Source organism: Oncorhynchus masou, chromosome 6, assembly GCF_036934945.1.
Source record: "Oncorhynchus masou masou isolate Uvic2021 chromosome 6, UVic_Omas_1.1, whole genome shotgun sequence".
In the NCBI taxonomy this organism is placed as follows: domain Eukaryota; kingdom Metazoa; phylum Chordata; class Actinopteri; order Salmoniformes; family Salmonidae; genus Oncorhynchus; species Oncorhynchus masou.
In genome coordinates, this window is record NC_088217.1 from 32,959,375 (window position 1) to 33,020,322 (window position 60,948).

At 44.9% G+C, this 60,948-nt stretch overlaps 3 protein-coding genes across 5 annotated transcripts; 1 reads left to right on the forward strand and 2 right to left on the reverse strand.

Annotated features, from left to right (window-relative positions):
- Positions 1 to 24,903: 24,903 nt before the first annotated feature.
- On the reverse strand, positions 24,904 to 47,893 carry LOC135541917 (selenocysteine-specific elongation factor-like). Of its 2 annotated transcripts, none has more exons than XM_064968412.1 (7): positions 47,134 to 47,891; positions 44,550 to 44,757; positions 42,780 to 42,876; positions 42,270 to 42,434; positions 39,710 to 40,381; positions 36,975 to 37,131; positions 24,904 to 25,473 (listed from the first exon to the last, which is right to left on the reverse strand). In XM_064968412.1, the coding sequence occupies exons 1-7, from the start codon at positions 47,435 to 47,437 to the stop codon at positions 25,292 to 25,294; spliced, it is 1,785 nt and encodes a 594-aa protein (XP_064824484.1). In that variant the 5' UTR covers positions 47,438 to 47,891; the 3' UTR covers positions 24,904 to 25,291. The 2 variants fall into 2 exon arrangements, with proteins under 2 accessions (XP_064824484.1, XP_064824485.1); XM_064968413.1 differs by lacking the exon at positions 24,904 to 25,473 and adding an exon at positions 25,490 to 26,078 and having other exon boundaries at positions 47,134 to 47,893.
- Positions 47,894 to 48,051: 158 nt separating this feature from the next.
- LOC135541918 (ruvB-like 1) lies at positions 48,052 to 58,162 on the forward strand. 2 transcript variants are annotated; one of them, XM_064968415.1, is made up of 11 exons: positions 48,052 to 48,376; positions 48,583 to 48,669; positions 48,830 to 48,962; positions 50,899 to 51,050; positions 51,134 to 51,223; positions 52,118 to 52,267; positions 52,426 to 52,489; positions 52,696 to 52,894; positions 53,059 to 53,161; positions 53,293 to 53,384; positions 57,780 to 58,162. In XM_064968415.1, the coding sequence occupies exons 1-11, from the start codon at positions 48,236 to 48,238 to the stop codon at positions 57,937 to 57,939; spliced, it is 1,371 nt and encodes a 456-aa protein (XP_064824487.1). In that variant the 5' UTR covers positions 48,052 to 48,235; the 3' UTR covers positions 57,940 to 58,162. The 2 variants fall into 2 exon arrangements, with proteins under 2 accessions (XP_064824487.1, XP_064824488.1); XM_064968416.1 differs by lacking the exon at positions 48,052 to 48,376 and having other exon boundaries at positions 48,581 to 48,669; positions 48,763 to 48,962.
- A 587-nt stretch (positions 58,163 to 58,749) lies between these two features.
- mustn1a (musculoskeletal, embryonic nuclear protein 1a) lies at positions 58,750 to 60,649 on the reverse strand. Its single transcript, XM_064967203.1, has 3 exons — positions 60,336 to 60,649; positions 60,041 to 60,170; positions 58,750 to 58,970 (listed from the first exon to the last, which is right to left on the reverse strand). The coding sequence occupies exons 1-3, from the start codon at positions 60,342 to 60,344 to the stop codon at positions 58,873 to 58,875; spliced, it is 237 nt and encodes a 78-aa protein (XP_064823275.1). The 5' UTR covers positions 60,345 to 60,649; the 3' UTR covers positions 58,750 to 58,872.
- Positions 60,650 to 60,948: the final 299 nt, after the last annotated feature.

Below are 60,948 nucleotides of genomic sequence, written 5' to 3' on the forward strand. Positions count from 1 at the left end.
CCTATATATGTACATATCTACCTCAATGACCTGGTACCCCTGCACATTGACTCTGTACTGGTACCCCTGCACATTGACTCAGTACTGATACCCCTGCACATTGACTCTGTACTGGTACCCCTGCACATTGACTCAGTACTGGTACCCCTGCACATTGACTCTGTACTGGTACCCCTGCAGATTGACTCTGTACTGGTACCCCTGCACATTGACTCTGTACTGGTACCCCTGCACATTGACTCTGTACTGGTACCCCTGCACATTGACTCTGTACTGGTACCCCTGCACATTGACTCTGTACTGGTACCCCTGCACATTGACTCTGTACTGGTACCCCTGCACATTGACTCTGTACTGGTACCCCTGCACATTGACTCTGTACTGGTACCCCTGCACATTGACTCTGTACTGGTACCCCTGCACATTGACTCTGTACTGGTACCCCTGCACATTGACTCTGTACTGGTACCCCTGCACATTGACTCTGTACTGGTACCCCTGCACATTGACTCTGTACTGGTACCCCTGTACATTGACTCTGTACTGGTACCCCTGCACATTGACTCTGTACTGGTACCCCTGCACATTGACTCTGTACTGGTACCCCTGCACATTGACTCTGTACTGGTACCCCTGCACATTGACTCTGTACTGGTACCCCTGCACATTGACTCTGTACTGGTATCCAGTGTATACAGCCAAGTTATTGTTACTCATTGTGTATTTATTCCTCCTGTTATTATCTTTCTATTATGTTTCTCTCTGCATTGATGGGAAGAGTCGTAAGTAACAATTCACTGTTAGTCTACACCTGTGGTTAGTGGAGGTAGTATAGACAGAGAGGGTTAGTGGAGGTAGTATAGACAGAGAGGGTTAGTGGAGGTAGTATAGACAGAGAGGGTTAGTGGAGGTAGTATAGACAGAGAGGGTTAGTGGAGGTAGTATAGACAGAGAGGGTTAGTGGAGGTAGTATAGACAGAGAGGGTTAGTGGATGTAGTATAGACAGAGAGGGTTAGTGGAGGTAGTATAGACAGAGAGGGTTAGTGGAGGTAGTATAGACAGAGAGGGTTAGTGGAGGTAGTATAGACAGAGAGGGTTAGTGGAGGTAGTATAGACAGAGAGGGTTAGTGGAGGTAGTATAGACAGAGAGGGTTAGTGGATGTAGTATAGACAGAGAGGGTTAGTGGAGGTAGTATAGACAGAGAGGGTTAGTGGAGGTAGTACAGACAGAGAGGGTTAGTGTAGTATAGACAGAGAGGGTTAGTGGAGGTAGTATAGACAGAGAGGGTTAGTGGAGGTAGTATAGACAGAGAGGGTTAGTGGAGGTAGTATAGACAGAGAGGGTTAGTGGAGGTAGTATAGACAGAGAGGGTTAGTGGATGTAGTATAGACAGAGAGGGTTAGTGGAGGTAGTATAGACAGAGAGGGTTAGTGGAGGTAGTATAGACAGAGAGGGTTAGTGTAGTATAGACAGAGAGGGTTAGTGGAGGTAGTATAGACAGAGAGGGTTAGTGGAGGTAGTATAGACAGAGAGGGTTAGTGTAGTAATTAGATTTTCATTTGACACCCACACACAAATAAACTTTCAGAAATAAACATCACATTCACACAGGAATGGTCATGGGCTGTGAATACGACTCCATTGACAGCGATCTGCAGACTGACTGTGCTGCCTGCGGACCATAGTAGTGGGCACAGTGCAGGGCATAACAGCCACTGAATCTCCACTCTGCATGTGTCACTTCAAAGGCAAGGGAACTCAGTCTACTGCAGCCAGTGGGCAAGCAATGTAGGGGTTTGTGGGGGACAACAACAACGCTATTTTGGCTTCCGGAGTGCCAGGGAAGCAGGACAGAAGGGGAGGTAGAAAGAGGGGGGTGGAGAGGGATAAGTATTGGGAGGAGATTGATATAGTTGATTTGGGGCAGTGCCGTCTGCGAGTCAACCCTCCCAATCTATGAAACCAGAGGGAGACGAGAGGATCTAATTACAGGGCAAATACAACTGTCTGTCGGGGTGAAACAGCGGAGAGACAAATCAAATTAGAGAGGATTAGTAAGAGAGAAACTTAAGTTACTTCTATGAGAGAGTTGAGCTTGGCTGACACAGGGAGGCGGAGGAGGAGGAGGAGGAGGGGGAGGAGGAGGAGGAGGAGGAGGAGGAGGGGGAGGAGGAGGGGGAGAAGGAGGAGGAGGCGGAGGAGGAGGAGGAGGAGGAGGAGGAGGGGAGGAGGAGGAGGAGGAGGAGGAGGAAGAGGAGGAGGAGGACTTAATTCTAATTTTCAAGGACCTCAATGTTTACAATTTAATCATTTATATAATCGTACATATAGAGCCCCCCACACCTACAAAGCATGCAAAAAGTGTAAAAAGTAGGCCATTACCACTTGAAGAATAATGCATTTGTTTTTGGCCTTGTCAATGGATGGATATTTAAATTATTATTACATTGTAAAATATGTGAGAACGACTAAATAGATTGGATGCATACATGGCAAATTTTCTGTAGCCTATGTGGCTGATGCAGGAACACAATAAATCCATGTGAATAGACAACTCAATCTCAACATTTGAATCTCACCACTGCTGTTTTTTAAAATGAGCAAGTGAACAAAAACTCGGTTCCTTTTTTAATGGAAGGATTTGTATGGAAAAGCCAAGTTGAAGCCAACATTAGATGTTTTCATCCTCTTAATAACCACACATGGTTTTACCACAACAGAGTGATGCAACACCCTTCAGTTGAAGCAGCGGGCCACATCTTTCAAAAAGACTGATCAAAAATTAAATCACATCATTTTAAGGGAGCAGAAGAACCTACAATAATTCCAAGGACTTTTCAAGCACCAAATTGAGTTAACGTCTGATTTTCAAGATAGGCCAGTAGCCTATTTCCATTTCTGCGCTCCAAATTCACGTTGGCTACTTCAAGCCACTTGCATTGTTTTGTCATGCTATTTCATTACCGATCATATTGTGAATAAGCCCACTAGGCTGCCATTTGTTGTCATTATATAAATAATAATTCATAGGAATACAGTTGTGTGTTGCGCAATAGTCTGTCCTACACAATTGCGCACAGTATACTTGGTGTCCAATCCCAGGTACAAAGACATGAAAACATGAACGCTTTACCTTGATGCTTTCTCTGTTAAATATAACGAGACCCTGCTGTAAATCAAGTAGACAACAACAGATGATCAACATGATCAACAATTCGCAGGTACAACTGTCTTCACCAGAACAACGAATGAGACACCAAGATATTCTGGACATTCCTCACAAACACCTTTTCTCCAGCACTTGGGCTGCTGTTGCGTCACATGTACATAGCTGTTCGTCACGAGACTGTAATGTCTAATACATGATATGACAACTTACACTGCCATAAATGCAAGGATAGAAAAGTAATGCTTTACGTCACACGATTTTGAACAAATCCGTCAAGACACCAACCATGATAAAGGATGAAACATTTAATGTTACTGAATATAGCTACGCTCACCCCTTATATCTGAATGCAATGACAGATTATAATCATTGACTCATCCACGGCCATCATAAAGGTTAAATAAATAAACAAAATAATTATTTTGTTTGTTTTTAAACAAGTTGTCTCTCATTTCTATTATCCTTTGCTTTAACCATATTTTTTTATTCTCTCCCCCCCCTCTCTGTTTCTCTCAGTCCCCATCCCAGCACTAGTCAGAGCACTATCTGATTGGCAGCGAGCCGCTGTTTTCATAAACACAGGTTTAGAGGGCCAGCATACATAAACAGCTCTCCAGTCCGCCATGTCAAGTCCGCTCTAAACTTCCGTCACTCACTCTGCCTGCCGCTCTAAAAGCCTCATCAGGCCCTTTCCCCCCACCCCCCATTCCTTCCAAGCTCCCCTGAACCTCTGCCTCTGTATGGGCCTGCCTGACAGAACTAGATGGGTCGCAGATGGTCGGGCCTGACGAGACACCCCCCCACCCCCCACCCCCCCCAGGGCCACCAGAACCCTGGCTGGTCTGAGCCTGTCAGGCCAGGATTAACTCTGTATACAGTCTGCTGCTATTACAGTCCATACAACACAGCCTCTATGCCACAATAAATATCCTCTACAGTCCTGATCTGATAACCTTACTGTACAGTATCAACAAAGACTCTTCCACTATTATACAGTACTGTATCTGGAACACTGCTTATACAACACGTACATACACATAACACGCTATCATAGAAATAGCATCTCAGTTGATGGTTTAGAGATGCATGCAGCAAAATATAAAACACTGTTGACTGTTCAGATACTATATATGGTGCTACTCTTTTCAGTACAGCATTTTCACTGCAGGAAAATATCAACAATATCTCTCTTTCCACAGACAGACAGTCAGACAGGTCAACTTTGACATGTGACAAAGGAAATATTTAAAAAAAAAAAAAAAATGAAAGGACGAGGTAAACCTAAAACCCCCTCCAGGGCAGCGGCAGGTCAAGAGTACAGATTAACAGGGCCTCTCCACAGACCATCCATGATCTACGTCTCTAAATAACAACCACATCGACTATAATAATAATAGCATGGAACAGATATCTAAAAATACGCTCATTCTTAGAAAAAGGGTCAAATGAAAACAGAGCGCGGTTTGTGGAGTAGGGGAGAGTGACCCCTAGACGACACTGACAAGCTCTGTGTCATCACGTGCGGGTCACGGTGTGCAGCCTACTCCTCTAGGTCATCCAGTGACGAAAGGGAGTTTTCACACAACCTTTCACATCCCATTCTAAGCAGAAGTCTTGCTCCAACTTCACAGCCTTTTGAATACCCCCACCCCCACCCCTCAACCAAACTCTCCCTCCCCATCACCCATCCAGCTGAACACAGAATACCTCAGGGGCATACATAACACAGCCAGCAAAAGCCCCTCTGTCCCACACCTAACCCCTGACCCCAACTCTGCAGTTTGAACATGGTCAAATAACCTCCACACAGAGTTAATGATGACGATGATGATGATGTTGGGTTAGACGTTCATTCACTGAGAGAGAGAGAGAGAGAGAGAGAGAGAGAGAGAGAGAGAGAGAGAGAGAGAGAGAGAGAGAGAGAGAGAGAGAGACAGACAGACAGACAGACAGACAGACAGACAGACAGACAGACAGACAGACAGACAGACAGACAGACAGACAGACAGACAGAGAGAGAGAGAGAGAGAGAGAGAGAGAGAGAGAGAGAGAGAGAGAGAGACAGACAGACAGACAGACAGACAGACAGACAGACAGACAGACAGACAGACAGACAGACAGAGAGACAGACAGACAGACAGAGAGACAGACAGAGAGAGAGACAGAGAGATAGAGAGAGAGACAGAGAACACAAACTTCTGCCTAATGTTATATTCTGAACATTCAATCTGTGACAATGGCGGTCCAGAGCCATGATGTCACCGTGCTGTCACTGGCCCCCGATCAAAGGTGACATTGACTGAGCAGCATGGTGGGGTTGCCAAATTGGGCCACACAATTCCCCCTAACCCCTCCCTGTGGCCTGGTCACCACCCACACAACCCAGTATTCAGGGTTTAACTGTGACACAACACTGGTGTGCTGTCAATATGGCATGGGCATAATTAGGAACAGGAATGTGAAGAGTTAAATGGTTTTGTGCTTAAAGACATTGCAATAGCAGCATGAGCTGCAGAGTGAAACAGGGCATTCAATTATTGTTGTCTCCCTGACAAACCGTGGTAGGGAGGGAAATAAATACTTTAACCATAACGGTGAAACATCAAATGTTTATGGAATCTCATCAACTTGTGTCTGAAAGTTCCGCTTTACCTTATGTTAGGACAATATTCACATGATTATTATTAGAATGATGAGGGGACATGCCCCCCCCCCTTCATGAAGCAGGCATGGGGTGTTAAAAGTGAGGGAAGTAGAAGACAAGCAGAAGAAAGAGACTGATAGAAAGCCACCCTCGATCTCCCCAAACCGCCCTGACATCCCCAGTCTGCATGACTCCACCCCGCTGTCAAAGAGGCTCCAATCTCTGGCTCACAGCTGCATACAGAAGTGGTGGTGGTGGCAGTGTACATGCAGCCCATCATAAAGCACAGAGGGCCAGGCCGCCTGGTCGGGGTGGTCTAGGATGGACAGGATGACACAGTGACGGCGATACAGTGGGGCTGCCTGGCATTTCTCAAGGTGCCACTGCCGCCGCTGACCCCTGACCTCAGTGGCTAGGTTCTGATGAGCTCTGTTCAGTCGCCATGATTGGCAGTTATTCTTTAGCCATCAGTTTCTCCCCCCTTCCCACACACACTCTCTCTCCTCTTCTTAAGGTGACGTTGAGAGCTGGGGGCTGACAGGGCCGGTAAACACAAAGACAGCAGTCACACAACTGGACCTTTGGGTAAGAGAGGTTAGTGTGTGTGTGTGTGTGTGTGTGTGTGTGTGTGTGTGTGTGTGTGTGTGTGTGTGTGTGTGTGTGTGTGCGTGTGCGTGTGCGTGTGCGTGTGCGTGTGTGTGTGTGTGTGCGTGCGTGTGGTCTTCTGCTGGCGAGCGTCAAGGATATGGAAACAGTATATCAATACATTGCTTTACTGGGGTGCCAGCACTAATTTGCATGAATGTTTTTCTCTGTGTGAGTAATGAGACAGGAATAGATATGCAAACAAGCTGGCGGTGATGGGAGAACAATGGTGGCCTTGAAGGGTCATTTGCTTTTCTTTCATAAGGGTGTTCTGCTTTTTGCCTTGCACCAATTTTACTGAAGGATCAGCTAATGGGTTTCTTTTGTATGTAAATAAAACAGAAATGTGGCATTGCTAACTGAACTTCTCAGAGACTCATGTTTTCACGCATCTGCTATCTTCACAGCTGATTGGAGCAGTGTACGACCCAGTATTACTGAACTCAATAGCACATGATACGATATCTTTTCCTGTTGCTATTTCCATCTAATGCTGATACTAAACCACATCAACACAAATCAGGAACATAAGGAAGGTGATAAAGATGGCTACCGTGGATCAGTGTAGGTTTAGGTCTAGAGAGGGACCTGTCAAGCTGTATGAAACCTAATGGACTGTGAAGATGCCTCTCCCTTTAAATGGCTCATATGAAGTTATCTTAGTTATAATACAATACTGAAAGCTCTTGCCGAGTCCCTCCGCCTGTCATTCTTCCCATTTAACTTGGACCAGAACATAAACTCCAAACCCCTCTCTTCTTCACCCACATTTAAGGCACAACTCTGAGACCCAGGATTTGGAGAAGGGAGGGCACAGATGACAGAATGCTGGATCCCATGACGCCCTGCTTTATTAAAACCATACTCTGTTCTGATGTTCCTAAGGAAGCTCATCCACTTAACATAGTTTCTATATTCATGTACACATTTAGTCAAAAGGACTTATACTTCTACCTCGTTCTGCTGAGACATAGTAACATTGTGGGGCATTAGGCCTGTTATTTTTTTTAAACACTCCCATGACCATTATTTAAATGTATTCCATGTATACTGTTGTACTGTAGCCTACGCACTTAGATCCATCTATGCAGTATAAGTTGACGAACATACAACAGCGAAGATGGAGATTCTGATTTTCCTAAGCTTTAAAGACATTTTTAGGAACTTTGTTGACTAGTAAGTATTTTTTTTTTACTTCCCGCTTTGGGCTGGACATATCAATGTGTAGTTCATACATGCATAATCTATGAGCAGAATTACTGTCTTACCTCAATTAGCCACCAAATCCATAGTTTTCCAGAAGCTGTGCGGTGCCATTTTCTCTACATTTCTCCCGCGTGGGTCAGCCCCCTAGCAAATCGAGTTCAAGCCAATGAGCTTCAGCCCCTCGGCATTTCATTGACAGATAGGATAGATGCACACACAGCAGAGAGAAAGCAATGACATGGTGCACATATCTGAACATATATGACGTCGCATGCTGTTTCAGGGACCACTTTTGGCTCGTGGGCGCTATTTTCACAACTACTGGCTAAAAGTATAGAAAAGTACTGGAGAATCTCTAAGCCAAAAAGAATGAGGAAACTGTCTGCACATGTACATTTACGTTCACATCCACCGACGTTGAGGATGGGCCAAGCAGTAGAAGGATAGAACGAGAGAACACAGCAGCTAAAAGGGAAAGAGAAAGGGTGATGGAGGGATGAGAGATAGGAGAGACAGGAAATTGAGAGGTAGAGAGCGAAAAGAGGCAGTGTAGTATAAATTAAAGAATGCCCATTTTAATCATAGTTAATTACATTTGTGCAAGAGGGAAAGGCAAGAGGGAGAGGGGCTAGAGGGTGATTCTATCTGAACCCATTAATTATTTGATCACTCGTGCTCATCAACACAATGCAGGGTTTTTCTTTTCAATAGAAACAGTGACTATATTTCCGTCTTCATATCATCAATAACATCAAAATTGGCATTGCTCTTTTATGACAAAGGTTTGATTATATTGTAAAGCAGGAAGGATGACTTCATGTGAATACAGAGCTGTGACAACAGTACTAAGAGACAGGGTTGTGTACTATAGGTCTGCCAACGCACTTGATAACGAATGGGAACATTCACCCCGTCTATCTTCTGAGCAAACTGTGATCCAAAGACGCAGTCAGTGACTGGGAAGAATCCGCACATGATCCAAATCAATCATGGAGTAAAAAGACTGACACCACAACTACAAAAGTAAACTAAATAGAGAGAGGGTGAGAGAGAGAGGACGAGAGAGGACGAGAGAGAGAGAGAGAGAGAGAGAGAGAGGATGAGAGAGAGGGTGAGAAAGAGAGGACGAGAGAGGACGAGAGAGAGCGAGAGAGAGAGGGGACGAGAGAGAGGGCACGAGAGAAGAGAGGATGAGAGAGAGAGAGAGAGAGAGAGAGAGAGAGAGGAGGTGAGAGAGAGAGGACAAGAGAGAGAGAGAGAGAGAGAGAGAGAGAGAGAGAGAGAGAGGATGAGAGTGAGAGAGAGAGAGAGAGCGAGAGAGAGAGAGAGTGAGAGAGAGAGAGAGAGTGAGGAAGAGTTAGGAGAAACAGAGAGAGGACGTCAGTAGCCTAACCACATGCCCACTGGTTAAACAGCTGTTAATTAACCACACTCTCGTTCATCAGCCAAACACATGCTAATTACTCTTTTTAATCTTCTGCCTCGCACCACTTTCTCCTTCTCCCTCTTTTCTCTTACTTTCCTGTGTTCCCCTCTCTTCATCTCCTTTTCTTGTATTACTCTATAACCTCTCTCTCTGTCTGTGTCCTTCTCCGTTCCTCTCTTCTGTTTGTAAATGTGGGTGCTCAGCTGTTGACCCCTGGCCCTTTTGTGACCCTGAGGTCGTGGACAGAAACGATACTAGGGTCACTGTAGACCTAAATTGAAACACGTCATTGATTGTCTGTTATCTCCGTGTGGAGGAGAGAAGACCTGGTGAAACCTCCCCAGTCACTGGATTCATTGAGGTTAAATACAGTGTGAGCATAGATTTACACATACAAGTAATCTAATAATATCACTTTGTGTAGTGGGTGTCTGTGTGCTGGCCTGAGAGTAAAGGTTTGATCGCTCTGTTTGTCTGGTGTCTGTCTCTTCTCCTCCTACTGGTCTGTATGTCTGTCTGTTGGTCTGTCTGTAGTATTAGAAGAGGGGTGTCTGAGCTGGGACAAGAATGCACCCTTATTCCCAGTCACATTGCCTTCTTGTCTGCCTCCTCCTGCCACAATCAGCCATGGCTCTAAAACCGGATTAGACCCCCCTTAACCCTCCTCACCTAAGCCTAGATTGGGCTCCAGCGATGCTCCCAGCACAAACACACACACACACACACACATACACAAACCAACAGGATTAGCATGCATGTTACAACACACACACTGGCTTGTCTGTCAATGAACCCCGAGGAGATCTTTATCACGGAGGGAGAGAAGAATGAAGAGAAGGATTGAAGAGAGAGGATCACTTCTCCATATTCTTTTCCACCATGCCCCAACAAACACTGCTCAAATTGAAAAGTCATAGTCAATCGATTAATAATACAATAACTCTTGGCTAAACTGTATATCTTTCATTTACAATCTGTAGAATCTATGAGATTAGAAAGGTTCAGAACTTTTGTGAAACATCACAGCGCAGTTGAAAAATATATGGCGAAATTAAAACTGGATGGTATTCAGAGAAAGATGGGAGGGGTTCAGGTTAGCTGAAGGATGGGACTAGAAATAAACAAAAGATAACTAACCTTAAATATACTGTGTCTGTAAAATGTATATAGTATGTATAAACTGGAAGTAGAAGCCTAAGTGTTGTTGTCCATTATTTTACACCAATGGGGAATTGGTGGATGGATTAGGGGAAAATAAACAAGGAATACATATACACACAGTACCAGTCAAAAGTGTGCAAAGCTGTCATTAAGGCAACGGGTGGCTACTTTGAAGAATCTGAAATATATCTTGATTTGTTTAACACTTAATTGGTTACTACATGATTCCATATGTGTTATTTCATAGTTGTGATGTCTTCACTATTCATCTACAATGTAGAAAATAGTAATAATAAAGAAAAACCCTGGAATGAGTAGGTGTGTCCAAACCTTTGACTGGTACGGTATATATACATTGCTCAAAAAAATAAAGGGAACACTAAAAGAACACATCCTAGATCAAATCAAATCAAATTTATTTATATAGCCCTTCGTACATCAGCTGATATCTCAAAGTGCTGTACAGAAACCCAGCCTAAAACCCCAAACAGCAAGCAATGCAGGTGTAGAAGCATGGTAGTTAGTAAAAACTCCCTAGAAAGGCCAAAACCTAGGAAGAAACCGAGAGAGGAACCAGGCTATGTGGGGTGGCCAGTCCTCTTCTGGCTGTGCCGGGTGGAGATTATAACAGAACATGGCCAAGATGTTCAAATGTTCATAAATGACCAGCATGGTCGAATAATAAAAAGACAGAACAGTTGAAACTGGAGCAGCAGCACGGCCAGGTGGACTGAGGACAGCAAGGAGTCATCATGTCAGGTAGTCCTGGGGCATGGTCCTTGGGCTCAGGTCCTCCGAGAGAGAGAAGGAGAGAATTAGAGAACGCACACTTAGATTCACACAGGAAACCGAATTGGACAGGAGAAGTACTCCAGATATAACAAACTGACCCAAGCCCCCCGACACATAAACTACTGCAGCATAAATACTGGAGGCTGAGACAGGAGGGGTCAGGAGACACTGTGGCCCCATCCGAGGACACCCCCGGACAGGGCCAAACAGGAAGGATATAACCCCACCCACTTTGCCAAAGCACAGCCCCCACACCACTAGAGGGATATCTTCAACCACCAACTTACCATCCTGAGACAAGGCTGAGTATAGCCCACAAAGATCTCCGCCATGGCATAACCCAAGCGGGGGCGCCAACCCAGACAGGATGACCACATCTAGATCTGAATGAATGAAATATTCTTATTAAATACTTTTTTCTTTACATAGTTGAATGTGCTGACAACAAAATCACACAAAAATTATCAATGGAAATCAAATGTATGGAGGTCTGGATTTGGAGTAACACTCAAAATTAAAGTGGAAAACCACACTACAGGCTGATCAAACTTTGATGTAATGTCCTTATTAAAACAAGTCCAAATGAGGCTCAGTAGTGTGTGTAGCCTCCACGTGCCTGTATGACCTCCCTACAACGCCTGGGCATGCTCCTGATGGGGTGGCGGATGGTCTCCTGAGGGATCTCCTCCCAGACCTGGACTAAAGCATCCGCCAACTCCTGGACAGTCTGTGGTGCAACGTGGCATTGGTGGATGGAGCGAGACATGATGTCCCAGATGTGCTCAATTGGATTCAGGTCTGGGGAACGGGCAGGCCAGTCCATAGCATCAATGCCTTCCTCTTGCAGGAACTGCTGACACACTTCAGCCACATGAGGTCAAGCATTGTCTTGCATTAGGAGGAACCCAGGGCCAACCACACCAGCATATGGTCTCACAAGGGGTCTGAGGATCTCATCTCGGTACCTAATGGCAGTCAGGCTACCTCTGGCGAGCGCATGGAGGGCTGTGCGGCCCCCCCAAAAATGCCACCCCACACCATGATGACCCACCGCCAAACCGGTCATGCTGGAGGATGTTGCAGGCAGCAAAACGTTCTCCACGGCGTCTCCAGACTGTCACGTCTGTCACATGTGCTCAGTGTGAACCTGCTTTCATTAGTGAAGAGCACAGGGCGCCAGTGGCGAATTTGCCAATCTTGGTGTTCTCTGGCAAATGCCAAACGTCCTGCACGGTGTTGGGCTGTAAGCACAACCCCCACCTGTGGACGTCGGGCCCTCATACCACCCACATGGAGTCTGTTTCTGACCATTTGAGCAGACACATGCACATTTGTGGCCTGCTGGAGGTCATTTTACAGGGCTCTGGCAGTGCTCCTCCTGCTCCTCCTTGCTCCTCCTGCTCCTCCTTGCCCTCCTACGGCCTCCTCCACGTCTCCTGATGTACTGGCCTTTCTCCTGGTAGCGCCTCCATGCTCTGGACACTACGCTGACAGACACAGCAAACCTTATTGCCACATCTCGCATTCATGTGCCATCCTGGATGAGCTGCACTACCTGAGCCACTTGTGTGGGTTGTAGACTCCGTCTCATGCTACCACTAGAGTGAAAGCACCGCCAGCATTCAAAAGTGACCAAAACATCAGCCAGGAAGCATAGGAACTGAGAAGTGGTCTGTGGTCCCCACCTGCAGAACCACTCCTTTATTTGGGGTGTCTTGCTAAATGCCTATAATTTCCACCTGTTGTCTATTCCATTTGAACAACAGCATGTGAAATGTATTGTCAATCAGTGTTGCTTCCTAAGTGGACAGTTTGATTTCACAGAAGTGTGATTGACTTGGAGTTACATTGTGTTGTTTAAGTGTTCCCTTTATTTTTTTGAGCAGTGTATATAAAAATATATGGGGGTGTAACGATCGTCTGTTGAAGAAGGAGTGGACCAAAGGGCAGCGTGGTAAGTGTTCATTCTGTACCAATCGTCTGTTGAAGAAGGTGAGGACCAAAGGACAGCGTGGTAAGTGTTCATTCTGTACCGATCGTCTGTTGAAGAAGGTGTGGACCAAAGGGCAGCGTGGTAAGTGTTCATTCTGTACCGATCGTCTGTTGAAGAAGGTGTGGACCAAAGGGCAGCGTGGTAAGTGTTCATTCTGTACCGATCGTCTGTTGAAGAAGCTGTGGACCAAAGGGCAGCGTGGTAAGTGTTCATTCTGTAACGATCGTCTGTTGAAGAAGGTGTGGACCAAAGGGCAGCGTGGTAAGTGTTCATTCTGTAACGATCGTCTGTTGAAAAGGTGTGGACCAACGGGCAGCGTGGTAAGTGTTCATTCTGTAACGATCGTCTGTTGAAGAAGGTGTGGACCAACGGGCAGCGTGGTAAGTGTTCATACTTTTATTTCAACTGAACACTAAATAACAAAAATCACAAAGAGAATGAAAGAAAACCGGAACAGTCCTGTCAGGTGCAGAAATACAAAACAGAAAATAACTCCCCACAAAACCCATGTGGGAAAGAGATACCTAAGTGTGGTTCCCAATCAGAGACAATGATAGACAGCTGTCCCTGATTGAGAACCATACCCGGCCAAAACAAAGAAACACAAAACATAGAAAAAGGACATAGAATGCCCATCCAAATCACACCCTGACCAAACCAAAATAGAGACATAAAAAGCTCTCTTTCGTCAGGGCGTGACAGGGGGATTAGAAATTATGCAGACAGTTACATTTATAGAGGCCTCAATCTATCTGCAATATTAAAGCTGATCTACCTCTTAAACAAAAAAACACATTCTCTACATTCTGTACAGTTTGGTCTTGCTTTGCAAAAAAACATAAAACATACACATAAAACATAGTTTAGGTGGTGGGAATATTTAATATCTATATAGTATGGGTTATAGATTATACAGGGAAAACCCCTGTTCATTATAGATGATAAGTCTGCAGGACTACATAAAAGAGCTAACAGGATGGATGATGGAGACCAATGACAGAATGGTTTATTACTCTTGTAACACAGATATTCTCCATCTAGTTGGTGTGCTCATATCCAAGGCTTGTTTCTGAAGTAACACCCAGTCACATTTGTCACATCACTTCACAAATAAAGACCAACACAACAAGGCAATATATATTGGAGGGAATTGTTTCAGCAAAAATATTCCCCAAATCCTCCTTGAGCCGCACTGTCTTCGTCTGAGGAAATGACAATGACACATGATCTGCACGTTATTGGGTATGTACACATACATTAGCTGGCACATGCACAGGTGGGTACAAACACACACACACACACACACACACACACACACACACACACACACACACACACACACACACACACACACACACACACACACACACACACACACACACACACACACACACACACACACACACACACACACACACACACACACACACACACAAAATATACACAGCTGTACAAATAATGTGTATGTGAACATACACATCCCTGTTTTGTTGTTTCTGGCCTTTCTGTTAACGCCACAACACAGAGAACAGTATGATACAATCTGTGTGAGAGGAGTGAGGTTTCACGCAAAGATAAGTGAGGTGCTACTGAGGAAAACCAGACAGAATGAGAGCGTGGGAAAATAGGAAGGCACAACGTGGCAAGGGGATGAGAGAGTGACAGACCGGCAGAAACAAGCTGAAATAAAAAGCAGGATGGAGAGATGGAGAGACATAATGGAGCAGGGGAGAAATTTGAGAAAGAGAGGAATACGGAGAGGAACAGGGAGAGGGATTTTTCCCCTCCGTCTGGTTTTCTATAAGAGGAACTGGAGGAGATAAGACTAAAAGGACTGTCAGTCAGAGGAACAATCCTAGTAGTGTCCCCTTCTCCTCCCTCTCCCTCACTTTCACTCTCCTATTTCCACTGATTCCTGCTCAGATATAGGAACGGTCCACAGAGGTGCTTTGCTGACATCACACACTAGATGCTCAATTCCCTACTGGTTTACCAGTCCCGGCTTACCAGTCCTGGCTTACCAAATCCCCACTGGCTGACCAGTCCTGGCTTACCAAATCCCCACTGGCTGACCAGTCCTGGCTTACCAAATCCCCACTGGGTGACCAGTCCTGGCTTACCAAATCCTCACTGACTGACCAGCCCTGGTTATCCCCACTGGCTGACCAGTCCTGGTTTACCAAATCCCCACTGGCTGACCAGTCCTGGCTTACCAAAATCCCCACTGGCTGACCAGTCCTGGTTTACCAAATCCCCACTGGTTTACCAAATCATGTACAGTACATTCATAAAGTATTGAGACCCCTTCACATTCTCCACATTTGTTACGTTACAGCCTTATTCTAAAAATGGATTAAATTGTTTTTTTCCCCTCATCAATATATACACACAATACTCCATAATGACAAAACAAAAACAGTTATTTTTATAAATGTTTTGCAAATGTATTAAAAATAAAAGGAAGGGCCTTGGTGGTTCCAAACTTCTAACATTTAAGAATGATGGAGGCCTCTGTGTTCTTGGGGACCTTCAATGTTGCAGAAATGTTTTGGTACCCTTCCCCAGATCTGTGCCACGACACAATCCCGTCTCTGAGCTCTACAGACAATTCCTTTGACCTCATGGCTTGGTTTTTGCTTTGACATGCACTGTCAACTGTGGGACCTTATATAGACAGGTGTGTGCCTTTCCAAATAATTTCCAATCCATTGAATTTACCACAGGTGGACTCCAATCAAGTTTTAGAAACATCTCAAGGATGATCAATGGAAACAGGATGCACCTGAGCTCAGACACACGCCAGAACACACGCTGTTTCCAGCAGCAGACTATGATCGATAATGTCAAAAGCCGCACTGAAGTCTAACAAGACAGCCCCCACAACCTTTTTATGATCAATTTCTCTCAGCCAATCATCAGTCATTTGTGTAAGTGCTGTGCTGGTTGAATGTCCTTCCCTATAAGCTTGCTGAAAGTCTGTCGTCAATTTGTTCATTGTAAAATAGCATTGTATCTGGTCAAATATTGTTTTGCTCCAAAAGTTTACTAAGTGTTGGTAACAGGCTGATTGGTCAGCTACTTGAGCCAGTAAAGGGGGCTTTACTATTGTTTGGTAATGGAATTACTTGACTTTCCATCCAGGCCTGAGGGCACACACTTTCTAGTCGGCTTAAATTGAAGATATGGCAAATAGGAGTGGCAACGTCGTCCACTATTATACTCAGTCATTTTCCATCCAAGTTGTCAGACCTTGGTGGCTTATCATGGTGATAGACAACAATAATTCTTTCACCTCTTCCACACTTACTTCACAGAATTCAAAATTACAATTGTCTTTCATCATTTGATCAGTTAAACTTGAATTTGTAGTGTCAGCGTTGTTGCTGGCATGTCCTGCTTAAATTTGCTAATCTTGCAAATGAAAAAAATAATGAAAATTATCGTCAATTACAGTGGGTTTAGTGATGAAATGTTAATTTAGGTGATCCAGAGCTTTTTACTATCATTCTTTAAATAATTTATATCTTTGTTTCATAGTATAGTTTCTTATTATTATTGTTCACTTTAGTCATATGATTTCTCAATTTACAGTACGTTTGCCAATCGGTTGTGCAGCCAGACTTATTTGCCATTCTAACATGTATTGACTCAGGGGATTGAATACTTATTAAAATATATTAGTGTTTTATTTTCCATTAATACAAATGTTTTTTCCCCAACTTCGACAGAGTATTTTGAGTAGATCATTGACCCAAAAAATTACAATGGAATCTATTTTAATCCCACTTTGTAGCACAACAAAATGTGGAAAAAGTAAAGTGGTGTGAATACTTTCTGTAGGCACTGTAGACATTACACACACAGCTGAAATCCAACAGAATCAACCCATGCCTACTCTGTCAATCACAACGATGTCATTGGGCAGGAGTCATTTGACGCCAATCACAATGAGCCCACCAAAATGACATCACTCTACCTTCCAAAAGCCCAGAAAAACAGATTTCATATCCCATAGTTATGCTCATGAGTCATATGTTACCATTGGGAAGTGTCTGTGAGGGGTGTATGTATTCACCAGACACACACACATCAATAAGAGACAGAAGTGGATGTTGAGCATGTGTTTGCTTTACTTATTCTTTCTGAATAAAAGAAACATCCTCTCACTGTCAACTGTGTTTATTTTCAGAAAACTTAACGTGTAAATATTTGTATGAACATAAGAAGATTCAACAACTGAGACAAAAATTTAACAAGTTCCATAGACATGTGACTAACAAAAATTGATTAATGTGTCCCTGAACAAAAGGGGGTCAAAATCAAAAGTAACAGTCAGTATCTGGTGTGGCCACCAGCTGCATTAAGTACCGCAGTGCATCTCCTCCTCATGGACTGCACCAGATTTGCCCATCCTTCTTGTGAGATGTTACCCCACTCTTCCACCAAGGCACCTGCAAGTTCCCGGACATTTCTGGGGGGAATGGCCCTAGCCCTCACCCTCTGATCCAACAGGTCCCAGAAGTGATCAATGTGATTGAGATCCGGGCTCTTTGCTGGCCATGGCAGGACACTGACATTTCTGTTTTGCAGGAAATCACGCACCGAACGAGCCGTATGGCTGGTGGCATTGTCATGCTGGAGGGTCATGTCAGGATGAGTCTGCAGGAAGGGTACCACATGAGGGAGGAGCAGCTAACCGATCGCTGCAGCTGTACATAGTCTTATCGGTAAATAGCCCACCCAATTTTACCTACCTCATCCCCATACTGTTTTTATTTATTTACTTTCCTGCTCTTTTGCACACCAATATCTCTACCTGTACATGACCATCTGATCATTTATCACTCCAGTGTTAATCTGCAAAATTGTAATTATTTGCCTACCTCCTCATGCCTTTTGCACACAATGTATATAGACTATTTATTTTCTACCGTGTTATTGACTTGTTTATTGTTTACTCCATGTGTAACTCTGTGTTGTCTGTTCACACTGCTATGCTTTATCTTGGCCAGGTCGCAGTTGCAAATGAGAACTTGTTCTCAACTAGCCTACCTGGTTAAATAAAGGTGAAATAAAAAAAATAAAAAACAAAAAGGAGGAAGTCTTCCCTGTAACGCACAGCATTGAGATTGCCTGCTATGACAACAACCTCAGTCCGATGATGCTGTTACACACCGCCCAAGCCCATGATGGACCCTCCACCTCCAAATCGATCCCGATCTAGAGTACAGACGTCGGTGTAACGCTCATTCCTTCGACGATAAACGCAAATCCGACCATCACCCCTGGTGAGACAAAACTGCAACTCGTCAGTGAAGAGCACTTTTTGCCAGTCCTGTCTGGTCCAGCAACGGTGGGTTTGTGCCCATAGGCAAGTTGTTACACGTGATGTCTGGTGAGGACCTGCCTTACAACAGGCCTACAAGCCCTCAGTTCAGCCTCTCTCAGCCTATTGCGGACAGTCTGAGCACTGATGGTGGTATTGTGTGTTCCTGGTGTAACTCGGGCAGTTGTTGTTGCCATCCTGTACCTGTCACACAGGTGTGATGTTCGGATGTACCGATCCTGTGCAGGTGTTGTGACACGTGGTCTGTCACTGCGAGGATGATCTGCTGTCCGTCCTGTCTCCCTGTTGCGCTGTTTTAGGCATCTCACAGTACAGACATTGCAATTTATTGCCCTGGCCACATCTGCAGTCCTCATGCCTCCTTGCAGCATGCCTAAGGCACATTCACGCAGATGAGCAGGGACCATGGGCATCTTTCTTTTGGTGCTTTTCAGAGTCAGTAGAAAGGCCTCTTTAGTGTCCTAAGTTTTCATAACTGTGACCTTAATTGCCTACCGTCTGTAAGCTGTTAGTGTCTTAATGACCTTTCCACAGGTGCATGTTCATTAATTGTTTATGGTTCATTGAACAAGCATGGGAAACAGTATTTAAACCCTTTACAATGAAGATCTGTGAAGTTGTTTGGATTTTTACAAATGATCTTTGAAAGACAGGGTCCTGAAAAAGGGACATCTCTTTTTTTGCTGAGTTTATATCATCATTCAAATCGAAACTCAAGAGTAACTTCTCCCATTACAACTGGCAATCAGGCACAAATGCAGGTCTGCTGCAACCCATCCAAAAATGTAAATGTAATTAAAAGGGAAAAATGAAATTTGAAATCACATGAAAGGGTCTATATCCAGAGAGGGGTGACCTTTCACCCAAACATGAGGGTGAGATCAGAGAGCAGAGCGGAGAGTTGGTGATGGGTTACGTTTGTAAAACGGATGATTTCTGTGGCAACACTAGCTAATGTGGTCATGCCTATTAATTGTCATTCCAATCTCCTTTGCATTAGCGTAGCCTCTTCTGTAGCCTGTCAACTATGTGTCTATCTATCCCTGTTCTCTCCTCTCTGCACAGACCATACAAACGCTCCACACCGCGTGGCCGCGGCCACCCTAATCTGGTGGTCCCAGCGCGCACGACCCACGTGGAGTTCCAGGTCTCCGGTAGCCTCTGGAACTGCCGATCTGCGGCCAACAAGGCAGAGTTCATCTCAGCCTATGCCTCCCTCCAGTCCCTCGACTTCTTGGCACTGACGGAAACATGGATCACCACAGATAACACTGCTACTCCTACTGCTCTCTCTTCGTCCGCCCACGTGTTCTCGCACACCCCGAGAGCTTCTGGTCAGCGGGGTGGTGGCACCGGGATCCTCATCTCTCCCAAGTGGTCATTCTCTCTCTCTCCCCTTACCCATCTGTCTATCGCCTCCTTTGAATTCCATGCTGTCACAGTTACCAGCCCTTTCAAGCTTAACATCCTTATCATTTATCGCCCTCCAGGTTCCCTCGGAGAGTTCATCAATGAGCTTGATGCCTTGATAAGCTCCTTTCCTGAGGACGGCTCACCTCTCACAGTCCTGGGCGACTTTAACCTCCCCACGTCTACCTTTGACTCATTCCTCTCTGCCTCCTTCTTTCCACTCCTCTCCTCTTTTGACCTCACCCTCTCACCTTCCCCCACTACTCACAAGGCAGGCAATACGCTCGACCTCATCTTTACTAGATGCTGTTCTTCCACTAACCTCATTGCAACTCCCCTCCAAGTCTCCGACCACTACCTTGTATCCTTTTCCCTCTCGCTCTCATCCAACACTTCCCACACTGCCCCTACTCGGATGGTATCGCGCCGTCCCAACCTTCGCTCTCTCTCCCCCGCTACTCTCTCCTCTTCCATCCTATCATCTCTTCCCTCTGCTCATACCTTCTCCAACCTATCTCCTGATTCTGCCTCCTCAACCCTCCTCTCTTCCCTTTCTGCATCCTTTGACTCTCTATGTCCCCTATCCTCCAGGCCGGCTCGGTCCTCCCCTCCCGCTCCGTGGCTCGATGACTCATTGCGAGCTCACAGAACAGAGCTCCGGGCAGCCGAGCGGAAATGGAGGAAAACTCGCCTCCCTGCGGACCTGGCATCCTTTCACTCCCTCCTCTCTACATTTTCCTCCTCTGTCTCTGCTGCTAAAGCCACTTTCTACCACTCTAAATTCCAAGCATCTGCCTCTAACCCTAGGAAGCTCTTTGCCACCTTCTCCTCCCTCCTGAATCCCTCCTCCCCCTCCCCCCCCCCTCCCTCTCTGCAGATGACTTCGTCAACCATTTTGAAAAGAAGGTCGACGACATCCGATCCTCGTTTGCTAAGTCAAACGACACCGCTGGTTCTGCTCACACTGCCCTACCCTGTGCTCTGACCTCTTTCTCCCCTCTCTCTCCAGATGAAATCTCGCTTCTTGTGACGGCCGGCCGCCCAACAACCTGCCCGCTTGACCCTATCCCCTCCTCTCTTCTCCAGACCATTTCCGGAGACCTTCTCCCTTACCTCACCTCGCTCATCAACTCATCCCTGACCGCTGGCTACGTCCCTTCCGTCTTCAAGAGAGCGAGAGTTGCACCCCTTCTGAAAAAACCTACACTCGATCCCTCAGATGTCAACAACTACAGACCAGTATCCCTTCTTTCTTTTCTCTCCAAAACTCTTGAACGTGCCGTCCTTGGCCAGCTCTCCCGCTATCTCTCTCAGAATGACCTTCTTGATCCAAATCAGTCAGGTTTCAAGACTAGTCATTCAACTGAGACTGCTCTTCTCTGTATCACGGAGGCGCTCCGCACTGCTAAAGCTAACTCTCCTCTGCTCTCATCCTTCTAGACCTATCGGCTGCCTTCGATACTGTGAACCATCAGATCCTCCTCTCCACCCTCTCCGAGTTGGGCATCTCCGGCGCGGCCCACGCTTGGATTGCGTCCTACCTGACAGGTCGCTCCTACCAGGTGGCGTGGCGAGAATCTGTCTCCTCGCCACGCGCTCTCACCACTGGTGTCCCCCAGGGCTCTGTTCTAGGCCCTCTCCTATTCTCGCTATACACCAAGTCACTTGGCTCTGTCATAACCTCACATGGTCTCTCCTATCATTGCTATGCAGACGACACACAATTAATCTTCTCCTTTCCCCCTTCTGATGACCAGGTGGCGAATCGCATCTCTGCATATCTGGCAGACATATCAGTGTGGATGACGGATCACCACCTCAAGCTGAACCTCGGCAAGACGGAGCTGCTCTTCCTCCCGGGGAAGGACTGCCCGTTCCATGATCTCGCCATCACGGTTGACAACTCCATTGTGTCCTCCTCCCAGAGCGCTAAGAACCTTGGCGTGATCCTGGACAACACCCTGTCGTTCTCAACCAACATCATGGCGGTGGCCCGTTCCTGTAGGTTCATGCTCTACAACATCCGCAGAGTACGACCCTGCCTCACACAGGAAGCGGCGCAGGTCCTAATCCAGGCACTTGTCATCTCCCGTCTGGATTACTGCAACTCGCTGTTGGCTGGGCTCCCTGCCTGTGCCATTAAACCCCTACAACTCATCCAGAACGCCGCAGCCCGTCTGGTGTTCAACCTTCCCAAGTTCTCTCACGTCACCCCGCTCCTCCGCTCTCTCCACTGGCTTCCAGTTGAAGCTCGCATCCGCTACAAGACCATGGTGCTTGCCTACGGAGCTGTGAGGGGAACGGCACCGCAGTACCTCCAGGCTCTGATCAGGCCCTACACCCAAACAAGGGCACTGCGTTCATCCACCTCTGGCCTGCTCGCCTCCCTACCACTGAGGAAGTACAGTTCCCGCTCAGCCCAGTCAAAACTTTTTGCTGCTCTGGCCCCCCAATGGTGGAACAAACTCCCTCACGACGCCAGGAGTCAATCACCACCTTCCGGAGACACCTGAAACCCCACCTCTTCAAGGAATACCTAGGATAGGATAAGTAATCCTTCTCACCCCCCTTAATGATTTAGATGCACTATTGTAAAGTGGCTGTTCCACTGGATGTCAGAAGGTGAATTCACCAATTTGTAAGTCGCTCTGGATAAGAGCGTCTGCTAAATGACTTAAATGTAAAAATGTAATGTAATTAAGGCAGAGAGACAAAAGGGGAAATAGATATGGGAAGAAAGAGCACAAGAGCGAGAGACAGTCAGGATATTCAATTCATTTGAGTTTAAGGCTTAACTGAAATAACAACAGACACAAAATGCAATATGAAAGTTGATTAAAATAGTTTGGGTAGTGGCCTCGTCTCAGAGGGAAGATTCCCGGAGCTAAATGCTTTGATAGCACGTAGCCCTATTTGGAGCAGATGGCATCGAAACCCCCCCACTGGGAGAAAGGATTTCCAATGACGGGCCTTAGCTGGTAGGGGGGGGAGGTGGAGCGTTGTCTGTAACTTTTGCTGTAACACAGCAAGTAAGAGAACATGGGTAAGTTTGACATAAATACATCCCAAGATGTCTCTCAACCCATTGGTTGAGAGAAAGGTGAAAATTGCAAGAGCCATAAAGTTGAAGTCGGAGGTTTACATACACTTAGGTTGGAGTCATTAAAACTCGTTGTTTAACCACTCCACAAATTTTTGTTAACAACCTATAGTTTTGGAAAGTTGGTTAGGACATCTGCTTTGTGCAGGACACAAGTCATTTTGTTTACAGACAGATTATTCCACTTATAATTCACTGTATCACAATTCCAGTGGGTCAGCTAAGACTTCAGAAAAAAATGTGTACATCTCCACAAGTCTGGTTCATCCTTGGGAGCAATTCCCAAGTGCCTTAAGGTACCACGTTCATCTGCACAAAGAATAGTATGCAAGTATAAACATCATGGGACCACGCAGCCGGCATACCGCTCAGGATGTCGGTATGTCTCCTAGACATGAACGTACTTTGGTGCGAAAAGTGCAAATCAATCCCAGAACAACAGCAAAGGACACTGTGAAGATGCTGGAGGAAATGGGTACAAAATTATCTATATCCACAGTAAAACGAGTCCTATATCGACATAACCTAAAAGGCCGATCAGCAAGGAAGAAGCCACTGCTCCAATAACACCATAAAAAAGCAAGACTTCGGTTTGCAACTGCACATGGGGAGAAAGATCATACTTTTTGGAGAAATGTCCTCTGGTCTGATGAAACAAAAATAGAACTGTTTGGCCTTAATGACCATCGTTATGTTTGGAGGAAAAAGGGGGAGGCTTGCAAGCCGAAGAACCCTATCCCAACCATGAAGCACGGGGGTGGCAGCATCATGTTGTGGGGGTGCTTTGCTGCAGGAGGGTCTGATGCACTTCACAAACTAGATAGCATCATGAGGTAGGAAAATTATGAGGATATATTGAAGCAACATCTCAAGACATCAGTCAGGAAGTTAAAGCTTGGTCGCAAATGGGTCTTCCAAATGGACAATGACCCCAAGCATAGTTCCAAAGTTGTTGCAAAATGGCTTAAGGACAACAAAGTCAAGGTATTGGAGTGGCCATCACAAAGCCCTGACCTCAATCCTATAGAAAATCTGTGGGCAGAACTGAAAAAGTGTGTGCGTACAAGGAGGCCTACAAACCTGACTCAGTAACACCAGCTCTGTCAGGAGGAATGGGCCGGAATTCACCCAACTTATTGTGGGAAGCTTGTGGAAGTCTTCCCCAAGTTAAACAATTTAAAGGCAATGCTACCAAACACTAATTGAGTGTGTGTAAGCTTCTGACCCACTGGGAATGTGATGAAAGAAATAAAAGCTGAAATAAATCACTCTCTACTATTATTCTGACATTTCAGTCTTAAAATAAAGTGGTGATCCTACCTGACCTAAGACAGGGAATTGTTACTAGGACTAAAAGTCAGGAATTGTGAAAAACAGAGTTTAAATGTATTTGGCTAAGGTAAATGTAAACCTCTGACTTCAACTGTAGGTAAAACAGCAAGTGTGAAGGGGCATTATTGTGCTTACAGGCTATAAGATAAATAGGTTGAATGAGATTCTGCATGTGGCTAATAGAAAAGAGGAGAGACATGACGCTATAATGATAAAGATACTTTTTTATACATTCTCACCACGTCCGTAGAATAGGAAACGATGGGAATTATATTATGCTTACTGTATGAAGTTAAAGAGAGCCAACTATTAAGACCTGCTTTACTGACTGAACCATTGTAAACTACATGACATTTGCCACATCACACATGAGCAACTATCAGGTCAGCCAACAAAACAACGAGGGGGTGGGGTCTGCGATAACTGGGGAATAACATGAGACAAAAAACCTAGGCTGTCACTACTGTCACTGGGAAAATGTGGTTGAAACAAAGAAGCACATATATATTGATGGGAATTCAGGTGAGATCTTTAGGTCCTCAGTCTGTGTGGAAGAGAAGATGGAAGCATCTGTTCCCTAGATACAGAGGCCAGGCTCTACATGGTCTATGAACCACTGTCCTCTCTCTCCAATCATCACTGTAACATGGTAGTGGTATAGCGGAGGGTAAATGCATACAAACAACACTTATGCACCTTTTTTGTTTACATTTTTATTTATTTTTTAAAATTGAACCTTTATTTAACTAGGCAAGTCAGTTAAGAACTAATTATTATTTATGATGACACCCTACCCCGGCCAAAGTCTGACGACGCTGGGCCAATTGTGAGCAGCCCGATGGGACCCCCAATCACGTCCGGATGTGATACAGCCTGTAATCGAACCAGGGACTGTAGTGACACTTCTTGCACTGAGATGCAGTGCCTTAGACGGCTGCGACGATCGCAGAAAAATGCATTGAAAATATAGTGAGCAATACTTTCCCCATGAACGGAGATCAGCTTTTAAGCAACATTTTTTTTTACACGACATCACAGGTATCATCCTATAGCAGCTGCAGAGGTCAGCTCTGAACCATCTTCTTGTGGGGGTCAAAGACGTATCTCTTAAATTGGAGGTTGATGCAGATTGGCTGAGAGTCTGTCTTGGCATCATCCTCTTTGGCTGGTTCCCCCTTAGCACCGCCCTTAACTCTCTTCTTGGCAGAGGAGGAGAGGAGCTGCTTAGTCTCTAGACTGAGACCCTCTGAAGAGAAGAAAGAGGGAATAGGGAAGAGAGAGAGAGAGAAAGAGAGAGATAAAGAAAGAGATAATTCAAATTAGAATTATAATTGTTGTTAGTTTATACAAGTCATATTTCCCTCCTTTAAAAAAAAAGTATTCACATATCATTTGTTTCTTGGATAGGACAGAGGAATTAAATATGTATACATTACCAGTCAAAAGTTTGGACATCTACTCAGTCCAATGTTTTTATTTATTTTTACTATTTTCTGCATTGTCGAAAAATAGTGAAGACATCAAAACTGAAATAACCAAAAACATGTTAAACAAATCATAATATATGTTTGATGTTAGATTCTTCAAAGTAGCCACCCTTTGCCTTGATGAAACCTTTACAAAGACTTGGAATTTGCTCAAACATCTTCACCTGGAATGCTTTTCCCAACAGTCTTGAAGGAGTTCCTACATATGCTGAGCAATTGTTGATTGCTTTTCCACTCTACGGTCCAATTTATCCCAAACTATATCAATTGGGTTGAGGTCAGGTCATCTGATGCAGCACTCCATCACTCTCCTTCTTGGTCAAATAGCCCTCACACTGCCTGGAGGGTGTGTTGGGTCATTGTCCTGTTGAAAAACAAATGATAGTTCCACTAGCCACAAACCAGATGGGATGGCGTATCACTGCAGAATTCTGTGGTAGCCATGCTGGTTAAGTGTGCCTTGAATTCTAAACAAAATCACAGACAGCGTCACCAGCAAAGCACCCCCACACCATCATACCTCCTCCTCAATGCCTCACGGTGGGTACCACACATGCGGAGATCATCCGTTCACCTACTCTGCGTCTCATAAAGACACGCCGGTAAGAAACAAAAATCACAAAGTTGGACTCATCAGACCAAAGGACAGATTTCCACCGGTCTAATGTCCATTGCTTGTGTTTCTTGGCCCAAGCAAGTCTCTTCTTCTTATTGGTGTCCTTTAGTAGTGGTTTCTTTGCAGCAGTTTGAACAAGAAGGCCTGATTCACACAGTCCCCTCTGAACAGTTGATGTTGAGATGTGTCTTACTTGAACTCTTTGAAGCATTTATTTGGGCTGCAATTTCCGAGGCTGGTAACTAATGAACTTGCAGCAGGGGTTACTCTGGGACTTCCTTTCCTGTGGCGGTTCTCATGAAAGTGAGTTTCATCATAGCGCTTAATGGTTAAGTAACTGCACTTGAAGAAAGTTTCAAAGTTCTTGAAATGTCCCATATTGACTGACCTTCATGTCTTAAAGTAATGAGGGTCTGTCGTTTCTCTTTGCTTATTTGAGCTATTCCTGCCATAATATGGACTTGGTCTTTGACCAAATAGGGATATCATCAGTATATTCCCTCACCTTGTCACACCACAACTGATTGTCTCAAACGTATTAAGGAAAGAAATTCTACAAATGGACTTTTAAGAAGGCACACCCGTTAAATTGAAATGCATTCCAGGTGACTACCTCATGAAGCTGGTTGTGAGAATGCCAAGAGTGGGCAAAGCTGTCATCAAGGCAAAGGGTGGCTACTTTGGAGAATCTGAAACACTTTTTTGGTTACTACATGATTCCATGTGTCATTTCATAGTTTAGATGTCTTCAATATTATTCTACAATGTAGAAAATAGTAAAAATAAAGCAAAACCCTGGAATGAGGTAGTATGTAGGTAGTATGTACATGAATGTATAGTTAAAGTGACTATGCATATATATTTTATTCACTGCTTAAGCACACTCCGCCAACCCTGATGTCCTAGCCGTGTCTGAAACCTGGCTTAGGAAGGCCACCAAAAATCCTGAAATTTCCATCCCCAACTACAACATTTTCCATCAAGATAGAACTGCCAAAGGGGGCGGAGTTGCAATCTACTGCAGAGATAGCCTGCAGAGGTCTGTCATACTATCCAGGTCTGTGCCAAACAATTCGAGCTTCTACTTTTAAAAATCCACCTTTCCAGAAATAAGTCTCTCACTGTTGCCGCTTGTTATTGACCCCCTCAACCCCAGCTGTGCACTGGACACCATATGTGAATCGATTGCTCCCCATCCATCTTCAGAGTTCATACTGTGAGGTGACCTAAACTGGGATATGTTTAGCACCCCAGACGTCCTACAATCTAAGCTACATGCCCTCAATCTCACACAAATTATCAAGGAACCTACCAGGTACAACCCTAAATCAGTAAACATGGGCACCCTCATAGATATCATCATGACCAACTTCCCCTCTAAATGCACCTCTGCTGTCTTCAACCAGGATCTCAGTGATCACTGCCTGCTTCTGTCAAGACCACCCCTCATCACTGTCAAAAGCTCCCTAAAACATTTCGTAAACGACAACAGGTGATGGTTCTATCCAGGAAGACTAGCCTTTGTGGGAAACTTGGGCGTAAAGATACAACCATTCGCCATTGAAAATTCTACTAGAAGCAGCCACACTGGTTACGGGCAGCATTTCTGTTTAGAGAGCATTTTCAGAGAAGAATTATAGCGAGAAAAACTTTAAAATCAAAGACAAAATATACAGATCTACACAATATTATTGAAGAAATTGATCAAGATAGTGACAGTGAATTACTACAAGATGATTCAGACAGACAGAATTCTTTTGACTCTAAATCTGAGGAGATGTTCCTGTATGGAGAAGATTCTGTGTTGGATTGGTGAGTAACGTTATTTGACATTTATAATATCAGATCTTATTCATTTGAGTTGAGATATTTTTATTTTATTTGCCATATATAAAAATATAATCAGTATTTAAATGTGTAAAGTACACTGCTCTACATTGTGGGTGAGTATGTCTGTGTGTCTGTGACTGTGTGTCTGTATATATTAGATATTTTTTACATTTTATTTGATCTAAACATGGAATGGATCAGCTCCTCACCATAGTGATTCATTCCCTACTCTATATATAATCTGTGTCTGTGTGTCTGTGTCTTTATTTCACAGTCCCAGTGATTCTGATTGGGAGCCCATACTGCCAAGGTGCAAATCCCCCACTGAAGCTGGTCCATCTAGCTGGACCCCTGCTGTGTCCGGCACAACACCTACCCCCGCCCGGCCATCAAGAGGTGTGAAGTCGGTGACAAAGAAGCGAAGGAAGGGAAGTGTGGAACCTGCTGGCAGAGCAGAGGAGGGTCGTTGGCACTCTGTGCTGGAGGAGGATGTGGCGCCACCACTTCCAATATTCAGACCAAAAAGGCAACCAGGACCTCTGGACATGACCTCCAAATACAGCCCCATGCAACTTTTTCAGTTGATTTTCACCTTGGCAGTTGTTGATTCTCTGGTGTCGAACACAAATAAGTACAGAGCTAAGAAGCAGGAAGGCAAGAAAGAGGGATGGAAGCCTATTTCCATGTCAGATCTTTTTTGTTACCTTTCTATGGTCATTTACATGGGTCTTGTAAAGCTGAAAACCCTGAAGGACTACTGGAAATCTGCACCCCTCTATCAACTGCCTTTCCCCACCACGGTCATGTCATGCAGTAGGTTTCTGACAATCTCACGGGCACTTCATATCAGTGACCCAAAAGTTGACGAGGACAACGAGACGAAGCGAGGCACGGCACGGTTTGATAAGCTCTGCAAAATCAAACCTCTCTACCTCGACATCCTTGAGGCTTGCAAGACTTATTTTCAGCCTGCCCAGAACCTTTCCATAGATTTGATTTGATTTAGATGAGAGGATGGTAGCCTCAAAGGCCAGAATTGGCCTAAAACAGTACATGCGTAACAAACCAACTAAATGGGGTTACAAACTGTTTGTTTTGGCCGATTCTGTGTGTGCATACACGTGCAATGTCTTTGCCTATGAGGGGAAGAGCAGTTGTGCGACCGATAAGGGGCTTAGCTATGACTCCTTTATGGAGTTATTCGATTTTCAGCCGCTAGGGAAGGGCTACAAACTGTTTGTGGACAAATTCTACACAAGCGCTACCCTGTTCACAGACCTGAGGAAGCTGGAGATGTTGGTCCAAATGGTGCCACAGGCCCACAGAGTGGGATTTTCGAAAACCAGGGTCAACGACATGCCTAAGCGGGCTATCATGAGATTAGAGGTCGACCGATTAATCGGAATGGCCGATTTCAAATTTTCATAATCCAAAATTTCTGATTATACATATATAAAAAACTATATTAATTTATTTTATACCTTTAATTTAACTAGGCAAGTCAGTTAAGAACACATTCTTATTTTCAATGACTGCCTACGAACTGTGGGTTAACTGCCTTGTTCAGGGGCAGAACGACAGATTTTCATCTTGTCAGCTCAGGGGTTCCAATCTTGCAACAGCAGTTCACTAGTCCAACGCTCTAACCATTGCACTCCACAAGGAGACTGCCTGTTACGCGAATGCAGTAGAAGCCAAGGTAAATTGCTAGCTACCATTAAACTTATCTTATAAAAAAGAATCAAATCATAATCACTAGTTATAACTACTAATCCAGTTTAGCAGGCAATATTAACCAGGTGAAATTGTGTAATTTCTCTTGCGTTCATTGCACACAGAGTCAGGCTATATGCAACAGTTTGGGCTGCCTGGCTCATTGCGAACTAATTTGCCAGAATTTTACGTAATTATGACATACATTGAAGGTTGTGCAATGTAACAAGAATATTTAGACTTAGGGATGCCACCCGTTAGATAAAATACTGAATGGTTCCGTATTTCACTGAAATAATAAAAGTTTTGTTTTCGAAATGATAGTTTCCGGATTCGATCATATTAATGACCAAAGGCTCGTATTTCTGTGTGTTATTATGTTATAATTAAGTCTGATTTGATAGAGCAGTCTGACTGAGCAGCAGCAGGTCCGTAATCATTCATTCAAACAGCACTTTCGTGCGTTTTGCCAGCAGCTCTTCGCAAGCACAGCGCTGTTTATGACTTCAAGCCTATCAGCCTAATGGCTGGTGTAACCAATGTGAAATGGCTAGCTAGTTAGCTGGATGTGCGCTAATACTGTTTCCAAACGTCACTCGCTTTTAGATTTGGAGCTGCGCTTTGTGGAGCGATGGGTAACGATGCTTTGAGTGTTGTCGATGTGTTCCTGGTTCAAGCCCAGGTAGGGGCGAGGAGGGGGACGGAAGCTATACTGTTACACTGGCAATACTATAGTGCCTATAAGAACATCCAATGGTCAAAGGTATATGAAATAGAAATGGTATAGAGAAATAGTCCGAAAATACTATATTAACTACAACCTAAAACCTCTTACCTTGGAATATTGAAGTCTCATGTTAAAAGGAACCACCAACGTTCATATGTTCTCATGTTCTGAGCAAGGAACTTAAACGTTAGCTTTTTTACATGGCACACATTTTTACATGGCACATATTACTTCTCCAACACTTTGTTTTTGCATTATTTAAACCAAATTGAACATGTTTCATTCTTTATTTGAGGCTAAATTGATTTTATTGATGTTTTATATTAAGTTAAAATAAGGTGTTAATTCAGTATTGTTGTAATTGTCATTATTACAAATATATATATATATTTTTTTAAATTATAAATCAGCCGATTAATCGGTATCGGCTTTTTTGGTCCTCCAATAATCGGTATCGGCGTTGAAAAATCATAATCGGTCGACCTCTACATGAGATGGATCCGTGAAGATGGCCTGCTCTTTGTGAAGTGGATGGATACCAGAGAGGTGGTGATGAGCATGGGAGGTGTGGCCCTGTCAGATGCGCTGATAGGCTACTATAATGTTCTCCACAAAACCATGAAATGATACAAGACATCGTTTTATCATTTTATTGACATTGCTCCAGAAGGAAATGGCTAGGAGCTGTGGACAGCCCCCCATCTCACAGCTAGCCTTCAGAGAGCTGCTCATCCAGGAGCTTGCTAGCTACAGCAAGACCACTGTAGCACCTTCTGTCCTTTCTGCTCCAACCAGTGGTGTTCACATGCCAAAATGTATCATTGCAGGCAGGAATGTGCATCAGAGCAAAAAGGGCTCAGTAGGGAGGCTTTGTTGTCTGTGCCACAAGAAATCCCCTGTCACCTGTACCACCTGTTCGGTGACCCTCTGCTTCACACCAGAAAGAGACTGCTATGGGCTATGGCAATTATTATAGGCAATTAGCAAGACACCTCCAATAAAGGAGTGGTTCTACAGGTGGTGACCACAGACCACTTCTCAGTTCCTATGCTTCCTGCCTGATGTTTTGGTCACTTTTGAATGCTGGCGGTGCTTTCACTCTAGTGGTAGCATGAGACGGAGTCTACAACCCACACAAGTGGCTCAGGTAGTGCAGCTCATCCAGGAAGGCACATCAATGCGTGCTGTGGCAAGAAGGTTTGCTGTGTCTGTCAGCGTAGTGTCCAGAGCATGGAGGCGCTACCAGGAGACAGGCCATTACATCAGGAGACGTGGAGGAGGCAGTAGGAGGGCAACAACCCAGCAGCAGGGCCGCTACCAACGCCTTTGTGCAAGGAGGAGCACTGCCAGAGCCCTGCAAAATGACATCCAACAGGCCACAAATGTGCATGTGTCTGCTCAAACGGTCAGAAACAGACTCCATGAGGGTGGTATGAGGGCCCGACGTCCACGGGTGGGGGTTGTGCTTACAGCCCAACACCGTGCAGGACGTTTGACATTTGCCAGAGAACACCAAGATTGGCAAATTCGCCACTGGCGTCCTGTGCTCTTCACAGATTAAAGCAGGTTCACACTGAGCACGTGACAGACGTGACAGAGTCTGGAGACGCCGTGGAGCACGTTCTGCTGCCTGCAACATCCTCCAGCATGACCAGTTTGGCGGTGGGTCGGTCATGGTGTGGGGTGGCATTTCTTTAGGGGGCCGCACAGCCCTCCATGTGCTCGCCAGAGGTAGCCTGACTGCCATTAGGTACCGAGATGAGATCCTCAGACCCCTTGTGAGACCATATGCTGATGCGGTTGGCCCTGGGTTCCTCCTAATGCACGACAATGCTAGACCTCATGTGGCTGGAGTGTGTCAGCAGTTCCTGCAAGAGGAAGGCATTGATGCTATGGACTGGCCCGCCCGTTCCCCAGACTGAATCCAATTGAGCACATCTGGGACATCATGTCTCGCTCCATCCACCAACGCCACGTTGCACCACAAACTGTCCAGGACTTGGCGGATGCTTTAGTCCAGGTCTGGGAGGAGATCCCTCAGGAGACCATCCGCCACCTCATCAGGAGCATGCCCAGGCGTGGTAGGGAGGTCCTACAGGCACGTGGAGGCCACACACACTACTGAGCCTAATTTTGACTTGTTTTAAGGACATTACATCAAAGTTGGATCAGCCTGAAGTGTAGTTTTCCACTTTAATTATGAGTGTGACTCCAAATCCAAACCCAATCTATGGGTTGATAAATTTGATTTCCATTTATCATTTTTGTGTGATTTTGTTGTCAGCACATTCAACTATGTAAAGAAAAAAGTATTTAATAAGAATATTTCATTCATTCAGATCTAGGACGTGTTATTTTAGTGTTCCCTTTATTTTTTTGAGCAGTGTATATAGTTATTTGCTTCAATGTATCACTCTACCAATTTGGCCACTTGGGTACATTTGGGAAGCTTGGGAGGGACACCTGGGTGTCTTCATGCTCAATGGCATGTACCTCACTCATTCCTGAAGGTATCTATTCGGAAACTTTGGTCAAATACTGTTGCCCACTTATGTTCTTATATTAAATTATCCCCAGCATCATATCTGAATATTTTGGCTGTTCTTGTTCATTTCAAAGATGAAACAAAATTAAAAGATCAGAAAACATTTCCTTGTATTTTCTTCTACGGGATCTATTGTGTTATATTCTCCTACATTCAATTCACATTTCCACAAACTTCAGAGTGTTTCTTTTCAAATGATACCCAGAACATCCATATCCTTGCTTCTGGGCCTGAGCTACAGGCAGTTAGATTAGGGTATACTTTCAGGCAGAAATTAAGAAGAACTGGAGGGCAGTCCTTAACAAGTTAACAAACCTACAAACGAGCTTCAATGCTATACAACACTCTTTCCGTGGCCTCCAACTGCTCTTAAATGCAAGTAAAACTAAATGCATGCTCTTCAACCGATTGCTGCCCGCCTAGCATCACTACTCTGGACGGTTCTGACTTAGAATATGTGGACAACTACAAATACCTAGGTGTCTGGTTAGACTGTAAAATCTCCTTCCAGACTCACATTAAGCATCTCCAATCCAAAATTAAATCTAGAATCGGCTTCCTATTTCGCAACAAAGCCTCCTTCACGCATGCTGCCAAACATACCCTCGTAAAACTGACTATCCTAATGATCCTTGACTTCAGCGATGTAATTTCCAAAATAACCTTCAATACTCTGCCATACGTTTTGTCACCAAAGCCCCATAAAATACCCACCACTGAGACCTGTACGCTCTCATTGGCTGGCCCTCGCCACATATTCGGCGCCAAACCCACTGGCTCCAGATTATCTATCAGTCTTTGCAACACCCACCCGTAGCACGTGCTCCAGCAGGTATATTTCACTGGTGGATGACCAAAACCAACAACCCCTTTGGCCGCCTTTCCTTCCAGTTCTCTGCTGCCAATGACTGGAACGAATTGCAAAAATGACTGAAGCTGGAGACTTATATTTCCCTCACTAACTTTAAGCATCAGCTGTCAGAGCAGCTTACTGATCAATGTACCTGTACACAGCCCATCTGTAAATAGCACACCCAACTACCTCATCCCTCTATTGTTATTTATTTTTTGCACCCCAGTATCTCTACTTGCACATCATCATCTGCATGTCCATCACTCCAGTGTTAATGCTAAATTGTAATTATTTCGCCACTCTGACCTATTTACTGCCTTACCTCCCTAACCTTACTATATTTGCACACGCTGTACATAGATTTTTCGATTGTGTTTTTGACTGTACGTTTGTTTATCCTATGTGTAACTCTGTGTTGTTGTTTTTGTCGCACTGCTTTGCTTTATCTTGGCCAGGTCGCAGTTGTAAATGAGAACTCTCTCTCAACTGGACTACCTGGTAAAATAAAAGGTAAAAAAAATAAATAAATAACATCTGTGGCATTGTGTTGTGAGACAAGAGTGCACATTTTATGGTCCCCAGCACAAGGTGCACCTGTGTAATGATTATGCCATTTAATCAGTTTCTTGATAATCCAGCCACCTGACAGGTTTGGCATATCTTGGCAAAGGAGAAATTCTCACCAACAGGGATGTAAACTAATTTGTGCACAAAAAAAGACAGAAATAAGCTGTGTGATTCTGTGTGAACAGAATTTTCTGGAATCTTTTATTTCAGCTCATGACACATGGGACCAACACTTTACATGTTGCGTTTATATTTTTGTTAAGTGTAGGAAGGTGTTCCTAATGTTTGGTATACTCTGTGTATGTGATCTGGAGGCAGCAGCTTAGACCGCTAGACCACACAAGTCACTTTTAAAAACCTCCACACCACTAGTCCCATTCTTACTGCTCTATAGTGGTGTCTCAGGGTCAACAGTACATCTGCTCTTTACACTGACGATGACAGAGATAGGAGATGAGAGAGAGAACAGATAGATAGTGATCCTCTCTCTGCTCTACTTAAAGAATGACGATGCTGGAGCCACTGTGGTATGCTGAACCTGAACTGGATCGCCAACCTCAGCCTCCTGATCCTGCTGCTGATAGAGTGGAGACAAAGGTCACAGTCCTGACTCACGGTCATGTTTCATCTGATATTTACCGTCCAGATTGGGCATCCAATCACGCATGCAACTTTGTCCCACCAGTCATTGTCTCCTTAACTTATTAAGCAGTTGTGGTCTTGTCTCACGGTTCCGGTTTCACGCTCAAGGTCGTGAAAGAACCTTGACTCTGTCTCTCTGTCAGGGTTCTATGTGGCGGTTCTGTTCTGGCTGACATTTATTCTGGTGTCTGACAGTCCTCAGGCGACTGGGCACGTGCTGTGGATTCCTCTGGGGCATCCCTTCCTGTGTGTGTGCGTTTGACATGTTTGTTTGCTTGTTGTTCCACTCACGTAGAGGTGAGAAATGTTCCCTGAGCAAACCTTCGCACTGGCTGACCTCATCTACCCGCATCACATGGCGCCACAGAGGAGGTTGTTATGGTTACAAGCCAGGCAGAATCTCTGATCTACAGAACTCACTTGGCCTTAGCTCACACCGCTCACACACACACACACAAATTAATCAGTGTGATGTAATTTCAAATAAAATCCAGTTCATCAATGCTTGAACTTTATTTTTTTGTTGCAAATGGAGTCAGCACACACACACACACCCCTTACTCAGCATAATTACTAAAAATATTAAATGATCCTCCTAAAGCTAGAACCAGAAGATCAACTTGGTTGATAAACATGTTTTTATCATAAAAATGTTTTTATCGGGTACAGGCCGGGTCTAGGTCTGGTTGTCATCGAACCTGAACCTGAATGGACCCGATTGTTCTCGGGTCCGTTCGGGTCCCCATTTAAAACATTATTATTATTTATTTTTTTAAATCGGGTCTGATTGTCCTCGGGTCCAACTTTTTGGAGCCGAGAAAACCTATACTTCAAAGTCTAAATGACAGCTATCCCCCTCTGCTCCTTTCCCGCAATCTATCCATCTCTCTCCCCTCCTCTAGAATAGCTGTCTAGTGCCAGGCTGGTGGCCCTAAGGGGCTTGTAGGGGATGAGTTTGGGGTCAGGGCGGGTTGCAGGGGGGAATTGGACAGTAGTGTTTGTGAAGGGGGAGGTTGTGAGGGGTCTGGGGGGCCTTCAAAGACTTACTCAAATCTAACTAGCCCTCTTTTCCTTTCTCTCCCTCACTTTCTCCAGTTTGAATCATATGCCCTGAAGGGTCAAAAAACAATGAGAGAAAGGGAGCACACACAAGCACACCCAGAGTAGCGAGAGGTCAGAAGAACACACAGCAGAGGGCAAACTATGAGAGTGAATGAGCAATGAGCATGCTGAATGTCTTAAGTGACTAGCCAAGTATGTCAGTGTATATATAAGAGCATGTTTGTGAGTGTGTATGCCAGTGTGAGTGAGTTGAGAGGAAGTAGGTACGGTTCTCTTTCTAAATGTTTTAGTTTTCTCTTCCCGCCGAGCCCAGTGTGGAGCCTATCTGTGGGTCGGAGGTGAGAGGAGCGACAGAAGGTAAAATAAACAGGGTGCAGACTTCCCCCGGAACCAGAGCTACCCCCAGAGAATCCTGGAGAGGGATTTCCAGCACACCACATCCTGATTCTGACAACGTTAGGACCACGGACAACCACGGGAAGTAGAAGGAAAGACACAGCATAATGAACGGCGGCCGTGTGCAGTACTGCTGAGTGTCAACGAAGGGTGGTGGCGTTTCAACATGTACAAACGGCAGGAAATTCATATAAAATGGCTGATATCTGTTGGTCAGATGTGATCGTACACCCAAACGCTGCTTTAAACCGCTCAGCAGCGAGGTCTGTTTTATCATTAACACATTCATACAGGCCCATGCCTACATACCTGGCACCCGGATCTTAAACTTCCCGCTCTGTCCGAAGCCGCCCTCGATGACCCCCTCCTCGCCGGTCGACAGCGTGACCTTTAACCCCACAAACAACTGCAGGTTGGTCTCCTTCTTGAAGAGATTTCGGCCAATCACAGTGTAGTCGTCTGTCACCTGACCAGGAGGAGGAGGAGACTTGAGAGAGGCACCAATGACAGACACAACAAAATATCCCTATTGTAATGCAATACACTTAAATAATATGATCATTAAATGAGCAGCTTCCTGTAAAAAATATCATACAAATACCATTATTAACCCACACTACAGCATATCCCTTAATGATGAGGCAGTGTGTGTTTGTTTTTCATGTTCCTCTCTCCGATCTAACACACACACTGCTGCATGATCTCGTGTGTTGCCATGCTGCCACTCTGTCGCCATAGTGAATGGTGGGGGGGTGGCTGACCCCACCATGACACTGTTTTGTCCCCTGTCCCAACCCAACGCTGCTATGAGCCACATTCCCCTAGGACTGCCGTCTGTCTGTCCTCTCATTCCTCTTCACATTTTTTCTTCTGTTTTGTATCTGTCCATCACAGAGACTCTCTCACCCGTCACTGATCCGATAAAGGGAGGGCACCGCTCTTTCCCTCGCTACTTCTCCCCCTTTGTCACTTCCTTCCCTCGCTCACTCTGACATTCGGTTCTGACTGATGCGTCACCGCTGATAAGCTACAGTTGGTTAAAATTATACTCTTATTTTAAATGTATGTTCTGTCCTTGAGTTGTTCCTGTCTATTTTTGTTCTGTATTAGGTCATGTTCTATGTGGACCCCAGGAAGAGTAGCTGCTGCATTTGCAACTGCTAACGGGGATCCTAATAAAACAACCCAGTGACTAAGGGATGACAAAGCCATATCTCAAACTCAGATAAACAAATAGGACTTCCTCATTCTGGGGAGGGGAACCCATGTCACAAGACCTGAGTCTGACCTCACAGGGAGAGGATCAACCTTGGGGTCAACAACCTATGTGTAACAGCCTAACAGCAGTAAAACTTGTCCACACACTTGACCTCTGACCTGTGAGTGATCTTGAGAGAGGATGCGTACTGTGTACACACAGACACGCTGCTGGCTGCAGACAACACTGAAACAGACAAACAGGTAGGAGCAACGAGGCAGATAAGACTCTTATGAGTCAAAAGGGGAAGATAAACTGAGGAACAGCAAAATAGTCAGAAGTATTGAATTAAATGACAAAATAAGTCATTGAATATATTACAAGAGCGAGATCGAGCCAGGGAGAAAGAGGGTAAAGTTGAATGTGAGAGAGCAGGGGCCAGAGTGAGGGCCTGGGGGAATGCAGAGAGCCATGTGGATGTGGGTATATTCCTGTGCCACTCAGGTCCAAACAGCACCAGCCTGGCTGTCGCCACTGGCGTCAGGGGGACACACGCCTGTGTCACAGCCTAGCACACGCAAAGCCCCTGCATTCTTCTCTACGACGCATCGCCGGGACTCTGTGTGTGTGTGTGTGTGTGTGTGTATCCACAATGGGAGCTCAGTCCCTGAAAATCTCTTCAGTGCCACCAGTAATGAAAAACATCCAAACAAGGACCAGAAGACTGGAAGGAGAGGGGGACAGAGGAACAAGCACCAGAAGACTGGAAGGAGAGGGGGGCAGAGGAACAAGGACCAGAAGACTGGAAGGAGAGGGGGGCAGAGGAACAAGGACCAGAAGACTGGAAGGAGGGGGGCAGAGGAACAAGGACCAGAAGACTGGAAGGAGAGGGGGGCAGAGGAACAAGGACCAGAAGACTGGAAGGAGAGGAACAAGGACCAGAAGACTGGAAGGAGAGGGGGCAGAGGAACAAGGACCACAAGGAGAGGACAAGGACAGAAGACTGGAAGGAGAGGGGGCAGAGGAACAAGGACCAGAAGACTGGAAGGAGAGGGGGCAGAGGAACAAGGACCAGAAGACTGGAAGGACAGGGGGGCAGAGGAACAAGGACCAGAAGACTGGAAGGACAGGGGGGCAACAAGGACCAGAAGACTGGAAGGAGAGGGGGCAGAGGAACAAGGACCAGAAGACTGGAAGGAGAGGGGGGCAGAGGAACAAGGACCAGAAGACTGGAAGGAGAGGGGGGCAGAGGAACAAGGACCAGAAGACTGGAAGGAGAGGGGGGCAGAGGAACAAGGACCAGAAGACTGGAAGGTGAGGGGGAAGAGGAACAAGGACCAGAAGACTGGAAGGAGAGGGGGCAGAGGAACAAGGACCAGAAGACAGGAAGGAGAGGGGGCAGAGGAACAAGGACCAGAAGACAAAGGACCAAGAAGAAGACAGGAAGGAGAGGGGGCAGAGGAACAAGGACCAGAAGACAGGAAGGAGAGGGGGGCAGAGGAACAAGGACCAGAAGACTGGAAGGAGAGGGGGGCAGAGGAACAAGGACCAGAAGACAGGAAGGAGAGGGGGGCAGAGGAACAAGGACCAGAAGACAGGAAGGAGAGGGGGGCAGAGGAACAAGGACCAGAAGACAGGAAGAAGAGGGGGCAGAGGAACAAGGACCAGAATACAGGAAGGGGAGGGGGGCAGAGGAACAAGGACCAGAATACAGGAAAGGGAGGGGGCAGAGGAACAAGGACAGAGAGCCAAGCACGAAGACTGATGGGAAGGGTGTGTGTGTGCAGCCTATTAGGGGAGTGAGGGGGTGGAAGATGTGTCTGTGTGTGGCAGGGGGTCCACTCACCCTCTCCACCTGACCCTCCTTGTGTTTGGTCTTGTAGATACGTAGTCTGAGTAGTGTAGTCTCAGAGTAGTTCTTCTCCTCAAAACCCTCCAGCAGACGCCCCTGGAACGCCAGTCGGCACACGTTGGCGTGAATGTCTGTATCCAGCTTGGAGCCAATCACCAGGCAGAGAGTGGGACATGTGACCGGATGCTCAAACTCCAGCAGCGCCCACTGTTCCGGGTCTTGTCCCGCCCCGCCGGCCTCCCGTTGGCCAATCACATACTCATCCTGGTGGAAGTACTCCCGGTCAAAAGAGAAGGGTGTGTCCAGGGGTCTAAGGTCTGGCTCAGAGGCATGGAGGTCTGAAGTGGGTAGCTGTGGGTCCGTGGTGGAGGTCTGGTGGGTCTCTCCAGGGGGCAGACCGAAGAAGGTGACCCTGGCCATGACAGTCTCATGTCCCACGGTGATGTGGAACTTGGCACGGGTGGCCAGGGAACCCTTGAAGTAGCCAATCTTTCTGACAGAGATGATGGCTGCATGGAGGGTGTGTAGGGAACCAGGGGTACACACCACCCCCCGTTCTAGCAGTTTAGGGTCAAACTGGGTCACACACACGCCCACCCGGTCACCCTGCATGGCCCCGGCCACCGGCCGCCGGAACATCTGAACTGACTTCACTTTCTTGGTCACCTAGGGGTTAAAAGACAAACACAGAGAGACTATCAAACTACCTCATCAGCTCTATTGTTTGTTTGTGCAAGCTTAGGTATACAATTGACAGAGTATGAACATGTTCAATATTACACTGAACAAAAATATAAAATGCAACAATTTCAATGATTTTACTGAGTTACAGTTCATATAAGGAATTCAGTCAATTGAAATAAATTAATTAGGCCCTAATCTATGGATTTCACATGACTGGGAATACAGATATGCATCTGTTGGTCACAGATACCTACAAAAGGTAGGGGCGTGGATCAGAAAACCTGTCAGTATCTGGTGTCATGACCATTTGCCTCACACAGTGTGACATCTCCTTAGCATATAGCCTTCAATGGCTTGCAAAGTTGATGGATATTGGCGGGAACTGGGACACATACACGTTGATCCAGAGCATCCCAAACATGCTCAATTGGTGACATGTCTGGTGAGTATGCAGGCCATGGAGGAACTGGAACATTTTCAGCTTCCAGGAATTGTGTACAGATCCTTGCGACATGGGGCTGTGAATTGTCATGCTGAAACATGAAGTGATGGCAGCGGATGAATGTCACAACAATGGGCCTCAGGATCTCATCACGGTATTTCTGTGCATTCAAATGGCCATCGATAAAATGCAATTAAGTTTGTTGCCCATACCCCCACCATGGGGCTCTCGGTTCACAAAGCTGACATCAGCAAACCGCTCGCCCACACGAGCCTACACGCTGCCATCTGCCCAGTACAGCTGAGCTTCCCTGAGATGGATTCTGTCAGTTTGTGTAGAAATGATTTGATTGTGCAAATCCACAGTTTCACCAGCTGTCCGGGTGGCTGATCTCAGATCTTCCCACAGGTGAAGAAGCCGGATGTGGAGGTCCTGGGCTGGAGTGGTAATTAACATGACATTTTCTGGCAACAGCTCTGGTGGCCATTCCTGCAGTCAGAATACCAATTGCATGCACCCTCAAAACTTGAGACATCTGTTGCATTGTGTTGTGTGACAAAACTGCACATTTTACAGTGGCCTTTTATTGTCCCAACACAAGGTGCACTTGTGTAATGATCATGCTGTTTAATCAGCTTCTTGATATGCCACACCTATTTTGGCAAAGGAGAAATTCTCACTAACAGAGAATGAGAGAAATAAGCCTTCTGTGCGTATGGAATATTTCTGGGATCTTTTATTTCAGCTCATGACACATGGGACTAACACTTTACATGTTGCTTATATTTTTTGTTCAGTGTATAACATAATAATATTTGAGTGTTGTTTTTATGTTGTGAGTGGGTGAGTATGCTTGGTGTAGCCAAACCACAATCTCTCCGACACTACCTGCTGGTTAATCCAGGGTTCTGCCGCCACCCGGTGGAGGATGTTATGATGACACCAGTTGACAGTAAGGTTCAAGATAATAAACTGGGCTGGCCTACAACTGCATCTGGTCTGAATTAGCCAGCTCCTGTACTGCCAATACCCCACCCCTCCTCCCCAGTCTCTCCAAAAACACAGACACATCCTCCACTCCCATCCCTCCCCCTCTCCTCTTGCAGTCAACTTCTGAACTTCCCAAAAAATCTCTGTAGCTTTTATCTTCTACTCTAGCAGTCCAGGTCATCTGAATCAGGGCTCCACTACTACATCAATGATTCTCAAACTTTCTGGAAGCAGGGACTACCATCATGCTATAGTCTCTTTATAGGACCACATAACCTAAAATTAGAACAAATTAAATTGGCTAATGCGCTCTAATGTTCTGCAATGTCACAAAAAATGGTTCTGGTCTATAGACATGTGGGATTGAGGTTGAGAACCACTGATCAAGACTTCTTTTAGTGGTCATGTACATCAGTGTTCTGTGGTAAGTGACCATACCTTGAGCGCAGGGATCTCCACAGTGTCATTGACAGCCAGCGCCCCCTGTAGGATGGTTCCGGTCATGACTGTGCCCTGACCACGGATGGAGAAGCAGTGGTCCACAGCCATCAGCAGAGCTCCCCCCGGATCTCTGTGAGGGAGGTACGTCTGGCTCTTCAACAACTAGGACACACACACACCAAAGTCAAAACTGCTCTCATTAATATCGTAACATCCTTGTAGGCATGAGTGTGATTCAGTCATACACACAGAGAGCCATATAGTAGTGTTGAGTGTGTATCCTGTGGTTTCATCAACACTTCCTGACAGTGTCTCTTGTGATTTAATTATAGGGCAGAACCCCTGACCTGACAGTGTCTGTCATACCTCTTTGTTCTGTAAGAGTGACCTTTCACTGAATCATACTGTATGTATCATTGAAGCCTTCTACACATCAGTCAGAATATTAAGCCAAACTGCTAATAGCGCAGGCACTTCCTGGGGCACCAGTGTGTCCAGGGTCTTTACCTCTATTAACTCAGGCACTCCATAGGGCTCCTCTGTTTCAGGGGCCTCAGGACCCCCAGGCTTTGCTGACAAGGCAATCACAGGACAGTCTTTAAATCTATTCAACAGGGGATGAAACGAGGGTTAGAATTCTTTTGTGTGTGTCATAGACATTAAAACCAGAAGACAGTGATAGTATTGATGTCATCTATGTATTCCTATGCAAAACTCGCGATGGCTCATGAAGCTGGTAGTTTTTGAATTTGAAGCACGCCATTATTGCTGAATGGGGCTGAATGGCACCCCCAAAAATAGCTAAGGATCATCATGAAGGTGGCAATAAGCAGCAAAGGATCATGGTCGATGTAGTCGTTTTCATCCTGCCTTAAAGTCTATGGAGCCTCCTAATAGCCTGCCGGCCATGATTGGCTTGTGTCAGCACCTGATCCTGTGTGACAACAAATATAGTAGTCAGAATGTATCACTACTTAATTCAGTATCTTGGTTTGTAGCAAACTTTAAAATAATTCACAGTGGGGTTCGAACTTGATCATAATAAACACATTTTAGAGCACAAAACAGCCGTCTAAACAAAATGTGTTTGGCAATACTGGCGATCTAGATCTAGATCGTAATTTACAGGCTTTCTAGGTCAGACCTGGGCCTATATCTACAAAGCATCCCAGAAACGTTCTTAGAATCCTGCTTAAAGACCAAAAGAAATCCAAACTCAGAGTAGGTTTTAGGATGATGTTAAGACAGGGCCCAGACAAAATCAACCCCATAAAAGTTTATCTCAACTGGTAATCACAACAGTTGAGGTACCACAAAGGAAAGATAGTGATGACGCTCATTGACATGTTGCAAATTGGGGAATAACCAATCCTGATGAGGCGTTGCCAGCTGTGAACTCTATAGCACATGTTTCTTCAGACAACCACAATGAACGTGAATGTTCAAACATTTCAATGGTAAAACGTTTTATATCATTTCCGACTGCCATGATCACTTTGCCTACTCTTAATGATTGCTTAATATGTTGGCATGCATAAGCTTTTTTTAAACCAATTCTGATGGTTGTTAAAAGTGGAATTTTGACAATACCATTATATCGACACACTCGTCACTCCTATGTAACATATCTACATCGATTTGGCACAGGAGGCATCAATGTCACTTGCTGATAATGTTGCATACAATGTTTGAAAGGTCTATAATTTTCATCAAACAATCAAACATAAGCCCTAGATTCCTTCAATTTCCCAACTTATAAACATGCCCAATTAGACATATTTATTAGCCTAGGCGGTTCTACGTATTTAGGCATATCGTGTAATAGGCCTCATGTGGAATCATTGTCAAAGACAAGAGCACGTAGGTCTACATTATTTATAGATTTATTGTATAGAAATATCAAAACATTCTTTCAACAACTGCAAAGCAGTTGCATGTGGTGCAGGAACCACTTACTCGCTGCATTTTTCTATTATCAAGACACCTGCTGGTAACTATTAACCGGTTAGGACAGCTTATGAGGCGTCCTAAATAATCTGTCGACTTGGTATCCCTTATGACTAAAGCCCTTCTTGCATAGCTTTCATTTTTACCCATAAGAGTAGAAGTAAAATGTCTTGATTCTCAGCACCTAGGACAAATGTTCTCCTCTGAAATGCATCGTGGATACGGGCCCAGAGCTTTGGCACCGCTAGGTTGCTACATAGTAGCCGACCAGCAGAACTGGTGACTTCACGCTCCAGAAAGGACACTGGGGTCCTGGTGTGTGTGTGTTACCTGGTGTTCTCCAGTGTCTTGTGCAGTCTCTTGGTCATCTTGTCGATGGCGGTCTGTCTCTTGTTGGGCGGTAGCAGGTCAGTCTTGTTGAGAATGACCACCATGCGGGGGCAGGTCAGCTCTCCTATCAGCAAACACTCTGCTGTCTGGGTCTGGATCCCCTTCACCACGTCTACCACCAGCATCATCAAGTCTATGATTTGAGCCCCTGAAACACACACTCACTATTAGACTTGTATGTATGCTATATGGCTTGTCTATAATAAACACCCCAGTCCAAAACTACTGCAGCGAAATGATTGTGACCACTCAGCACTGCATGGTTACAGCTCATCTACACAGGGCCCAAAGGACCAGTCATAAGTTGAGCAACCAATGGAGAAACAGCAACTGACAACCAATAATAATAATGAAGAGAGGGAGAGAAGAGGGAGGGTACAAAGGATAAAGATGTAGACAAGGGAGAAGGGCTAGATGGCTGAAATTAGAGCCCCAGCTCACTTGGTTGTCTTTCCTCTCCCTCTTTTCTTTCCTTCACTTTGGCAGTCTTTCTTTCCTCTGCCTCTCTTTGGCTTTCTTTCTTTCCTGTGCTTTCCCCACTGGGGACAGGAGAGGAAGTTTATCACATACCCTGATCCCCACACCTTCCTTCTGCCCTAATCCACAGCATTTGCCATCCACAGGGACACACTGGCTTTATATAGCCAACTACCAGCCATATACACTGACTCCGGCCACACTCCCACTGTATGTGTGCTCTCCTTATCCTGCTTTCCTTCAGTTTAAATCGTCTTCTCCCACCAATGCATACCCTCACCTCTCAGCCCTGTCAAAGCAGTCTCCACTTACAGCATACATAGTACATTTCTTACCTAGAAATAATGAAACAAAAATAATAAAATGTGGATAAAGCCAAAGAACACACCTCAGGAGTGAGGAGAGAGAAAGGGAGATTGTAGCAAGAAAGAAAGGGGGAATGACTAAGCAGGGTTTAGCTGGGTTGTAAGGAAGTCCCATGTCCTCCTGGAGACTTCTACCCATTCCTCCTCTCTCTCTTCCTTTCCAAGCCACAGGTTAGTGGAGGGGCCAGTCAATCAGTGTGGGTTAACCATGTAATGGCTGCATTAAATGGTTGAGTCAAGAAATAATGTATATTTGTATCAGGTGTATGTGTACTAGAGGTCGACCGATTAATCGGAATGGCCGATTTCAAGTTTTCATAACAATCGGAAATCTGTATTTTTGTGCGCCTATTTCTTTTATTTTATACCTTTATTTAACTAGGCAAGTCAGTTAAGAACACATTCTTATTTTCAATGATGGCCTAGGAACGGTGGGCTAACTGCGTTGTTCAGAGGCAGAACAACAGATTTTCACCTTGTCAGCTCGGGGAACCATTCTTGCAACCTTACAGTCCAACGCAATAACGACCTGCCTCTCTCTCGTTGCACTCCACAAGGAGACGCGAATGCAGTAAGCCAAAGTAAGTTGCTAGCTAGCATTAAACTTATCTTATAAAAAACAATCAATCATTATGACTAGTTAACTACACATGGTTGATGATATTACTAGATATTATCTAGCGTGTCCTGCGTTGCATATAATCTGACTCAGCATACAAGCAAACAAGTATCTGACTGAGCGGTGGTAGGCAGAAGCAGGCCGTAAACATTCATTCAAACAGCACTTTCGTGCGTTTTGCAAGGAGCTCTTCGTTGTGCGTCAAGCATTGCGCTGTTTATGACTTCAAGCCTATCAACTCTCGAGATGAGGCTGGTGTAACCGAAGTGAAATGGCTAGCTTGTTAGCGCACGCTAACTAGAGGGACGGAAGCTATACTGTTACACTGGCAATACTAAAGTGCCTTTAAGAACATCAAATAGTCAAAGGTTAATGAAATACAAATCGTATAGAGGGAAATAGTCCTATAATTCCTATAATAGCTACAACCTAAAACGTCTTACCTGGGAATATTGACGACTCAGGTTAAAAGGAACCACCAGCTTTCATATGTTCTCATGTTCTGAGCAAGGAACTGAAACGTTAGCTTTCTTACATAGCACATATTGCGCTTTTACTTTCTTCTCCAACATTTTGTTTTTGCATTATGTAAACCAAATTGAACATGTTTCATTATTTACTTGAGGCTAAATTGATTTTATTGATGTATTATATTAAGTTTAAAAAAGTGTTCATTCAGTATTGTTGTAATTGTCATTATTACAAATAAAATAATCGGAAGATTAATTTTTGGTCTTCCAATAATCGGTATAGGTATCGGCATTGAAAAATCATAAATCGGTCGACCTCTAATGTGTACTTTTATTCTGCAGTCCCAGTATGTTTTTATTTGTTATTATTGAAGCTGGCTGTCAAACTCATGGCTAGAGTACCAGGAGATGTCAGACAGCTGACTGGACAGTTGAAATATGTCACTACGTGTCATGTACAGTCATTTAGTGTGAGTGATGGGATCTCCACCATTACACAGGTGTCAACATTTGAACATTTGCTGTCTTGCTACTACGGTTAGGGTATCGATTTCTCTCTGCAGTAATATGATACTCTCATTCACTTCTCTCACCCCCAATGATGGTACGAATGAGGGACGCGTGTCCAGGACAGTCCACCAGCGTGAACTGCAGGTTGTCGTAGCCGTGGCCCCCGGGGTCCTCCCGCAGCTGCTCGGGGAGGTCCACGTTGAAGGAGGAGAAGCCGAGATCCAGGGTGATGCCTCTCTCTCGGGACTGGGGGTTCTTGTCAAAGGCAGCCGTGGACGCTGTGCTGCTGAGCGCCCTGGCAAGCGACGTCTTCCCGCTGTCGACATGCCCAAGTACACCCACATTAAAATTGAGGGTCTTCGGGTAGTTGTTGCTCGAGTCTGCCATGACTGGTAGTTAGCTAGCGATCTGCCCCTGTCGCAACCTCAGCAGTTAAGGCTGGGCCTTGAACTCTAGTTACGTTCAGGAAGTTAATGACACAACACGATTGACAACATTTACGATAAACTAATATTAATTTAATAAACTCATACAATAAACTCCTTACGTTGCAATTAATTCATATGTTTGATGAAATAAAGGTAACAAAACACAAACGTTAGCTGTCGAGCTACACAAAACTTTTCTTCCTGCGTATCAGTAAAAACAGTCCTCTGGAAATTATGCAAGTAACGTTTTACTCCCTCTCACAAGTATAGGCTACAAAATCATGAGGTGTGAAGAAAATATCCGTCTCGAACCCAAAACGAATTACATTTATTTTTGATAAGAGAGTGTAGGCGATGGAATGCAATCACAAAGGCAGGAATCAATCTCAAATGATGTACTAGTTTCCGTAAAGTCAAAGTGACGTGAACACAAGCGGAAATAAAAGCCAAAAAGAGGCGTGGTGGTTTTTGTATGAGTGAGATTGACAGTGCTTCTATCCAATCGCTTTATAACAGAATAGCATAATTGTCCAATAGTGTACCTCTTAGAGCTAAAAAATGAACTTTGTGTTATTTCCTTCAACTTCCTTGGTAACCCACATGGAAACAGTTCTTATCATACCTCACTGAAACAGATCGCATCTGTTTGTTTTGTTTTACCGCGCCAATTCTAAATGTGAATAAATAACGATCAGGAAGGGAGCATTTTTGTTTGCATTTGTTACTTTATTATAAGACGTTCATAAAATACACAGCCATGAAGATCGAGGAAGTCAAAAGCACCACGAAAACCCAGCGCATCGCGTCTCACAGTCATGTGAAAGGACTCGGGCTAGACGATGCCGGGAATGCAAAGCAAAATGCGTCAGGTCTTGTTGGACAGGAGACCGCAAGAGAGGTATTAGCAAACGAGATGCTAAGCTAACTAGTTAACGTTATATCAAAAGTAGGTTACGTTTAGTTATTTAGCTAGCCACTGTATTTCAGAAATCAGGTTTGTATTGCATTTTTCTTAGATGTATTATTTATTTTTCTATTCCTCTTTTTCAATTGAGCATCTACATCTTTTTATGGATGTTCTTTACCTTTGTTTTCTGTCAACAGGCTTGTGGTATCATTGTGGAACTGATCCGCTCAAAGAAGATGTCGGGAAGGGCAGTTTTACTTGCTGGACCTCCCGGTACAGGAAAGGTAGACAAGATTTTACTGCAGTACTTCAATGATACCCCAAAGTCGTAATTGTGAAATGTCTGATATGCTTACTGTGTCTTCTGGCCTCCACAGTAATAGAAAGAATACAACTTGAGAGACTTTGACCAACCCTACTTTGCACCATCTCATTCCCCCCCAGACTGCCTTGGCTTTGGCTATGGCACAGGAGCTCGGCAACAAGGTGCCCTTCTGCCCCATGGTGGGCAGTGAGGTCTACTCTTCTGAGATAAAGAAAACAGAGGTGCTAATGGAGAACTTCAGGAGGGCCATAGGTGAGGGGCCACACACAAACACAGGGCCACTGGGAATGGATCACACACGCTAGTGCTGAGCGAGTTGTGCTTTTTAAGGTAGTTTCAGTTCGATTATGTAAAAAATTATCCCAGTTTTTGATTTCAGTTTCACATTTTTTGGGGGACTTTAAAGCTGCAGTATGTGACTTTTTGGGCGACCTGACTAAATTCACATAGAAATGTGAGTTTTAGTCCTATCTTTCTCATTGAAAGCAAGTCTAAGAAGCGGTAGAAATGTTCAATATGCACTATTTTAGTAGTTCTTCAAAGTAAATAAGGCATACTTTATGACTGCTGAATACCAACTATCAATCACTGAGGTCATGTATTTTACCTCAAAGCAACTGCTCTCTATCCCTCTCGATTATGCATTCTTCTCTCTTTTACATAGCAGGTGTAAGACCGGACAAGTAGACGTGCAATGAATTATGGTGATTGTAGTTAATTACCACGTTTTAATGTGTGAAACTATACTGAACAAAATATAAACTCAACATACAACAATTTCAAGATTTTACCTAGTTACAGTTCATATAAGGAAGTGAATTGGAATAAATTAATTAGGCCCTAATCTATGGATTTCACATGACTGGACAGGCCCACCCACTGGGGAACCAGGCCCAGCCAATCAGAATGTTTTTTTCCCCACAAAGGACTTTATTACAAACAGAAATACTCTTCAGTTTCATCAGCTGTCTGGATGAAATCTCACAGGTGAAGAAGCCGGATGTGGAGGTCCTGGGCTGGCGTGGTTACACGTAGTCCGGTTCGACGTACTGCCAAATTCTCTAAAACGGCGTTGAAGGTGGTTTATGATAGAGAAATAAACATTAAATTCTCTGGCAACAGCTCTGGTGGACATTCCTGCACTCTCCCTCAGCTTGAGACGTCTGTGGCATTGTGTTGTGTGACAAAACTGCACATTTTAGTGTGGCTTCTTTATTGGCCCCAACACAAGGTGGACCTGTGTAATGACCAGGCTGTTTATTCAGCTTCTTGATATGCCTCAGGTGGATGGATTATTTGGGCAAAGGATAAATGCTTACTAACAGGGATGTAAACAAATTTATGCACAACATTTGAGAAAAATAAGCTTTTCATGCATATGGAACATTTCTGGGATCTTTAATTTCAGCTCATGACACATGGGACCAACACTTTACATATTGCTTATATTTTTGTTCAGTATATGTAGAATATTGGCCTGTTGGAAATTTTAACTCCCTACTACATAATTGAACCGGCGTCGGTCAAGTAGTTGCTTTACAAAACAAACAAACATTTGGTTAATCGCTCAGCACTAACACACGCTCATAAGCTTGGGTCAATTGGAGACCAGATAAAGCTGCACCCTCCATTCCTCTGCTGCACCACCATCAGAATAGACTCCAGAGCCAGGTGTTCTCCTCCTGCTGGACAGAAGCAGGTCTCGGGGAGGGTATCAGTGTGGCTGACACTGGGGAGGATGGCCTTGGAGAGGGATTGGGGGAAGGGGTTTGTTGGAGTGTTGACATTACCTGTCACAGAGAAGGAAATGGAGCGTGGGTTGAGTGGAGTGGTGGGCATCACCCTCACCCCACAGAACACACAAGTTTAACGATGGAGGAAAATGGCGGGATACATTCTGAGCCTGTCGACACCCCCCTGATAAGAGCACTCTGACAGATGGTTTCTCCCTCAGAAGTGTTCCCCCCCTGCCACTCACACACTGGGAGGCTGTATGCAGGAGGAACAAGGGCTACAGTGTGATCACATTACAAAGAGAGAGGACCATGCACTGTACACACAGTCTCACAATCTCCATTAAATGATCCACCAGGTAGACCAAAGGATGTGGCGTTTTTTATTGATTCAAGAGAGTAAGGCTTTACAGAGTCTTCATTCATTGTGTGTGACCCTGTCCTCCCTCCTCCAGGGTTGCGTATTAAGGAGACCAAGGAGGTGTATGAGGGGGAGGTCACAGAGCTGACCCCCTGTGAGACAGAGAACCCCATGGGTGGTTACGGGAAGACCATCAGCCACGTCATCATCGGACTGAAGACCGGCAAGGGTACCAAGCAGCTCAAGGTCAGGCACGAGTCAGAGGCTAGACCAGTCCATATAGAAGTTGCCCATGTGTCTCACTGTCTGTCTCGGTGGTGTTTTTGTAGCTGGACCCCAGTATTTATGAGAGCCTGCAGAAGGAGCGTGTGGAAGCGGGAGACGTCATCTACATTGAAGCAAACAGTGGCGCCGTCAAGGTATCAGTACACTTCCACTTATTACAGTACACTTCCATACAAACACTCACTTTGGAAAGGCTCCCATACACAAATTACACATTTGCAATGGCTCAAACGTTTAAGTCCAGAGTAATTGTAAATGGCGTAAGTAGTAGATAAACTAACAAACAAGTACACAAACTAAGAATACCCCCCCAAATAAAACAACACTAAAAGAAGAGTGCGCTATCCTCCTGGGCCAGTCCTTCATGCCGGCTCTGTTTCATCTCTACTGTAGGCATTCTCCAGCTCTTCATCGCCCCTGGGTTTTATTCTCCCTATCTCTTCATCTCTCCTCCGCTTCCTCTGTTCTGGTGGACAGCCTCATGGCATAGTTTGACGCTTGTGTTGACGGCTTCTTTAATCGGTGCAGGTGGGCCAAGGGTGTAGGTGGGACGGGGGGTACAGGTGGCTGGGGGCCTTACATTTGTTGCTGTTGACAGCCCCCAGAGGACCCTCCCTGACTCTTTCACCCCCCCGCCTCTTGCATGCCTTCCTTTAGATGGCATGAAGTCCAATCATACACCTGCTCTCACTCCCCCCATCCCTTCTTTTTGATCCCCTATGAAGTGATTGGCCTAGTTTCAGCCACCTGACCACCTTTGATGGGATTGGCCTAGTTTCAGCCACCTGACCACCTCTGATGAGATTGGCCTAGTTTCAGCCACCTGACCACCTCTGAATGGGATTGGCCTAGTTTCAGTCACCTGACCACCTCTGAATGGGATTGGCCTAGTTTCAGTCACCTGACCACCTCTGAATGGGATTGGCCTAGTTTCAGCCACCTGACCACCTCTGAATGGGATTGGGTTAATATTTGATGCCTGTGTTCTGTGTTGAACCATTCCTTCCATGTGTGTGGGGTGTGCACAGAGACAAGGTCGGTGTGACACATTTGCCACAGAGTTTGACCTGGAGGCTGAGGAGTACGTGCCGCTGCCTAAGGGGGACGTCCATAAGAAGAAAGAGATTATCCAAGACGTCACGCTACACGACCTGGATATTGCCAATGCTAGGCCACAGGTATACACACACAGTCTCCCCTAGACCCTGACTCAAGTGAATATGAGACTGTACTGCAGATATACACTGAGAAAATAACTGTTGATTGAAAAAGAATTATGCACAAACAAAGACACACTTGATCTTTGGTTGTTAAAGTGAGGTTCCTGTCCTCACAGGGAGGTCAAGATATCCTGTCTATGATGGGACAGCTGATGAAGCCCAAGAAGACCGAGATCACAGGTAAGACCTGAAGCACGTAACCTAACTTTTTTAAACTCACAACCCTAGTTCTATCCTTGTAGTAATAGCAGCTTGTACTTTCAACCCCCCCCCCCCCCAATAGGCATCATTCAACGAACCCCACCCTTTCTGCTCTGTCCTTGCCTTTTGATTGGCTCCCTTGCTTGATCCTTGGCTCTTTATTGGCTCTTCATGCTGTACATTAGACAAGCTGCGAGCTGAGATCAACAAGGTGGTAAACCGCTACATTGACCAGGGTGTGGCTGAGCTGGTCCCTGGGGTGCTGTTTGTGGACGAGGTGCACATGCTGGACATCGAATGTTTCACTTACCTGCACCGAGCTCTGGAGAGCACCATCGCACCCATCGTAGTATTCGCCTCCAACAGGGGCAACTGCCTCATCAGGTGGGTGGGTGGGTGCTAATGTGCATGAATGTGAGTTACTCTGACAGTTTGTTTTGGAACTTATAAAGTTGCACACTCTAATTATGCTCCCAAACATGTTAGGGTTATAGCAACCTATTACCCTGTTTACTAACCTGTCTGTTGTGTGGTTGGTTGGTTATAAGGGGGACAGAGGACATCAGCTCTCCTCATGGCATTCCCCTGGACCTGCTGGACAGAGTCATGATCATCCGCACCATGCTCTACACACCGCAGGAGATGAAGCAGGTGTGTGTGTTATCATGTCCGAGATGGCATTCCTACATATGAAGTGTGTATGTGTGAGTGATGGTATGTTAATATATGAAGTATGTGGTCACTGTAGCGTGATGCTGACAGCGTGTGTGTGTTCTCTGTAGATCATTAAGATTCGTGCTCAGACTGAGGGGATCAACATCAGTGAGGAGGCCCTCAGTCACCTGGGAGAGATCGGAACCAAGACCACACTCCGGTAACACTCACCAGTCGGTTACTCTGTGCATGTGTGCTCACTCCACTGTCTCTAGTGCAGGGGTCTCCAACAGCTAGGAGTAGCTCGCAGCCCAGCTAGGAGTAGCTCGCAGCCCAGCTAGGAGTAGCTCGCAGCCCAGCTAGGAGTAGCTCGCAGCCCAGCTAGGAGTAGCTCGCAGCCCAGCTAGGAGTTGCTCGCAGCCCAGCTAGGAGTAGCTCGCCTAATAATTCACTTTCAGAATTGTTTAAAGAAATAGTCATGCGTGATCATTTCAGCACCGTTTTTGATGCGGATTTGCGACTAGAGTGGTGTACTCTTGATAAATCACTCAATGTTTTCATTGAATCAGTTTGGATATTTGGTAACAATTAGGCTGGGAAAATGTTAGCTATGTTGAGATGAGTCCTAATGATTATCTTTATTATATATAGTTTGCTCACATATTAGCCGATCAAAACATTTTGATAGCATGTTATGTAGCTTAAAAGAAAATTCCATCCCAAAACTTGCCCAGCCAGAGAACAATTAACCAAATGTACAGATGGAGATGAATTGAAACAAAATCACATTGATTGATAATCAGACATGTCACAGGCAGTTGGTTGGGAGAAGGAAGGGCTACTACACGAGTTAAGAGCAAAATCCACTTGTTAAAGGAAAACTCCACCCAAAAACATATTTTGATGTTTCATTAGTCTATTGTTGGCATAGTCACAAACTGTTTTCCTTGTCAGCAATCAAGTTTTCAAAATAGATAACTCAAAATACAGAAATCATCCCTGTATGGAGATGAATATTTATACAGTTACATACAGTATCTTGAAAACATCTAAAATGTAAAAGAATGGAATTAAGAAATATAGAAATGTTAGAACGAACAATGTCAGAGTCCGGCGTATAAATATATGTGATGGAATGTGTACGAAATATTCTATCCATCCTGTTTATATCGGCAGAATACATAGAATAGTATATGTACAGCAATAGTTGAATAGGATGGACTTGACTAGAATGCAGTATTTGGCCTTCAGAAAGTATTCAGACCCCTTGACTTTTTTCCATGTTTTGTTACGTTACAGCCTTATTCTAAAATGTTTTTTTTATTTTTTATTCCCGCATCAGTCTACACAAAATACCCCATAATGACAAAGCAAAAACAGATTTTAGACATGTTTGCAAATATATAAGATTTTTAAAACGGATACCCTATTTATATAAGTATTCAGACCGTTTGCTATGAAACTCGAAATTGAGCTCAGGGGTGCGTCCTGTTTCCATTGATCATTCTTGAGATGTTTTTACAACTTGATTGGAGTTCACCTGTGGTAAATTCAATTGATTGGACATTATTTGGAAAGGCACACACCTGTCTATATAAGGTCCCACAGTTGACAGTGCATGTCAGAGCAAAAACCAAGCCATGAGGTTGAAGGAATTGTCCGTAGAGCTCAGAGACAGAATTGTGTACCAAAACATTTCTGCAGCATTGAAGGTCCGCAAGAACACAGTGGCCTCCATCATTCTTTGATGGAAACAGACTCTTCCTAGAGCTGGCTGCCCGGACAAACTGAGCAATCGGGGGAGAAGGGCCTTGGTCAGGGAGGTGACCAAGAACCTGGTGGTCGCTCTTACAGATCTCCAGAGTTCCTCTGTGGCGATGGGAGAACCTTCCAAAAGGACATCCATCTCTGCAGCACTCCACCAGTCAAGCCTTTATGGTAGAGTGGCCAGACGGAAGCCACTCCTCAGTAAAAGGCACATGACCGCCCGCTTGGAGTTTGCCAAAAGGCACCTAAAGACTGACCATGAGAAACCAGATTCTCTGGTCTGATGAAACTAAGGCTGAACTCTTTGGCTGGAATGCCAATGGTCACATCTGGAGGAAACTTGGCACCATCCCTACGGTGAAGCATGGTGGTGGCGGCAGCATCATGCTGTGGGGATGTTTTTCAGTGGCAGGGACTGGGAGACTAGTCAAGATCGATGGAAAGATGAATGGAGCCAAGTACAGAGAGATCCTTGAGCCCTCAGGACCTCAGACTGGGGCAAAGGTTCGCCTTCCAACACGACAACGAACCTAAGCAGACAGCCAAAACAATGCAGGAGTGGCTTTGTGACAAGTATCTGAATGTCCTTGAGTGGCCCAGCCAGAGCTCGGATATGAACCCGATCGAACAGCTCTAGAGAGACCTGAAAATAGCTGTGCCGCGATGCTCCCCATCCAACCTGACAGAGCTTGAGGATCTGCAGAGAAAAATGGGAGAAACTCCCCAAATACAGGTGTGCCAAGCTTGTAGCGTCATACTCAAGGCTGTAATCGCTGCCGAAGGTGCTTCAACAAAGTACTGAGTAAAGGGTTTGAATACTTATGTAAATGTTATCTGTTTTATTTTTCATAAATTTGCAAAAGTTACTACAAACCTGTTTTTGCTTAGTCATTGTGGGCTATTGTGTGTAGATTGGGGGGGGGGCAATTTAATATATTTTAGAATAAGGTTGTATCGAAAATACATTTGGAATAAGTCAAGGGGTCTGAATACTTTCTGAATGCACTGTACATATGAAATGGCTAAAACAGTATGTAAACTTTAGACGTGGAACACTGGTCACTTTAATATGTACATAGGACAGCAGCCTCTAAAGTGCAGGGTTGAGTAATTGGGTGTTAGCCGGCTAGTGACTAAAGTTCAGGACGGTACTGAGCGGAGGTCCGGCTAGTGGTGACTATTTAACAGTATGACGGCCTTGAGATGGAAGCTGTTTTCCAGTCTTTGTGTCAGCTTTGATGAACCTGTCCTGACCTCACCTTCTACCTAATAGTAGGGTGAACAAGCCATGGCTCGGGTGGTTGATGTCCATGATGATCTTTTTGGCCTTCCTGTGAGAGCGCGTTCTGTTTAAATTTAACTTAGCCTACTTCAATATAATCATTCATTCATGCCATTACACAGCATCCGAGTCATTCATGCCGTTAAATGCAATCAAGCATTTTACTATTATGTATAAGACCAGCACAGGTGGTCGGCCTCTACCGCAAACTGTCCAGTATCAGACACCTCAAGCTCTTGGCTTCTATCAAATCAAATCCACATTGACATTATCCCTAGTTAGTCGCAATTGGCTTATAAAAACATAACACTGTCTGTCGATTAATTTCCAGCAATATTGCCCTTGTATGTGTGTCACGGGAGGTTGGTGGCACCTTCATTTGGGAGGACGGGCTCATTGTAATGGCTGGAGCGGAATAGTTGGAATGGTATCACACATGATTTCTATGTTTTTGATGCCATTCCATTTGCTCTGTTCCAGACATTATTATGAGACGCCCTCCCCTCCACAGCTTCCACCGATGTGTGCGTTTCTGTCATTCACTTCGTGTAGCCAGTTAGCTACTTCTGGTGAGACAGAAATACTTTCCCCAAAACCTTCTCATTTAAATGTTAAGTGCAAGGTAGGCTTTCCTGGCAGAATTACACTGAGTTTACCAAACATTAGGAACACCTTCCTATTATTGAGTTGCACCCCCTTTTCCCCTCAGAACAGCCTCAATTCGTCAGGGCATGGACTCTACAAGGTGTCCAAAGCGTTCCACAGGGATGCTTCCCGCAGTTGTGAAGTTGGCTGGATGTCCTTTGGGTGGTGGACCATTCTTGATACACACGGGAAACTGTTGAGTGTGAAAAACCCAGCAGCGTTGCAGTTCTTGACATAAACCGGTGCGCCTGGCACCTACTACCATACCTCGTTCAAAGGCACTTACATTTTTTATCTTGCCCATTCACCCTCTGAATGGCACACATACACAAATCATGTCTCAATGCTTAAAAATGTTCTTTAACCTGTCTCCTCCCCAAGTGACATCAATAAGGGATCATAGCTTTCACTTGGATTCACCTGGTCAGTCTGTCATGTTTTGTATTCTTGGTGTATATCATGATTATTTGTATCAATCGGGTGGGCTTTTGTTTTGCAAGCTGTGTCATGGCATATGTAACAGCAAACACATCCCTAGACCAGCAAAATCCTATCTTGCAAAATGCACAATTAAAGGGGTATTAATACTCTAATCTGAATTTGTTCCTTTTTTTTCAGCACGCAAAAATTGTATTCTCATGTGATTTAAGCATTGAGATGAACTCCAAACATACAATTTCTTGTTTCTCTATGAATAGTTGTGATTTTGAGTGAAAATCCCCAAACCAGGAAAAATAACAGAGAAAATGGAGTTTGGGAAAATACAAAGAGTGCCTATTTGAATGCTAGAGGGAAAAATTAAGTAGCTCTTGACATATTTCATAATTCTAAAGTAGCTCTCATGCTAGAAAAGGTTGGAGAGACCCATACTCTGTGTGTGTGTGTCTGTATGTATTGACTCACCCACCCCTCTCCTCTCAGGTATGCGGCTCAGCTGCTGACCCCAGCCAGTCTGTTAGGCAGAGTCCAGGGGAAGGAGGGAGTAGAGAGGGAGCAGGTGGAGGAGATCAACGAACTCTTCTACGATGCCAAGTCCTCCGCTAAGATCCTCCAGGACCAGCAGCACAAGTACATGAAATAAAGAACTATTGTCCACTCCCTCCACCCTTCTCTACCTCCCTTCATCCTCACTTTCTACCACAAGGCCTTCCTCTCATCCTTTTGTTCCGAGCCCCCATCAAGCTGCCCCATCTGTGCATCATCCACTGTAGTAGCTTGTTACGTTCAGATAAATACATTGTTTTAAAGGTTCTTTGCGTGTTAATAAAATGTGATTTTTTTCCCCAATAAAACGGAAAACTTTTTGTCATTGTTGCTTTCAGACTTATCAGATACACTAGCTAGAGTTAACTGATACAGTACAGGACTGGGAATGGCAAAGAGATGCTCCTTAGCATAATGAGAACATCCACTTCTCAATGAACACCGAAAGTGTATAGCTGAACAGCACCAATATGTATTTTGGGGAATCTTTCTTTTTTTTGACCCCTTTTTAGTGATATCCAATTGGTAGTTAGTCTTGTCCCATCACTGCATCTCCCAGACGGACTCGGCGAAGGTCGAGAGCCATGCATCCTCTGAAACCGAAGTCAGCGTGTGTGCGCCCGGCCGCCACAAGAACTCAAGAGCGCGATGGGACAAGGACATCCTAGCCAGCCAAACCTTCCCCTAACCCGGACAACGCTGGGCCAATTGTGTGTCGCCTCATGGGTCTCCCGGTCGCGACAGCCTGGGATCAAACCCAGATCTGTAGTGACGCCTCTAGCACTGCTGCGCCACTCGGGCGGCCCAACTCAAATATATTCACACACAACCAATACAGCCTACTCAACTGACATCCAGTTAATGCCCACTTACACTCCTTTCATAACAATCAAGACTCCTGACAGAATGAGGGTTCAAGCTTTTTATTAAAAAGTTAAGAAGTACTTGACCATAAGGCCCATTCAGTCACACAAGTGTGGTTTTAAATATAGGCCAGGCTGGAGTATAAGAAGTGGCTTTACTGCCTCTGCTACTTCTTGATTTGTCGAGCCTGGGGCTTGTTGATGGCGGTCTCTCTCCCTGAACGCACTCCACTGAACACAGAAGGGGCGACTTTACCCGCACGCTCTGTGAACACAACACAGATCCATCCATCACTCTGAAGTCAGGTAGCTACAGTCGAAAAGCTATGTCATACCGTAGATATGTATAAACATCCATAGTTCATGCAACAGGGAGATGGGCAGTGTGTTTGACAGTCTTGAACATCCTCAACTGCGCTGTATATGGAGTGGAAACTTCATCACAGTAAGGAACGCCCTTCTCTAATCACGAACTCCCTCTCTTGTTCAATAACACTCTGGCTTTGTTTAGAAAGGCAGCCCAATTCTGATCTTTCTTCTCTCACTAATTGGTCTTTTGACAGATTAGATCTGATGTGAAAAGATCTGTGATTGGTCAAAAGAACAGTTAGTGGAAAAAATATCAGAATTGGGCTGCCTGTTCAAACACAGCCCAGGTTCTCTATATGTACACTAACTTGTATGTAAACTTATTTCCAAGCTTAAAGGAGCAATCAGCAGTTGCTACATCCATTCTTAGACTTAATATGTACCCATTGATTATTGAAGAATATAAAACTTAGAATTGTCTGAAGCTTAATTCAACTGTCATATCCCATAATAATCCATAATAAGTTGTTTTATTAAAATGTTTGTAAACAAATAAATGCAAACAAACATTATATAGCCTCAACACGATTCAATCTATAATTTCGATATGTATAGCCAGTCCTTGCATCCATAGCTCTGTATATGAATTGAGATTTGTAACATTTCAGCCCCATCCCTCAACCTTTTACGGAAACGGCTGGGGAGTATATTTTGTTATAGTTTCAACTGTTGATTGCCTCTTTAAATCCGCCACAAAAACGACAAACAGATTTCAGAGGTTTTTAAATATATACTCCTGCCCCGTAGACTTACCCCAAACCAGGGTTTCCCAAACTCCATCCTCAGGATCCCAAAGGGGGCACATTTTGGTTTTTGCCCTAGCACTACACAACTGATGAAAATAATCAGATAATCTTCATTCTTTGATCATTTTAATCAGTTAGGGCAATAAAACCAAAATTGCACCGAGTTTGGCAAACGTTGCCCTAACCCCATTGTCATGCCAATAAAAGTGTCACTGCTCACCGCACTCATCCATCACTTCTATGGTCTTGCCCTTTAGCGTTCCTTTGGAGCTCAGCTTATCCTTCGCTCCGATCAGATCCTCCTCGCTCACCTCAGGACGTTTCAGCTGTCCCTCCTCCCCCTCTTCAGGCTGGAGAAGAAGAGAGGGAAGAATTGGAATGCCAAAGAAAGACAGCTGAAGAAAAGTTCCCATGTAGAGTTCTAGGTTTACTAAGCAGGAACTTTCTAGGCAAGTTTCAGTGAGATCATGTCATAACTCTACATGTCCCTCCCTAGTCCAGCACTGTAGTCTTACCTGAGACATGGTGACTGACTGTGAAGTAGTGGATGATCCTCCTGGATAAAGACTGTTGTGGTCAGAATGACTGCGGCGCTCTCTTTCTCTCTCTCTGCAGTGCAGGCCAACACACACACTGTAACTCTCCAGTGAGCTGTAACTCTGTCTGCAGGCCCAGTAGATGACTCAGTGGGTCAGTGGACTCCTCCCTTCTTTCTTCTCTCTCACGTTCTCTGGGTCTGTTTGTTCTCAGGGTGGTGTATCATTAGGGAGTGAATGACGTGATCTGCTCTACAGTTGGAACGATCTTGCCTTCTTTTAAAGAAACTCCTCAAGGATAAATAAAAGATCACAAATCAAAGTCTACAACTCAACTCCTCCTCCACTATGACAACATTCTGTTATGGCCCTCCTCATTTTCTCCTGTCACTAGGCCAAAATTGAAATGAGATCAAGACTTCTTTCCATCCTCAACAATAACAACCTAAGGAACCAATCTAACCCTTACACTCATCAATGGATAGAAGAGACCCTACAGTCAAACAGAGCAACACTTTACCATGCATATGTCCATATCACAATCATTCAATGGACAAACAAATAACATGGGCAGAGAAACAACTTACATGGC

What these genes read in the sequence shown, in the direction of transcription:
- LOC135541917 (XM_064968412.1), bottom strand. Translation starts at nt 47,437, where the DNA reads ATGGCAGACTCGAGCAACAACTACCCGAAGACCCTCAATTTTAATGTG. An exon ending in AAGACACTGGAGAACACCAG is followed by an intron (nt 42,877 to 44,549) that starts GTAACACACACA and finishes CCTGTTGAATAG; the next exon opens with ATTTAAAGACTGTCCTGTGA. An exon ending in AGGAGGGTCAGGTGGAGAGG is followed by an intron (nt 37,132 to 39,709) that starts GTGAGTGGACCC and finishes CCTCCTGGTCAG; the next exon opens with GTGACAGACGACTACACTGT.
- LOC135541918 (XM_064968415.1), top strand. Translation starts at nt 48,236, where the DNA reads ATGAAGATCGAGGAAGTCAAAAGCACCACGAAAACCCAGCGCATCGCG. An exon ending in TTGCCAATGCTAGGCCACAG is followed by an intron (nt 52,268 to 52,425) that starts GTATACACACAC and finishes CTGTCCTCACAG; the next exon opens with GGAGGTCAAGATATCCTGTC. An exon ending in GGAACCAAGACCACACTCCG is followed by an intron (nt 53,385 to 57,779) that starts GTAACACTCACC and finishes CTCTCCTCTCAG; the next exon opens with GTATGCGGCTCAGCTGCTGA.
- mustn1a (XM_064967203.1), bottom strand. An exon ending in AGAAGTGATGGATGAGTGCG is followed by an intron (nt 58,971 to 60,040) that starts GTGAGCAGTGAC and finishes TTGTGTTCACAG; the next exon opens with AGCGTGCGGGTAAAGTCGCC.